At 40.2% G+C, this 72,089-nt stretch overlaps 1 protein-coding gene and 1 long non-coding RNA gene across 5 annotated transcripts; both read right to left on the bottom strand.

Annotated features, from left to right (window-relative positions):
- Positions 1–38,520: 38,520 nt before the first annotated feature.
- Positions 38,521–38,801, bottom strand: LOC131219054 (uncharacterized). The gene is made up of 2 exons (XR_009157980.1): positions 38,687–38,801; positions 38,521–38,645 (listed from the first exon to the last, which is right to left on the bottom strand). It is a non-coding gene; the product is annotated as an uncharacterized LOC131219054 (long non-coding RNA).
- LOC131219053 (structural maintenance of chromosomes protein 2-2-like) lies at positions 38,802–43,711 on the bottom strand. 4 transcript variants are annotated; one of them, XM_058214021.1, is made up of 7 exons: positions 43,598–43,711; positions 43,364–43,511; positions 43,118–43,291; positions 42,837–43,015; positions 42,579–42,668; positions 42,370–42,458; positions 38,802–38,883 (listed from the first exon to the last, which is right to left on the bottom strand). In XM_058214021.1, exons 2-6 carry the CDS (start codon positions 43,472–43,474, stop codon positions 42,431–42,433), a joined length of 582 nt encoding a protein of 193 aa, XP_058070004.1. In that variant the 5' UTR covers positions 43,475–43,511; positions 43,598–43,711; the 3' UTR covers positions 38,802–38,883; positions 42,370–42,430. The 4 variants fall into 4 exon arrangements, 2 of the variants coding, with proteins under 2 accessions (XP_058070004.1, XP_058070002.1); XR_009157978.1 differs by having other exon boundaries at positions 42,579–42,718; positions 43,364–43,711; XR_009157979.1 differs by having other exon boundaries at positions 42,579–42,715; positions 43,364–43,711.
- Between the last annotated feature and the right edge of the window lie 28,378 nt (positions 43,712–72,089).

Raw genomic sequence — 72,089 nt, 5'->3', positions numbered from 1 at the left:
CATCATCTGTGTTACGATTCAAGGGAGCTGAAGATTCTTCGTCATTAAAAGAGGAGATCTTCATCAGTGTGCTAAATGGGGCTCATCTAATTATCTGTAAGTCATTAGAGTCCAAAGAACCCTTCTGATCATTCCTTTTGTAAGATTGGGTCAAAGGTGCTTCTCACCCCTTTCAAGTCCTCATAGGAGGCCTTCGACGAGAGTGTACGTGGGGGTGCTATGTGTTGACCCTTGGTCTATGGAGAGCATAAACTTAGGTCCTTGTGTAGGTCCTTGACCTGTGTAGTCTAAAACCTGGGTGCTGTGTGTTGACCCTTGCTCATGAGAGCATAAACTAGTAGGTTCCTTGTGTGGATCCTTGGCCCATGTGGCCTAAAACCTGGGTGCTGTGTGTTGACCCTTGCTCCTGTGTGAGGCATAGACTTATGTCGTGGAGACATGTTAGAGTTAGCCAAGAGTAGGTTGTACTGGTTTGAGGTGAACCTCATTTGAAACCTCTATTAGTGAGATCTGGTACACTCAAGGGTTGAATGCGTTCGTCGGAAGTGGAGTAGACACGTAGTCGAACCACTATAAAAATAATCGTGTTTGAGACTGCCATTTACTTCTACTGCTTATGTGATTTCTTTGAATGTTCTCATATTGCATGTGTACATGATTATCTAAAACTAAGTAGAATGATACCTCACACGCAGTCACATCCATTATGAACTATGTTGTGCATATTATTTAGATTTTGAATAGTTTTGTGATTGGATCCTCTATTTGGCTTGGAAGTCATTGAAGTTATTTTGAGGAAATCCTGATACTTGCATATTTATTCAAGATAGGGTTGATAGGTTTTTAAATTACCATAAAATATTAAAAAGTCCTATTCACCCCCCTCTAGGACATCTTGGCATATTCCCACTTCGATTAAAGCGGTCATTATTGCAATTTCACTTAGAGCCTATCTTGGTGGTTGTGCTAGATCTGCCATCCCTCTGTGGACCCCGCCATGTATTTAGGCCGATTATTGGTAATATTTGATAACCATGCTAGTGTACTTTAGTAGGACACACTGAGAACATGCTTAGTATTACATCATGATACATGTTCACACCCATCATTTGTATGTGTAACATCTCGAAAAATCCGTACAAAGACCCGAGTACCACCTCAGGCAGAAATCCTTAAAGACCGTATACTGTGGAAATTAGACGAGAATTAATTAAGTACTGAACTAAGTTAATCGGTGGGTTAGTTTGAACCACTAGCTATGGGAACTGTAAGACCCAAAACCATGAAAATTGCTAACTTAACATTACTTGAAAACCTCAGGGAAATCTCAAAACCTAGTTACTCTCAAGAGCACAATGAAACTCTGTATCAGACCTGAACCATGCGTCGAAAGTCCGATTATCATGAAATTACAAGGTTATGACTACCTTACTGGGCTTGACAACCATCGCGGGAATCGAGCCCAAATATCATGGGAATCGAGCCCAAATAGTATCCAGAAATGTATAACTTGAGCCTTGAACGAAAAGTGTGAGAAACGTGAATATCTTTCGAAAATGAACCAGAACTTAAGTGAATTAGACCGTTCACTTGTGGATGAAATTGAAGACTTCATACTATCAGATTCTGACCCAACTATACCCATGAATCAGGGAAATTTCCCTGCTCTTATCGGTATACTTGTGGCCCTGATCGAGTAACGACGATCGTTGATCTCATACAGGTCCTTCACGGCCGATCAGTTTGTTAGATCGCACCATAAATATAGTCCTGACATAGATCCATTGTCAGTGAACTTGCTCCATGACTTAGGTAAGAAATGGACCTTCCTAAGGGCCCCTTTTGTCAAAACAGGCACCCTTTGGCTATAACCTGAGTATACCATGTCTCTGGGGCCATTGACATCACTTTTGGGCCTATTTAAAGATAGTAAACCACCCCTCTCATTCTATACGAATTTCTCTAACCTTAGGAGAGAGAAGAGAGAAAAGAGGGGAAAAGAGAGGAGCAAAGAGAGAGATCAGTAGATCGTTGCTGGGATTCACTCCCATTGCACCACAATAAAATCACCACCCCACCATCGCTACACCATCAATTCTAACTTTGATTTGGGTAAGAAATCCTAATCTTAATCTTGTTTTAGGATTCCAAATAGAGGAATTAGTGAGTTGGATAACCTATTTTGATGTTTAGGTACCGTTGTTCTATATACGGGGACGTAGAATTCAAACGGAGTTCGAAATGAGGAATCTGATGAAAGGTGCAGACTATAAATGTTTAGGTTATGGTTTTCAAGGCTTTCAAGGTCAGCAATGATTTATGTCTAACTTGATTGCTGCCATATGATCTTAGTTACGATGTATTCGATAAACTATACATGCGTGTGAACTACATGATTATATAATGCATTTCAGGTGTTTGTTGAAATATTTGAATGAAAGTGAAATTATGATTTATGCTTGCCCTGACTACTAATCTAGAATACATGTTTGTTGTATGTATGACAACTCCTTTATGAAAGGCCTGCCATAATATATGCTATAACTAAATTTAGTTATGTATATAGTATTATGTAGTCTAAGTGTTTGATAAAATGTCAGAATGAGAAATTGTTTAATAAATCGCTTCTAATAAGAGTGTTGAGATGGGATTCTCAACTATCTTATCCATATTTGTAGTTTCCTTCATATAATGTAAATTGTAGCTATGTGATTTATGGATGAAATGCATGTGTATAATAGCTTGTCTAATGTGTTTGATAAAATGCTCAAATGGAAATTATGCTTGAATTGTTCATTAAATGCTGTTATGATTAACATATGTGATTACCTCTTGCATTTGAGTATGATTGGGATTACTACGCAGTCTAGGCAATTGGTAACGGTTCTCGATTGAGTGGCCGAACTAGTTTCGCCACATTTGATACGTTCGATGAATCAGAGCCGTAAACTAATTATTGACATTGGTTAGGCCGCGCGGAGTGCTTACATGCTCTATGTCGATCAATTTAATGTGTGCTCATACCAATCGCACTTGTTAAATAACCCGATTGGCCTATTGTGTGTTTACCATGTATGGACGCAACTGCTTGAATCTAAGGTACCACTTACCAATGTAAAACCCGTTTCAACCATGGTATTAAGATCCACTAAGACTCATGAGCTAAGCATGATAGTATATGGGACATCGTGATCGAACTGTCGGCCTACGCTATAGTGATAAGCCTCCCCATAGTGACTGGTGAGCAACTCAAACTCGTGAGCCGAATATGGTGGTGTATGAGAGACCGTATTCGAGCTGTCGGCCTACGTTTAGGTGACGAGCCTCCCATAGTGACCTTGAATATAAATTAGGCCTACGCTGAGGTGACGAGCCTCCCCATAGCGACCTCGAGTGTAAACTCTTTAACTTGCCTATCCACTATTTTCATCAGGGGTGATGCCCTACAACTTGTCTATCATATGTGATTAACGAGGATTGACGACCCTAGATGGATCCTTGCTTGGGTAAATGATAAAAAGGGAGGTACCTTAGCTTCTCGAATCTACTGTATGAATAAGCCTAATAAATTACTTGGCTAACACGACCATGCACCGCATTGCATGTGCTTTAGCGAGGAAGCGCACTTTTAGGGAGTTTGCCATGCGCGATCGTTAGATGAAGTTGCTGAGGGAGTGCAGGCAAGGGCATGCATCATTACTACATACCATTCCTGCATTAATAAGAGTACTTAGGATATGATTGTTGTACTACTTTATCATTACTGCTTGACTGAATTGATAACATGTTAACCTTTGCCTTATAGTATTACTGAGTTGATCACTCACTCCCACTCTGGGACGGTGTTTTAAAACACCAACCAGACTCTGATTTAGATGCAGGTTACAATGAGGCTTTCGCGGTGGAGCCAAATTTCATTGACGAGGAGGAGTTCTCCTACGTGCAGCTCTCAGGCGGGTCTATGTAGACCTCGCACTGCTTCGATGGGGTTACAGGAATATTGGACTAGTTGAACATTTACATTTTGATATTTTGTGTATTTTGAAACAAAAATATGTATATGTTCACCCCGACTACATGATCATACTCTGAAGGTTATGAAACTCGTACATATACTTAATATACCTATCTCAGTCTTCCGCTTGCTTAATTACATTAACTCTAGAGTATGATATGCTATTTTAGTGTAATCCCACTCATGTTTAATGCACTAATATGGACAACATTTAAACATCATTATCTAAGTTGCATAAGTGATACGTTGGAACTCGGGAGTTGATCTTTGCTCGACCCCTAATTTTTGGGGCGTTATAAGTTGGTATCAGAGCATGATTTGGATTAAACTGGACCTGGGTTAAGGTAACATGATGCACTTTGATGTACTTTGACTTACGTGGGAGTGAAAAATATAGAAATGAACATAGGATTCCAAGTTTCGCCGATGGGCGAGATTGACAGTCGAAATGTAACCTCTACGCGTCCGAGATCCTGTGAAATGATCTCGATTCCTTCTTAAGCCATCAAACGGCGAGTTTAAACTATTACCTAGAAAATCCTAAACTTAAAACATGCCAAATGGCATGAATATGGGCTAAATGGATCGAAGAAATCCATTTCATAGACATAGGGGCCCATTCTGTAAAATTCGGTGGGACCTAGGGGTCCCCCGCACCATTTTAGAGCCTCGAGAGGGGGAGGCCACCGCCACCTATCCAAGGGACTGCAGTAGCACTGCCCCAACCACGGTGCCCTGCACCCACCTCCATTGAGCCCGCAGATCCGGCGGCCCGCGGCCCTAACCCACATGTGTGGGGCCTTGCACTCATCTGAGACCACCCTATTTGGATCCCCTTTGCCTCCCTTTGTCCATTCCACCCCCAGTCCAAGCTTCCAAACCCTCCAAATTCACATTTCCTCTCTCAAATCTCCCTTCCATGCACAAAGCTCCTTCTTCTTCTACATTACACACCCATCCTCCACCTTTTTCCTCAAAACCTTTTCTTACAACCCTCCATCTTCCCATTTCCTTCCTATTTGAGCACAAAAGCTCTCTTTTGTGTCTCATAGCCCTCCAAATCCATAAACCCATCTCACCTTTCAAGCTTTTCCAACCCCATGGCTCTTTTTGAGCTTGTTGCTACTATTTTCTCCCTCTCCACACTCCTTTCCCTTATAGGAAAGAAGAGGGCATCCGTGGATGAAGCCGGGCCTAGCTGCCAAACCTGTTTGAGGAAGAAGATGGGCGCCGAACCAAGCATGAGCACCAAGGGTGAATGGGTGGGGTCTCGTATTTGAGGGAAATACCCATGTGAGTGAAGGAGCAGTGTGGGCCTTCTATGCTCATATACGGAACCCACTACTGGAGCCGCTACAGTTTACTATCCCTTTAGAAAGAGAGCAAACCATTGTCAATGTTGATATGATAGCTCGTATCATGGGTATGGAGCGTGGACTCGTACATGCTAGTGAGGCAAACCTTACCAGTGAATGAGAAAGAAATCGGCGCACCTGTTTCCTTTGCAGCCAGCTTGAGTGGTGGAGGTGAGGAAATAACCTTGCATCGACCGAAATGACAAACGATTTCCGCCTACTCCACCACATATTTACGTATAATGTATATCCTAGGTGGAATAATCGCACGAAATGCACTCAACTTATGGTGGATTTCTTATATAGAGTTAGTCAGGGAGATAAGTTATGTTTGCCTACATTCGTATTGTCTCAGATTGTGGGTACTGCATGTTCTATACAGGGAGATGCCTCACTTCCCTCTAGTCGACTTATTTATAAAATTGTCCGCCACTTCTCTTTCAGACTCCATATGGATGATGTTGCCCTGATTCATATCATCAGTGATGTTACGCTCAACAATATGGGCATAGGCCCCAAGTAGCGACAAACAATGTTTGATGAGTATGGGGATGAAATAGAGGAAGAAGTAGTGAAGAAGAGGAGGAAGATGAAATAGAGGAAGGAAGTGTGGGGGAAGGTAGTGATGAAGAGGGAAGTGATGAGGAAGAGCAGGAAGAGGAATAAGAGGAGGCCCAAGATGCAGGTAGGGAGCCTCCTACTGCTACACATGACGACCGCCATGATCGGGCTACCTTAGAAGCCCGCATGGCTCAGATTGAAGAGAACCAGGCTGCCCTGAGACAAGAGGTCAACGAGACCTGGCCGAATTGAAGCAAAAGCTCGAAGAGAATCATCAGGCCCATATGAAACAGAAATTCAAGAGGATGTCTCGCACTCTGAAGGCCCTCCTATGCTGTATGCAGGACAAGGGTGCTCCTCCACCTTCACCATAGTTAGAGGACTAGGCTTATGTTGTAGTCATCTTTTGGTTTGCTTTTTTTTTTTTTTACTTTCTCTGTAATAGCCTTAGTAGGCTTAGTTATGTGTTAGAGTAGTGGTGTGAAACTTTTACTAGATTAGCTCACATGCATTTTCTGTTAAGATTCATGTAAGACTACATCTCATGTATTGTGACAATTTTGGTTAAATAAAATGCAAGAAACTTATTTTGATTTGGAATGTGTAGAATGCTTGAAAAGAAGATTTGAGTGTTGTTATTCAAAATCTTACACATGTTGCACCCTATGTATATAGGGGAATGCCTCCGAAAACCACTCGGAATATGACACGTCTTGCACTTGGCGGATCGATTGATGGGGTACCTCCCCTGAATGATAGCCAGATGGACCCCAGTTTGGGCCTAAATTCTGAGACTATGCCGGATTCTCAGTCGGCCACTGGCCCCACAAATCGGCTAACACCTTTTGCACCACCGGTTCTGGAACAGAACCGCGTGTCCTCATCGACGCCACACGTACCTTAGCGGCTCCTCCTCCTGATAGGTTGGAGCAGATGATATTTTTGATGCAGCAGTAGCAACAGTTTTTGGTCACTATTGTGGGGGCCAATACCCAGAATATAAATATGGTCCCGCCTACACCACCGGTGCAGCCTGCTGGACATGAATACCAGCGGCCTTTTTGAGCACTTCCAGCATTTCCATCCTCCTACCTTTACGAGAACTCATAGGCCTGAGGAAGCCAAATACTAGCTAGATCGCATCTTTAAGATGCTGAAGCCACTGCACTACACTGAGGTAGAACAAGTTGACCTGGTCACTTATATGTTCGAGAAGGAGTCTAGTCTATGGTGGGACAACGTCCTACGAACAGTTCCTACAGGGCACGTGTGGACATGGGATGTATTTGAGACCTGCTTCCATGGAAAATACTTCCCCCTCACATATCGTAATGAAAAGGAGTGTGAGTTTCTTCACCTCTGACAGGGAGGAATGACCGTGTCGGAATATGAGAACAAATTTATAGAGCTAGCCAGATACGTTCCTTTGATCCTAGCAAATGAGCCAATGAAGATATGACGTTTCTCAGATGGTCTACAGCTTGATATTTATACGAAGATGTGTTGCGCTAGCATTCCCAACTATGCTGAGCTAGTGAACATGTCCCTGCGAGTTGAGCAGGATGGAGACAGACTATCTCGCACACGTTTACCAGTGGGCTCAAGGCCTCTACTTGATTTGCCGAATCGATCGTTCCTCGGCAAGAGGCCGCGTGCGGATTCACCTCCTAGGCTTATGGCTCCACTGACACAGCCTAGGTGATCAGATATGTGGTGCACCTACTGTAAGTGGATGGGCCATTCAGATACATATTATTTTACTAAGTTGAGGGACATTGGTTTCACACCGCCTCAGAAGATTAGTTGTCAGCAACCTCAAGCTATATCAGCTCCATCTCTACGATCGGCATCACCAGCACAACCATTTTACCGACCACCTGTACCTCAAAATAGGCCGCCTCAACAACCTATGGCAGTGCAACCAAATCATCCTCAACAGGCATGTGTACATGCACTAGCAGCTAGTGCATCCAAGACGGTAACTGCAGTGCCTTTAGCCTTTGAAGTCACTGCCCACATTCAAGGTACACCTGTATTTCTATTGGTGGACACCGGGTCCACCATCTCGATAGTATCATGCTCTATAGTCAGGCGTTTGTGGTTAAACAGTACACCTATGATTGGGGTGAGAGTCCTTACCGCAATGGGGGCTTTCTCCGACGCTATTAAGTTTTGTAAAGATTGTCTGATAGATTTAGGGAGTAGAACAGTGTGCATTAACCTGATTGTCACCCCGTTGCATCATTACGATGTCATCCTTGGCATGGATTGGCTCACTGAAATTAAGGCAGAGATCGATTGCGATACCAGATTGGTGACAGCACATGCACCTGAGGGCATGACCTTTACTTTCCCAGTGCAGGTCAGTTGGACCTACTGTATAAGTTATTACAATTCCTTATTAGAGAATGTTGATGGTCTGACACTTGGGGATACCCTTGTAGTCCAAGATTTCACAGACGTATTCAGGATGATACCTGGACTACCTCCTCGGTGCGAGATTGACTTTACTATCGACCTTGTGCCTGGTGCGACACCCATTTCACTACCGATGTATTGCATGCCTCCATATGAAATGGAGGAGTTGAGGAGACAGATCGATGATCTATTGGATGCAAGTTTTATATGGCCTAGTGTATCCCCTTGGGGAGCACATGTATTGTTTGTAAAGAAGAAAGATGGGTCGTTGCGATTGTGTATTGATTACCACAGGTTGAGCCAAGTGACAGTGAAGAATAAGTATCCCTTGCTCAGGATATATGATCTATTCGACCAGTTGAAATGGGCACAATATTTCTCTAATATCGACCTGCAGTCAGGGTATCATCAGTTACGCGTCAGAGATGAAGACGTGTAGAAAATAGCATTCAGGACCAGTTTTGGGCACTATGAATTTCTCATGATGTCGTTCAGACTTACGAACGCACCAGTAGTGTTCATGGACTTCATGAACTGGGTGTTTCAGCTGTATCTATACCGGTTTGTCATTGTATTTATAGATGACATTTTGATATACTCCCGGAGCCGAAAGGATCACGAAGAGCACCTGCGAGCAGTCTTTGATACTCTCAGGAAGAATCAGTTGTTTGCTCAATACCAGAAATATGACTTCTGGAAGGAAGAAGTCAAGTTTTTGGGACATGTGGTGTCCAAGGAAGGTATTTTCGTGGACCTTGCCAAGGTGGCCGCAGTTCAGGACAGGGACTAGCCCAGTTCGGTAACAGAACTGAGGAGTTTCCTCGGACTTGTTGGCTACTATCGTCGCTTCATTAAAGACTTTTTCAAGATAACCAGACCATTATCACAACTCACTCAAAAAGATCTTAAGTTCGCCTGAAACGAGAAAGTAGAAGCAACTTTTTAGGAATTAAAGGACAAGCTGACATTCGCACCATGCTAGTATTGCTAGAGTAGGGGGTTAGGTACACTATCTACATCGACACCTCTAGTGATCGCCTATACCTCGCGACAGTTGAGGAAACATGAAGAAAACTACCCCATGCATGAACTGGAATTAGTAGCGGTCATTTTTGCATTAAAGCTCTGGAGACATTACCTCTACGGAGAGGAGTTCGAGCTCTTTTGCGACCACAAGAGCCTCAAGTACATATTCATGCAGAGGGACCTGAATATGAGATAGTGGTGATGGATGGAAACTTTGAAAGACTTCAAGTTTGAGGTTTCCTACCATCCTGGTAAGGCTAACCTTGTGGCAGATGTGTTGAGCTGTAAGAAGACAATAGAATTTGTAATTCCACTGATGATAGAAGAATGAAACATGGTTGAGTTTGTGTGGGACTTCAAACAGAGGCTTATAGTAGAGGAACCGTTCGAAAGCATCGCACACATCCACGTGCAGCCGCTTATTGATGACTGAATCATTGCGGCACAGAAAGAAGATGAACTGTTGGTGAAAATGAGAAGGTGAGTAAGTGACAATGAAGACTCTGAATGGAGGGTTGGCTTAGATGGAAGTTTGAGATATCGCGGCTGCCTATGCATCCCAAATCTCCATGACTTGAGAAGAGAGATTCTGGAAGCCGCACATAATTAAAGATTAGCAATGCATCCCGGTAGTACGAAGAAGTATCAGGATTTGAAGCGTTCATACTAGTGGGACAACATGAAGGCCCAGATAGCAGATTTTATATCCCGTTGTCTCACATGCTAGCAAGTCAAGGCCAAACATTGCCGACCTCCTGGTTTATTTCAGCCCATGCCCATAGCTGAGTGGAAATGGGATTTCATATCTATGGATTTTATTTCTAGGTTACTGAAGATGAGGAAGGGACATGACTCCATTTGGGTGATTGTGGACCGATTGACGAAATCGGCTCATTTCCTCCCGATTAGAGTTTTAAACTCAGCAGATGATTTAGCTAAGCTGTACATCAAGGATATCATACGCCTGCATGGAGTTTTTATGGAGATTGTGTTGGATCGAGACACGCGATTCACGTCTATTTTCTGGACTTGAATCCAGGAAGCAATGGGAGTGAAATTGAAGTTTAGTACCGAGTTCCACCCACAGATAGATGGGTAGACAAAACGGGTAAACTAGATATTAGAAGACATGTTGCGGGCATGTGTGCCTGATTTCAAGGATAGTTGGGATGACTATCTTCCCTAGGCAGAGTTCGCATATAACAACAGATTCCAAGCGAGCTTCGACATGGCTCCTTACAAAACATTGTATAGGCGCCCATGTCGAGCACTATATTGTTGGGAAGAAGTTGGCAAGAAGAGCTTGATTGGCCCAGAGTTGGTTCAGGCGACCTTAGAGAAGATTGATATTATTAGATGCCGACTCCTTGCAGTACAGAGTAGACAGAAGAGTTACGCCGATACCTGACGGCGACAGTTGGAATTCGAGGTTGGGGACCATGTGTTTCTTAAGGTTTTTCCCATGAAAGGAGTCCTTCTATTTGGCAAGAAAGGGAAGCTTACGCCAAGGTTCATAGGTCCATTCTAGATTCTAGACCGAGTAGGTGTGGTAGCATACTGTCTCGCTTTTCCAACACCACTCGCCGGCGTGCACAACATATTTCACGTATTGATGCTGAAGAAATACGTTTCTGATCCCACTCACATTATCAAGTGGGAGCAGGTGCAGCTAAGTGAAGATGCTACCTACATACTTCGACCAACACGGGTCCTGGATAGGAAGGAACAGGTGTTGCGCAGCAAAGTTATCCCTCTTGTGAAAGTATTATGGACTCACCACACTGAGGAAGAGGCTACTTGAGAAATAGAAGCCGAAGTCCATAAGAACTATCCTTATATCCTCGAGGAGTATGAAAAGGTACTAATTTTGGGGATGAAAATTTTCTTTAAGGGGGGTAGATTGTAACGTCTCAAAAAAATCCGTACAAAGACCCGAGTACCATCTCAGGCAGAAATTTCTAAAGACTATATACTGTGGAAATTAGATGAAAATTAATTAAGTACTGAACTAAATTAATCAGTGGGTTAGCTTGAACCACTATCTATGCGAACTGCAAGACCCAAAACCATTAAAATCGCTAACTCAACATTACTTAAAAACCTTGGGGAAATCTCAAAACCAAGTTGCTCTCAAGAGCACATTGAAACTATGTATGTGACCTGGACCGCGCGTCGAAAGTCCGTTACTGCAACACTATAAGGATATGACCACCTTACTGGGCTTGACAACCATCGCGGGAATCGAGCCCAAATAGTATCTAAAAATGCACAACTTGAGCCTTGAGCGAAAAGTGTGAGAAATGCGAATATCTTTAGAAAATGAACCAGAACTTAAGTGAATTGGACTGTTCGCTTGTTGGCAAAATTGAAGACTTCAGACTGTCAGATTCTGACCCAACTACACCCATGTATCAGGGAAATTTCCCTGCTTTTATCGGTATACTTATGGCCTTGATCGAGTAACGACGACAGTTGATCTGATACAGGTCCTTCACAGCCGATCAATTTGTCAAATCGCACCATAAACATAGTCCTGGCGTAGATCCATTATCAGGGAACTTGCACCATGACTTAGGTAAGAAATGGACCTTCCTAAGGTCCCTGTTTGTCAAAAACAGGCACCCTTTGGCTATACCCTAAGTATATCATGGCCTTAGGGCCATTGACATCACTTTTAGGCCTATTTAAAGACCTTAAACCACCCCTCTCATTCCATACTAATTTCTCTAACCATAGGAGAGAAAAGAGGAGAAAAGAGTGAGGAGTAGAGAGAGATCAACGTTGCTGGGATTCACTCCCACTGTACCACGTACCGAATCGCCACCCTACCATCGCTACACCATCGATTCTAACTTCGATTTGGGTAAGAAATCTTAACCTAATCTTGTTTTAGGAATCCAAATAGAGGAATCAACGAAATAGCTAACCTATTTCGATGTTTAGGTATCGCTGTTCTATATATGGGGACATAGGATTCAAACCGAGTTCAAAACGAGGAATCTGACGGAAGGTGCGGACTATAAATATTTAGGTTATGGTTTTTAAGGCTTTCAATGTTAGCAATAATTTATGTTTGACTTAATTGCTGCCATATGATCTTAGTTACGATGTATTCGATAAACTATACATGTGTTGAACTATGTGATTATATAATGCATTTCAGGTGTTTGTTGAAATGTTTGAATGAAAGTGAAATTATGATTTATGCTTGCCCTGACTACTAATCTAAAATACATGTTTGTTGTATGTATGACAACTCCTTTATGAAGGGACCTGCCAGAATATATGCTATAACTAAATTTAGTTATGTATATAATATTATATAGTCTAAGTGTTTGATAAAATGTCAGAATGAGAAATTGTTTTATAAATCGCTTCCAACAAGAGTGTTAAGATGGGATTCTCAACTACCTTATACATATTTGTAGTTTCCTTCATATAACGTAAATTGCAGGTATGTGATTTATGGATGAAATGCATATGTATAATAACTTGTCCAATGTGTTTGATAAAATGCTCAAATTGGAATTATGATTGAATTGTTCGTTAAATGCTGTTATGATTAACATATGTGATTACCTCTTGCATTTGAGTATGATTGGGACTACTTCGTAGTCCAGGCAATTGGTAACGGTTCCCGATTGAGTGGCCGAACTAGTTTTGCCATATTAGATACGTTCGATGAATCCGAGTTGTACGGTGATTGTCGACAGTGGTTAGGCCACGCGGAGTACTTACATGCTCTATGTCGATCAATTCAACGTGTGCTTGTACTAATCACACTTGTCAAATAACCCGATTGGCCTATTGTGTGTTTACCATGTATGGACGCTACTGCTTGAATTTAAGGTACCACTTACCAATGTAAAACTCATTCCAACCATGGTACTTAGATTCACTAAGACTCATGAGCCAGGCATGGTGGAGTATGGGATACTGTGGTCGAGTTGTCGGCCTATGCTAGGGTTACGAGCCTCCCCGTAGTGACCAGTAAGCAACCTAAACTCGTGAACCGAATATGGTGGTGTATGGGAGACAGTATTCGAGCTGTCGGCCTATGTTCAGGTGACGAGCCTCCTTTAGTGACGTCGAGTATAAATTAGGCCTACGCTGAGGTGATGAGCCTCCCCATAGCAACCTCGAGTATAAACTCTTAAACTTGCCTATCCACTGTTTGCATTAGGGGTGATGCCCTACAACTTGCCTATCGCATGTGATTAACTAGGATTGATGACCCTAGATGGATCCCTGCTTAGGTAAATGATAAAAAGGGAGGTACCTTAGCTTCCCGAATCTGCTATATGAATAAACCTAATAATTTACTTGGCTAACACAATCACGCACCGCATTGCATGTGCTTTGGTGAGGAAGCGCACTTTTAGGGAGTTTGCTATGCGCGATCGTTAGATGAAGTCACTGAGGGAGTGTAGGCGAGGGCATGCATCATTACAGCATATCATCCCTGCATTAATAAGACTACTTAGGATATGATTGTTGTATTGCTTTATCATTATTGCTTTCATTATTGCTTGACTGAATTGATAACATGTTAACCTTTACCTTATAGTACCACTGAGTTGATCACTCACTCCCACTCTGGGATGGTGTTTTAAAACACCAACCAGACTCTGATTTAGATGCAGGTTACGACGAGGCTTTCGCGACGGAGCCAAATTTCATTAACGAGGAGGAGTTCTCTTATGTGCAGCTCTCAGGCGGGTCTATGTAGACCTCGTGCTGCTTCGATGGGGTTATAGGGATATTAGATTAGTTGAATATTTACATTTTGATATTTTGTGTATTTTAAAACAAAAATATGTATATATTCAGCCCGATTACATGATCATACTCTGGAGGATATGAAACCCATATATATACTTAATATACCTATCTCAGTCTTCCGCTTACTTAATTACATTAACTCTGGAGTATGATATGCTGTTTTAGTGTAATCCCACTCATGTTTAATGTACTAATATGGACAACATTTAAACATCACTATTTATGTTTCATAAGTAATGTGTTGGAACTCAGGAGTTGAGCTTTGCTCGACCTCCGATTTTTAGGGCGTTATAAGTTGGTATCAGATCATGATTTGGATTAAATTAGACCTGGGTTATGGTAACTCGATGCACTTTGACGCACTTGGACTTAGGTGGGGGCAAAAAATGTAGAAATGAACATAGGATTCCATGTTTCACCAATGGGCAAGATTGACAGTCGAAATGTAACCTATACGCGTCCGAGATCCTATGAAATGATCTTGATTCCTTCTTAGGCCATCAAACGGCGGGTTTAAACTATTACCCGGTAAATCCCAAACTTAAAACATGCTAAAAGGCATGAATATGTGCTAAATGGACCGAAGAAACGCATTTCACGGACATAGGGGCCCATACCGTAAAATTCAGTGGGACCCACGGGGTCCCCTGCACCATTTCGAAGCCCCGGGAGGGGGAGGCCACCGCCCCGACCGTGGCGCGCCATGCCCACCTCCAGCCGGCCGCGGTGGGCCCGCAGATCCGGTGGCCTGCCGCCCTAACCCACATGTGTGGGGCCTTGCACTCATGTGGGACCACCCTATTTGGGTCCCCTTTGCCTCCTTTTGTCCATTCCACCTCGAGTCCAAGCTTCCAAACCCTCCAAATTCACATTTTCTCTCTTAAATCTCCCTTTCATACACAAAGCTCCTTCTTCTTCTACATTACACACCCATCCTCCACCATTTTCCTTTAAACCTTTTCTTACAACCCTCCATCTTCCCATTTCCTACCTATTTGGCACAAAAGCTCTCTTTTGTGTCTCATAGCCCTCCAAATCCACAAACCCATCTCACCTTTCAAGCTTTTCCAACCCCATGGCTCTTTTTGAGCTAGTTACTACTATTTTCTCCCTCTCCACACTCCTTTCCCTTATGGGAAGGAAGACGGGCATCGAACCAAGCATGAGCGCCACAGGAGAAAGAAGATCAAAGCAGGATCCTGACCCACGGATCCCTATCGAGAGGTCACTATCGGCAGGTATCAAATTAGGTAGGTTTCGTAACCGAAGAGTTGTATTCGAGGCTCATGTGGATGAAAGGCTTTTCAGGTTATACCCAGTGATGGACATGCTCCTGAAAAATGGGTGAGGTCCCATATTTGAGGGAAATACCCATGCGAGTGAAGGAGCAGTGCGGGCCTTTTATGCTCATATACGGGACCCACCGTTATAGTTTACTATCCCTTTAGAAAGAGAGAAAACCATATGGACATCTTGTCCACTGGGCCTAGCCGGTCCTGGGCCCCTGGCTGTGGTGACCACCATATGGACAGTGGAGATAAAACCTATACATCACAGTCGGGTCCATGATAGGGAAAAGGAGAGAGAGAGAGAGAGAGAGAGAGAGAGAGAGAGAGAGAGAGAGAGAGAGAGAGAGAGAGAGAGAGAGAGTGAACGAGTGATGGTAGGCTTCGCCACTATGAGCCCTCCCTGCCATACATTACAAACATACATCAAGTGGGTCCTATTATATGTGGGCACACCAATCAAAATCAACGATGGAGATCCCTTCTCCCCCAATTGCAAGGTCTAGATGACCTTTTCATACTAGTAAAATAAACATCATGATGGGGTCTATGGAGAATAGCCCCATTATGGAATGAATATATGAATCATGGTGGGCCATCGGCCACACTTGGGGTCCAAATTGAGATCCATACTATCAATCGGTAGGCCCCACTTGGTCCATCATCAAAACACAAATCTAAGCCTATAAAATGCCCACTGATTCCACTTCTTCCTAGTTCTATGGCTTCCTTAGCTCCTTGTCTTCTTCTTTGATGGATGATGATGAAGATTGAAGGGTTGGATGGTGAGATTTGGTGGTATGAAGTGGGCCTTGATCTTAGGTTCTTTCTCTTTTCTCTCCTTAGCCTTTTTCTCTCTTGGTTGCTAGGAAAAATTATAGAGAATGGAATGAGATGGAGTGAAGGATGGGAGATGTAAGGAGAGAGGGATGGGTGTGTAAGAAAAATGACATGGAGGGAGGGATAGGTGCTATGCCTTATTGGTAAGAGAGGGATGGGCTAGGTATGGGTTGTACTTGACTTGTGATTAATTGATTGATGTGATGGAGAGATTCTCTCGGGATTCGTAACGGGCAATGTTTTCTCAAAATAAACGCGGGCCCACAACTCCTGGCCTGGGTATCACATCGGTGCACAAGAAGTGGCATTAGAACCACAGAGATGGTGCGGTCGTAATGGTACAAGTCTCGGGTCGAGTCGACTTAGATCTACGGGATATGACTTAGGGTCGCATGCAAACATCGATTACAGGTCGCGGGTCGAAATTCGATAAGGAGGATCGCGGAAGTCTAAAGAACGGTATGGTCTAGGATACAGGCCTTCTAGAGGGGGTTGCCTCGGTCATGGAGGAGGCTAGTGGATCTTCATTAAAGTCAAAAGAAAAGGGGCCAATAGGGTTGACTCTAATGGAAGCTGACCTGGTACGGATCAGGTCAGGGTTCCACATCCCAGACTTCGTGGTACTTCGAGCTCCTGTACTTGGTGAGATTCCAATCGAGCCTCAGGCCGATGAAGTGGCCATATTTTTGGTCACCCTTCAGTGCCGTTTGAGACTCCCTCTCCAACGTATAGTTAGGAAAGTCCTCTCGTATCTGGAGTTAGCTCCTGGGCAAATAATCCCAATTGCCTGGAGGGCGCTGGTAGGGTCATTCATTCTCTAGTTCGAGCTCAACCAACTCGAGCTGACTATGAATGAGTTTCACCACCTATACCAGATGAAGTCTAACCCCCACTATGAGGGTTGGTATTATTTTTCTGTCTGGCCAAAGACTGGCAATGCCATAATGATGGACGCCCCAACTTTGAACTATAATTGGAAGAGTAAGTGGTTGAAGGCGTCAGGAGATTGGGAGGCTCCAGCAGCTTTCGGGCTACGCCTTTAGGTTCTGACTCGCTTTGCTAAACCAGGTCTGTATGTATGAACTAAAATTTCCTTAACTTATTTCATTTTCCTCATCTTTAACTATGATTACCTTTAGCAGCTTTCCCCAAGTTGTGGTGATCGAGTCGAAGCATATCTGAATTGCTGAGGTGAGGTTAGTGGACGCCGCATCAAGGTCTTGGAAGTAACTGATTATGCCTAATCTTCTTTGTAAATTAGATCCTTCCTTATCCATATCAGGTATACCCTTAGAAGATAGTAAAAAATTATTTCATTCTTAACTAGTTGTTGATCATTTTCTTTTATTGTGTAGGAATGCCTGAGTAGAGTTGCTCTAAGCGCAAAGCCCCCTCTGCAGCTGAGGTGGCTCAGAAGAAGCAGAAACTGACTTTAAAGAAGAAGGGGAGTGCTGCCCCTTTGTCTATTGCTAGTCGGTCGAGCATGGCCACTGACCTCGACGCTACTCCTGTACCACTGTTCCAGATCTGCCATCAGTATCTAACATTGTCGGGGTCGCTGCGAAGGTGGTCCCTATTGATGAGGTTCGACCTTACGAGGTTTGGGCAATTATTAGCTTTGAGGCTCCGGTGGATAGTCTAATTGCTGGCCGAGAGACCGAGGCTTAGGGGTCCCTTCGATCTGCCTTGGCCATGACAGAGGGCCTTCTGCCTTAGATATCTCAGCACGTTCCTAATGCCAAGTTCACCAGGGTGATGGAGATGCCTCCGTCGGCTGCTGTGAGCCAGATGGCGGCACTCGACTATAAGGTAGAGTGTTTCCTCCCGATAGTCATTTTTATTACTTAGAAATTTATTCTTATCTTCTAACATGGATTTGTTTTCAATTTGGCCTTATCCTTTTAAATGCTTGTTGTGAGATACTACACTCCGAGACGGAGTACAAAGAGGTGGAGACGGCTCTTATGTAGAAGACCGTCGAGTCCGAGAAGCTTCGTTCTGAGGTCACTACTCTAAAGACCCAGGTGGAAGAGATGAGGACTGTGCTGGAAGTGTCTAAGTCGCTTCTTAAGGATACCCAAGAGAAGGGTGCCAAGTGGAAGTCCGAGCTGAGTGAGGTGAGGTACAGCCTTAGAGTGAATATGAAGGAAGCCTAGGCAGCTATTTCGGAGGATCGGACGACGGCCGTAGAGGAGTTCAAGGCCTCCAAGGAGTGGGAGGAAGAGAGGGATGCACTCTTTAGCCTCCGGTACGACAAGTGCCTTGAGGATGTTAAGGAGGCATACCCCAAGCTCGACTTGTCCTCTTTCGAGGATGGATCTACTGAAGACCCGATCCCGCCAGAAGTTGAGGACCCACCTTCCAAGTAGCCAACCTTGGCGGGACTCTGAACTCCCTTTCTTCTCTTTATACTTTTGGCTCTTTTTTTTTTTTTACTATGTACCCCTTTCATATCAATGAAAAAGAAAGTACTTTTTATAGCAATTGTGTAAAATTTAAAGTAGACATTTAAGATTAGTTTGTCGCTTGTTAGTATGTCGGGCGAGTAGGAGCTTGGGGGCTAGCTATTGAGCCCTTCCCTTTATTAGGGGATTCTTGCCTTTGTAGGGTAGGTGAACGAACTGCAATGATTCCTCTGCAGAGGGTCGAGCAGTTTTGATTTAAGAGGATTGTTCTCCCCTGTACTAGGGTATCCTCGTCGTAGATTAGGCAATCCAAGTAACATTATCGGTTAGTGGTTCAACCTCTTCTTTAAGGGTCAGGCGACTGGTTGGAGACTGTTCCTCCCTTACATTAAGGGAAGTCTCCAGTAGGTCACGTAGTAGATTTGATTAGTGGTCTGATCTCTTATCTAAGGGTCGAATAGTTGGTAAGGGCTATTTTTCCCTTGCATTAAGGGAAGCCCTTAGTAGATTTAAATAGACTGAGTATTGTAGATAACGAGTAAAGAGTGAAATTTCCCGACCTCAGGATTTTTATTGTAGATTCTGAAGAAAACATGTAGATTCCAACTTCGTCGGTGGTTTAGTGTAGACTTCAGGCAGCAGACATGTGGGTTTTGACCCTAGACTTGGTTGCGCTTTATGAGTACTAGATTTTCAGGTATTCAGCACTCCATGGATGTAGTAGAGGTCACCCTCCCATGTCTTTGAGCCGGTAGGTTCCTGATCGGGTTGTGCCAGTTATCTTGTAAGGCCCTTCCTAGTTTGGCCCTAGAGTTCTCAAGCCAGCCTCTTTGGTGTTTTGGAATGTCCTATGGAGGATTAGATCCCCAACTCAGAACCTTCTTGTCCTCACCCTGGAGTTGTAAAACTGGGCGACCTGCTCTTATCGAGCTGTAACCTTGAGTTAGGCTTGCTCCATTTTTTCTTCGAGTAGATTGAGGTCCAACGCTATATACTCAGTGTTCTGATGTTCATCGTAAGAGTAGACCTGAGCAGTGGGGAGCCCAATTTTGACTGGGATAATGGCTTCAGCTCCGAAGGCCAGGGAGAAAGGAGTTTCTCCTATGGTTGTTCGGGCAGTGGTTCGATATGCGGATGTGGGGGAGCTCCTCGGTCCAGGGTCCTTTAGCTTTTTCGAGCTTAGTTCAGAGGTGGTTCTTGATGATTTTGTTGACCGCCTTAACCTTACCCTTAGCTTGGGAGTGTCAAGGTGACGAGTAGACGTTTGGAATTCCAAGGTTCTCGCACAAACCTTGGAATCGATTGTTGTTGAACTGCTTCCCGTTGTTTGAGACGATCGTGTACGGGATTCCGTACCAACATATGATGCTTTTCCATATGAAGTCGGTAATTTTCTGCTTGGTGATCTTGGCTAGAGGCTTGGTCTTGACCCATTTAGTGAAGTAATTAACTGCAATGACTGCTAATTTGGTCTGACTTTACCGGTGGGCAGGGGGCTGATGATGTATATTCCTCATTTAGCAAACGGCCATGACCTGGTCATCGGGGTCAGTTGCACAGGTGGTTGATGAGGTATCATTGTGAATCTTTGACATTTGTCGTACCTCTGGGTATACTGTTCGGTGTATTTCTGAATGCTCGGCCAAAAGTATCCCTGTCGGATAACCTTATGGGCAAGAGCATGACTGCTGGAGTGATTACCATAATTCCGTCATGTATTTCGTTCAGCACATAGTTGGCCTCTTCAGGTCAGAGATACTTGAGGTAAGGCAGAGAGAACCCTTTCTTGTATAAAGTGTCTTTAATCATGATATACCGGGCTAATTTGGATTGGAGTTTGCATGCTTCAAGTCAATCTTCAGGTAACTTCCCTTTTCAGAGGTAGTCGACTATTGGGTCTATCCAGCTCGGCGTCGAATTCACTGGGAGATCTGTATTTGAACTGTTGATACTCGACTCTGCCAGGTACTCAATTGGGATCGACTTCAAGATGTCTTCTTCGGCCGTTGTGGCCAACTTAGCTAGTGTATCTGTTTTAGAGTTCTCTCTTCCTAAGGATTAGGCTGACATCACATTTGGAGAATTTGTGATAAGTTACTAGGCCCTTTGTAAGTAGGTGATCATTTCACTAGCTATTTGGTTGACGACGATCTATGAATCACTGTAAACTTTTAGGCTTTGAGCCCCCATTGTTGTTGCTAGTCTGATTTCGGCTAGCAATGCTTCGTATTCTGTTGCATTCTTCGATGTTTCAAATTGAAATCTTAAGGCATACTATGTGTAGTTATGTTTAGGAGCCTCAAGGACTACCCTGGCCCCATTGACTTTAGAGTTGGATGAATCGTCAACATATAATATCCAGGTCGGCAGGTCCGGCTCAGCACCTTGTTTGTAGATTGATCGGTTTTGTTGTTTGGACTAACTTCCAGGTCATGCTCGGATGCGAGCTCGACAATAAAATCAGCCATTGCTTGGCCTTTAATGGTGGTCTGGGGCTGATATTTGATGTCAATTTGCTAAGCGCGATTGCCCATTTTGTGAGTCTTCCTAATGCCTCAGGCCTCTGAAGCACTTGACGGAGAGGCTAATTAGTCGGGACTATGATTGTATGGGCCTGAAAGTAGGGTCAGAGGTGGAGGGATGATACAACTTAACCAAGGTGAGTTTCTTAATGTCCGGATACCTGGTCTCAGCCGAGATCAGGGCTTTACTGACATAGTATACCGGTAGCTACTTCCCTTCTTGCTCTCGAATAAGGGTCGAGTTGACAACTACTATTGAGACTGATAAGTATAACAATAGTGGCTCTCCTTGCTCAAGCTTTGAAAGTAGTGGGGGTGATCCTAGGTACTATTTGAGCTGCTAGAAGGAGAGCTTGCATTCCGCTATCCACTCTATCTTTTATTTTCCTTTTAATTGCTTGAAAAGGGGAGACACTTATCGGTGGCTCGACAGACGAAATGGTTAAGAGCGGCAACTCTTCCTGTAAGGCACTAAATTTCTTTCATCGTTTTGGGCGAGTTCATGTCCAGTAGGGCTCGGATTTTATAAGGATTTGCCTCTATCCCCGTTTGGGTGACCAGGAAGCCCAGGAATTGTCCCAAGCTGACACCGAAGGTGCATTTGCTTAAGTTCAGTTTCGTTAGGAACTTCCATAAGATTGTGAACATCTCCTGGAGGTCGGCAATGTGATCCTTAGCTTTGATGCTCTTGATAAGCATGTCATCGACATAAACCTCCATGGAATGTCTGATCTGCTGAGCAAATATCCTGTTGACAAGTCACTGGTATGTGGCCCCAATGTTCTTCAGCCCGAAGGGCATGATTTTGTTGTAGTAGAGCCCTTTGTCGGTGACAAATGTCATTTTTTTACTATCATGAGAATGCATGATGATCTGATTGTACCCTGAATAAGCATCCATGAAGCTTAAGAGCTCGTACCCTACCGTGCTGTCGACTAGTTGGTCGATTCGTAGAAGGGGGAAACTGTCGTGAGGCAGGCTTTGTTCAGGTCGGTGTAATCAACACAGACCCGCCACATCCCATTGGACTTTTTTACTAGGACAATGTTGGCAACCTAGTCAGCATAGTAGACCTCTTCGATAAAGCCTGCTTTGAGGAGCTTATCGATCTCTTCACCGATGATGTGTACCATTCTGGTTTGAAGGCCCGTCGCTTTTGTCTCACCGGTTGGTGGTTGGGGTCGACATTCAATTTGTGAACCATAACTTTTGGATTAATTCCGAGCATGTGTTCACAACCCCAAGTGCGGGGTCACGAAGTAGTAATAACTCGGTGAGATCGAGGTCGAATTCATAAGGAATGGGGAACACTGTATAAAACTAATCTAAATCTAACTTGGTTGGTCTGGGTTTTTAATCCAAAAATTTAGAAAAATGTTTTGAACTAATAAAGATAAAAAGCCTAAGGATCCAGGAATCCACCTATAAAAATCTCAATATTCAATTTACTTGATTCAATAATAACTCAATTGGAATCGAAGTCCTATCCTATCCAATCGAGTGATGAGATAATCAAAGCTTTGAACTTCTCATAGATCTAGTCCACACATGAAGGAGTATTGAGATAATTAGAAGGGATTCTGTCACCTTACCATGCCCAGGAGACGATGGTGAACAACAGGATTTACCAATCTCACAATCTCAAAATAGAAAAAGAAGATATTCAAAGCTATCACAACATCTATTATAATTTAAGTCACAATAAATCATAGAAAATTGAAAATATTCCTTAATTCAAACCAAAACTTAATGGAAGTTCAACATAAACTTGAATCAAAGCAAACTAAACATCAAAATAAACTATAGGTTTCATCCCTTAACCTTAACTAAGAGTTAGCTTAAGAAGACTAACATCTTAGAAGAAAAGATCAACTAGAACCCATGAAGAAATCGAAGTGGAAGAACGTTGTCGGTGCTCCACTTAGACCTTCTCTCCTTTTTCAAACCCTAAAAGATGCTTTGGAGCATCCTAGGAACTCCTATTTACAATTGGGGAACTCAAACTTTTGCACGGAGTTGGAAGAATCCGCAAACTGCCTCAAATTTACACAGTCCACACAGAATTTGCGTAACCTTAGGCTAGCCCAAGCTAGGATAGCCTAAGTAGAGCTTTGGTTAGTCGACTGACACTCGGGCTAGCCGAACTCCCATAAATTCCTGAAGAACATGTTGTTGGATTTTCATCCGAACTTTCTCCAGCTGGCCGAATTCATGGGCTAGCTGACTAGCACTCTAAATCTTGAATTCTCTTTATTCCTTGTCTTGATGATTCTTGAGCATCAAATCCATGCTTTTAGTATTATTTTCAATCTAAGCTCTGAGATTCACCTTGCAGCATGAACATGTATAAAAGATAATATTAAGCAGTATCATGTTCATAAAACCAAGATATAAATAGGGGAAAATATACAATATTTGACACTCAACACACTCCCCAACCAGTATTTTTCTAGTCCCGAGCAAAACATGCATGAAGTAATCTTCAATTCTCAATGTTTAAACCTTTTTTAGAAGTCAATCCTTTGTACAATCAAGTATGAATGAGTAGAAAACCTAAAGCCGAATCACAATAGCAATCAATCAAATAGGTTTTTTTTTTTATATATATTTTTTTATTTTTAATCAATTCTTTCAGAACATAAGTTCTTATATCATGTTTTTCAATGTGCTTAGTGCAAATCAACTTACTTCCCATAATAATACTATCCTTTCATAATGTTAGCCATGCTTATCACTTTAAGATTGATTGAATACTCAAGTAATGATTCCGAACTTATCCCCTTCTCCTTCTTTTTCTAGTTTTTGATTTTATCGGTCACTTTTTATTTATTAATTCTTTTCAGTGTTTTTAGAAATTTTCATTCTTTTTCAGACTTTTCACCATAGATGACCTTTTTGTCGATCTCCTGTATTTTAACTGGTTCCTTTTATCTTTTAAGGTGGATAGAATTCTCTAGACTCAATTCTCATCATCTTCCAATGATCATCACACTAACAATCAGAAATTCTACTACCATTTACAGAAGGTAAATTGAATGTGTTTTGTGATTTGGATTAACATGATATTCAGACTTCCTCTTAATTAATTGAGTGTAAGAACCGTAAGTGATAGGGTACTTAGTTAATCAAACTCCAACAATTCAAAATTTGATTTCTATCTTATCATCATACTCAAAGCATTCCTAAATACACAAATTATCAATTTTCAAATAGGTTTTATCTTGAAAAACTGAAAATTTTCCACAATTTTTGCTCAAAACTATGAAAACGTTGATTAGTTTACCTAATCCACACCCCTAACCTAAAATCTACATTGTCCTTAATGTAAAAGATTTAAGTATGCAATGCATATGAGATAACGAAAATAAACAAGAAGTAATGGAAAGGTAGTACCTGGAGAAGTAGAATCTATGTTATTGCAAAGATCTCTGTGTGAAGATGGGTTAACACAAAGACTAGACAAACCAAAAGCAAACTACCCTAATCCTATGAAAGTAATAAATTTTAATCGTAAACTAGGAAAGCAAATCTACTCAATCATGCAGTAAGGTTCCTCCTCCGGATAGTTTCTTGATAAATTTCTCAGTATGTTTCTCAACAAGATCATCCAAAAGGCCTTTTTGCAATAAGCTTGGATGCCCTAGAGTATGAATGTCCAGAGAAATTTATGGACCTCAGTATAAAGTTTTTTTTTTAATCTTATGAAGTGTCCAAAGTATATATGATTCACCTATGACAGAAAAAGTTTCAATGTTAGCATAATATGGTGAATTAGAGATTACAAGTAGATGAAATTCAGAAAAATTATCAGTAGGTGGTGTAGTCTCAACACATTCTAAAGTTTCAGACTTTGGTTCAATTATCAACTCCTCTTCCTTTGATGGTAAACATTCAGGATATATGTATGGAAGGAGAGATTTCAGAAAATTGATTCCTTCAGTCAGTATCAACTACTGAGGTATTGTCTTGTAAGGCATTCACCATATCTTGTATCTTGGGATCATTTGAATCTGTAAAGTGTGCCAAGCAATCTTCCAGAGAGTTGACAGATTCAGTTGAAAGGGACTCATTCTCCACATTGAGGTCTATGAAGATCTACCCAAGGATTCTTTCATTGTCTTTGAAAGTAGGGAGAAGCATGCTCTCTTACACTCCATTTTGATGAGAGTGATTCATCACCAGATATATCTTGACTTTCCCTGCATAGACAGATTTACAATCAGAAGATGAAGATTTTGTGAGGCCCGTATCCTAAACTGTACCGTTCCTTAGACTCCCACGATCCTCGTTGTCAAATTTTGGCAACCAGCGACCTGTAATCGGTGTTTACGCCCGACCCTAAGTCGTATCCCGTAGATCTGAGTCAGCTCGACCTAAGACTTATACCCTTGCGACCACATTGTCGCCGCGGTTCCAACACCGCATCTCGCATGCAGATGCAATACTTAGGCTAGGAGATGTGGGTCGGCATTTATTTCAAGGAAAATGCCCGCAAGAGAATCTCTACCAAATGTCAAATCAATCAATCAATGTACAAGTCAAGTACATATCACATCACACCCATCCCTCTCTCACCCAAAAGTCAACATAACCATACCTTTCAAGTACACCCATCACCCATCACCCATCACTCCATCCATCACCCATCCCTCTCTCCTTACACCACTCCTCTCTCTCTCATTTCTCACTCCATTCCAAGCTACCCAAGGAGTGAAAACGTCCAAGCTCTCCATGAGAAGAGCTATGTGTGGCCCACTCCCTACCACCCTATCTCCCATCTCCACCCTTCAATCTCCATCTTCCACCATCAAAGGAAACCCTGGGAGCTAAGGAGTCCATGGAGCCTAGAAGAAGCAGAATCGGTGGGTGATCCACCTTTGATTTTCATTAGAGGGCCCATTTATGATGGGACCCATTTTAATGTATGTGTTGTGAACTAAGAGGGGCCCATAGTGGTAGGGTCCCTCCACTACCCTGTCTCTCTCTCTCTCTCTCTCTTCCATATTTTGTGGCCCACCATGATGAGTGTATTTTATCCATGCCGTTTGTAAGACACGCATCCTAGCCTGTAGCGTTCCATAGGCCTCCGCGGTCCTCTCGGTCAAATTTCGGTGACCTGCAATCTGTTATCAGCGCTAGCGCATGATCCTGAGTCGTGTCTCATATTCCAGAGTCGGCTCAACCGGAGACTTGTACCCTTGTGACTGTGTCGTCGCCGCGGTTTCGACGCCACGTCTCACTCGCCGAGGCAATACCCGTGCCAGGATATGTGAGCCCGCGTTCAGTTCAAGGAGAATACCGTACATTGTGATTTCGAGATAATCTCTACGAAATGTCACATCAATCAATCAAATCAAGTCAAGTGCAAGCAACCATCCCCAAGTACAACCACCTCTCTCATAAAGTCAACTCTCTCCTTACACAAGTACACCTATCACCTTTCACCCATCACTCCCCATCACACCCTTCTCCCTCTCTCTCTCTTAGATCCCATTCTCTCTCTCCCTCATTTCTTCATTTTTCAAGCAAACCATGAGATTCAAACGTCCAAGCCTCCACATGAGAAGCCATGTGTGGCCCACTTCCCACCTCCTATCTCCACCATCCTAAGAATATCTTGACTATTGAAATTGTCCCCTTGGAGCTCTAGATCATGTTGACAGTGGAAGGAAGAGTCCATGATCAAAAGTGGGTGCTTCTTTCTCTCTCTCTCTATCATTTTGTGTGATGATGTGGCTGTGTAGCTGCCCGGATGGATCCCACCTTGATGTATGCCTTATCCATACCATCTGGCCATTTTGTGGCCCACCTGGGTAGGGCCTACCCCTCCTTAGCATGTCAATAGGTGGGACCCACCTTAAATATATATGTTGTAGCCGATCATCCAGCATCTAGCGACGCTGGACGTGGTTACAAAGTGAAGTGTGGACTGACAGCGAGGTGCACTGTCCAGCAAAGGAAAATAATATATATATATTAGCTTGATTTAATGGTTTTGGGTGGGCCGCTCATGCAGGCCCCACCTTGATGTGTGTATTCAATCCATGTCATCCATTCCATTCCTCAGCTCGTTTTAGGCGTTGAGCCGAAAAATGAAATCAATCCGATTTTCTGGTGGGCCATAGCTTAGAAAACCATATTATTACCGTTGAAAAACTCACATTGATGTTCTACTCACCGAAACATGCTGAATATTGGGCTTGTTCGGTGTGTTTTGGGTCCTACAATCCAAGGAGTGAATTCTCAAGACGTGGGCCCCACAAGTGAAAAACCTCAAGAAAATAAAAAATAAAAAAAGAAAAAAGAAAATGCATGCTGCAGCAGCAGGTGCTGCTGCTGTGCTGGCGAATGGATGGATGGACAGTAGGGACCCACGGTCCCAGCCATGGGCTCCACCATAATGTGGTTTGGACATCCACATCGTGCATTTGGTAGGCCCCCTTAGGGCAGTGGGCCACCCCAAAAATCAGCCTCATCCAGAACTCAGGTGGCCCACACGACAGGAAAGTGTAGTAATTGACGTCTGCCATTGAAACCCCTTTTGGGTCAGAAGTTTGGGTTCATATGAAATTTGTTTTCCTTTCATCCAGGTCTGCATGGCCTTATCCATAGATTGGATGTCAGATAAACATTAGGGTGGGCCCCACATAGGACCCCATGGTGTATGTGTTCTAGCCACATCGTCCACACCACTGGACGGTGGGACCCACCATGATGCATGTGCTGCATCCCAACCGTCCACCCATTTTGGAAGCTCACTTTATGACATGAGTTAAAGAATGAGGTAGATTTATCAGGTGGACCACACCATAGAAAATAATGGAGAGATGAACGCCTACCATTGAAGTCCTTTAGACCTCGACAGTTTTGGGTTAAATTAATATTTGTTTTTCTCCCAACCAGGTCTTTATGACCTTACTAACAGACTAGATGGAGAATGAACTTGATGGTGGGCCCTGGAATTTTAATGACGGTGAAAATCATTATCTCCACTGCTATCTGTGATATGGTCCAGTTGATCTTTTGATATAATTCATTTCTTATAAAATATTTTGATTTCTAAAATAGATGAGTTGGGCTCGGCCCATTCGATTTGGCCCATTTGATTCGGCCCATGTGATACGGCCCATTAGATGTATTTGAAGCCCATGGGTTGAGGCCCAATGAGATGTATGTGAGGCCTATGTATGGGCCGAATGTGATGTACATGAGGCCCATTGCTATGTGAGATTCCACCATGATGTATGTGTTCCTTATCCACATCGTCCATGCATGGATGGTGCTGGTGCTAGACGTTGAGGATAATAATAATAATAAAAAAATAATAATAATAAATATGATATTATATTAATATATAATATTATAATATGTGACGGTGGGCCCTGATGTACGTGGGACTCACCTCATATGGAAGCGGATTGGCTGATGTACTCACACCAGTTATGCTGATGTTAGACGTCAGCAGGCCCGTGGGGCCCACCAAATGTATGGGTCTGATCCAGACCATCCAACATTTTGAACGGGTGGGATCCACCTTACTGAATGTGTTTCATATCCACCCCATACATCTGTTGTGGACGTGGGACTTGTCCCACTCGTGTGATACGTGTGGGTAGGTGGGATCCACCTTGATGCATGTATTCTTTATCCCAGCCATCCATTTCTTCCTGGATACTGGAGACCTCCTTTCCTTTTTTTGATATATATATATATATATTATAATATATTATATTATATATTTGATGGGTCATGTGTGTGGACCCCACCTCAATGTGTATGTTTTATCTACACCGTCCATTCATTAACTAGGATGGGTAGGAGCTAGAGTAGTCACCTTGATGTGTGGTTCACATCCACACCATCTTGAGGTTGGGACGGTGGGGCCCACCTTGATAATTCATGTTTCACCCTTGTTGTCCATCTCCAGCAGGTGGGACCCACCTCAGACGTATGTGTTCTATCCAGGCCGTCCACTCGTTTGCCAGTGTGGACACCACCATGATATATGGGACTATGCACCGTCCAGACAGTGGACGGTGGCAACCACCTTTGATGTGTTTATGGCCCATCCATGAGGCCCACCTTTGATGTGTTTATGGCCCATCCATGAGGCCGACCTTTGATGTGTTTGTGGCCCATCCGTTAGGCCCACTTTGATATACTTGAGGCCCATTAGTGTGGCCCATTGATGTGGCCCACTTGTTGTATATGAGGCCCATTAGTGCGGCCCAATGATGCAACCCATCGTGATGTGTATGTTATCCAGGCCGTTCCTTGGCTGGACCACTAGTAGGCCCAGCTGTGATGTGTAGGCCCACTTACTGCATGTGCAAGGCCCACCTCTGATGAATATTCGAGGTTCACCTGTTGGCTATTTAAGGCCCGCCTATTAGATATTTGAGGCCCACCTATTATGTATTTTTGGCCCATATGGCATGGCCATTGTGATGTTTTGTAACCCATTTAACGAGGCCCATTATAATGTGCATTAGGCCCATGGGTTGTGGCCATGCGATGTATCTGAGGCCCATGTACAGGGCCTACTTGTTGTGTATATATATATATCCCTTGTATGAGGCCCAATGCGATGTACATTAGGCCTTTGTGTGAGGCTATGGACCCACCTTATGTTTGACTCTAAATGGGCCACTGCTTGGGATCAATGTTGGTTGAATGTCCACATTGATGGGCAATAACAGTTAGATGTGCTCATTGTGACCTTCCCTTAAGCCTTGTTAGGCCCATTCTCTTCATGGGTTAACTTAAATAAGTGGGTCCCATTCGCCATAGGCGGATGACTCCATGCTATTGGATTTTATATAACCACGGTTGAGAGCCGGTCTTTATGTTATAATTGATTGGTTGTCCATCTATGGACCCCGCCTTGTTTATATATGCTGGTTGTCGGTGCCGATTATCGATGCTGATCGTCGGTGCTGATTATAGATGTTGATTATCGGTACCGATTATTGAGGCCGATTCTGATTGTCGAGGCCGAGTATCGAGGCCGACTCTGAGTGTCGATTCCGATTGTTGAGGCCGATTTCGATTGTTGAGGCTGATTTCGATTGCCGAGACTTATATGATGTATATACGACCCGTTGTTGAGGCCCATTGTGATGTATTCGTGGCCCATGGGCAAGGCCCATTGTGATATGTATTAGGCCCATGATGCATGACCCATTTAATGTATTCGAGACCCATGAGTAGGGCCCACATGTCATGTATTTGAGGCCCATGAGCAGGGCCCACTTATTGTGTATATGTGGCCGTTGAGTAAGGCCCATTGTGTTGTATATTAGGCTTTTATGTGGGGCCGTGGGCCCATTATATGTTTGGCTCTATGTGGGCCATTCCTTGGGGGCAATGTTGGTTAAATGTCCACATTATCGAGGCCGATCGTTGATACCGATTATGAGTATGTGACAGCATAGCATCATGATACATGCCCATACGCTTCATCTGCATGTTTGTTATGAGATATGGTTGATCATTGCATATGTCATAGAGTATGTTGTTATGAGACTCCCTGATAGGTGGAGGTTATCTCACATGAGCACATGGTATGCGAAGGATTGGTGCATGACTGGATTGTATAACTCGTGCATCTTGCATCATGATTACTGTACGCCCTAGCAACATCAGGGCAATAGCCTCCACAGGCATATCGTGGATGGCTAGACGGGGTACCAAAATTTTATTCTAGCATCGGGCTGCCATAGATGGCCCTGGGTGAAAATTCCTAACCCTCTTGGTATCAGAGGACGCCCCAACGTCTAGACTGAGTGGATACATAAGCGCCCGAGTGCCGAATACCAGGAGGCCACGTCTCCCACTATGTCATGGTTGGTTGGGAGGGGGTGTGGCCTTACCCGCCCGAGGGTAGGAGGCATAGCTAGGCTGAGTTTGACTAGCTCGTAAATGGGTCCGCTATCGACGTGCCGGATAGGTATTGACAGACTATTGGACAGGCAGATAGTGAGGTTTCTTACGCTCACTTGGACTGTACTGCTGGAAGAGGGGCAGTGCCATTTGGAGTGTACTAAACCCCGGTGATGATCCCAGAGATGAACACTACTGATATGTGGACTTATTGATCAGGAGTTATATACTCATTCATTCATTCATTCACTATCCACTTGGGCTGGTGGTGCGCAACTATTTATTACGTGTACCTTCGCAATGGTCAGAATTTCAGTTGGGGCGCGCGACTAACCTGAGATCAGGAGTTTACCACATTGAGTCTGACTATCCAAATTTAGGTATGGGACTGGTTTGGATAAAAGTCCCTTGTGATGAACACCATAGCTTGCGATATTACGTATGATCATCCCGACTTCACATTCCAGCATGGTCATTCCATTTGCACCGCATATTGCATTACATCCGCGGCATATGACATTTTGGGCTATTGTGTTTCTGCATTTATATGGTCTAGAGATGGCTGACGCTATTCATGAACTCATCAAGAATTGTATATTGCATCGCATCCTCGACATCTGATATTTGGCCCTTTATGACTCCTCATTTGCATAGCTGTTCTATATTGCATATTCTGATATTGATTGACTCATGTACTTATCAGCATTCCCGCTTACTCTGTTATCATATGATTTTTGATCTTGTCAGTATTTCTCCTTACTCTGATAATTCATGATCTTGTCAGTATTTTTACTTATTCTGATATTGTATGATTTTTGGATTACCAGTATTTTCAGTATTGTGTGATTTTGGCATTGTATTGAATACTTGGCACTTACCTTGTGCACACACTTACACCACCCTTTAAGCTTTTATAAGCTTATGCACAATAGATACATGCAAGTAATGGTAGGTTGTAGTAGTGTTGAACTTAGAGCATGCAGTGGTCTTCTAGAGCTTGATTCTCGATTTATGTATTTCCCTTTCAGCATTGTACTCAAATGATTATATTAGTGGATATATGATGATGACGTTGCCTTTGTGAATTGGGTAATCTTGTGGTTATGCTTATTACGAGTTAAATGTACAAAAAAAATCCTCCTTGTAGGATCTCAGGATCGAAATTTGGCGTATGTACGTTAGGAGCCGAGAATGGGGTACTACGGAGGCTGTCGTCACTGGATTCGGTGATCGGGATTCCTGTGAATCTGATTTCTGGGTTTGGGGTGTGACACCGTCCACCAAGTGGGCTCACCTGGCTGTCTGTTTGGATGGGTCTGATTGGAGGAAAACTCAAATATCAGCTTGATGCTCACCTAGTGGGCCCCACACGTGGGATAGCCACCTTGATGATGTGTTGGATCCACACCATCCAAGCAAGGACGGTGGGTCCCACGCAGCATGCAGCTGCTACTACATTATCTCTAGTAAGTCTGTGGGACTGATCACGAGGTATGTGTATATCCACCGTCCACACAGCAGGACAGTGGGACCCACCTCTATGTACATCTCCTACCACACCGTCCATCAGCCCACCAGCTAAACCATCCATCTATGGGTCCCACATAGGGACCCACCTGTGATGTATGTCTTTTATCCTCACCGTCCAACATCTGGACGGTGAGCTCCCACCACCTTAATGTATATGTTTTATATCCACCCCGTCCATTTGTTTAGGGCATGGGCCCACCCCACACATGTGGCACGTGTGGGGGTGGGAGCCACCTTGGTGTATTTATTTTATATCCACACCATCCGCTGGATTGGGACGGTGGGACGCTAGCTTAATGTATGTATTTTATACATACCGTCCATTTGTTTGGAGATGTGGGCCCACCCCACACGTGTGACACGTGTAAAGGTGGGACTCACCTTGGAGCATGTGTTTTATCTAACCATCCATCTGATGGTACACCACCATGATGTATCTGTTAAATCCCGGCCATCGATCTTTTGGACGTCACAAGTTCTGTGGGCCCTACCTTGATATATGTGTTTTGTATACACTCTGTCCAGATCTGGACGGTGCTGTGTGGGCTGACAGTGATGTATTTGTTACATCCACACCGTCCAGCACTTTGGACAGTGGGGCCCACCTTATGTATGTGATGTATATCCAGTCCGTTGATTTCAGCTGGACATGGGACTCCCACCACATGATGTATGTGTTTTCAGCCACGTCGTCCATCTGATTTCTAGATGGGTGGAGCCCACCTAGATGTATGTATTTTATATTCACACTGTCCATTCACATGGCCCCCACGTGATGTACGTGTTTTATCCAAGTTGTCCATTTGATGGGCCCATTTGGAATGAGTAGGGCCCACCTCATTGAGATGTATTTAAGGCCCAGGTAAGAGGCCCACTATTGTATAGGAGGCCCACTATGTATGTGTGAGGCCCACCTGTTGTATATGAGGCCCATGTTTGAGGTCTAATGAGATGTACATGTGGCCCAAGTGATGAGGCTCATGGTGGTGTATTAGGCCCGATGTGATGTTTATATGGCGCACGTGGTGAGGCCCAATGTGATGCATATATGGCCCATGAGTGAGGCCCATTGTGATGTGCATTAGGCCCATGAGTGAGGCCCATTGTGATATTTATTAGGCCCTTGTGTGAGGCCATGGGCCCACTATACGTTTGGCTCTATGTGGGCCACTCCTTGGGAGCAATGTTGGTTAAATGTCCACATTGATGGGCGATGATGGTTAAATGTCCACATTGTGACCTTCCCTTAGACCCTTTGTTATGTCGATTATTGAGGCCGATTATCGGTGCTGGTTATTAATACTGATTATGAGTATGTGACAGCATAGCATCATGATACATGTCCATACGCATTATTTGTATGCTTGTTGTGAGGAATGATTGATCATAGCATTGTCATTGGGCTGAATTATTTAGGGGACTCCTTAAGAGACGGAGTTGTCCCATGATCGTGTAGTACGCGTAGGTTTGATGCATAACTAGATGGTATGACTTATGCATCTCGTATTTGTGTGACATGATCACTTGGTACCCTAACGATATCAAGGCTGTGGCCTCCACAGGCTCATCGTGGATGACCAGACGGGATACCGAAAATATTTGGTTCTAGCACTGTAGGCACATAGGATGTCCTTGGGTGAGAGTCTTAGAATCCTCTGGTACCAGAGGAGACTCTAACGTCTAGACCAAGTGGATATATGAGCGCCTAGGTGCCGAATACCAGTAGGCGGCGTCTCTCACTGTGTCGTGGTCAGTTGGAAGGGGGTGTGGCCTTATTCACCAGAGTGAGGGGGCTGTAAGCTAGGCTGAGTTTGACTAACTCATAAATGGGTCCACTATCGATGAGCCGGGAAGGTATTGGTAGACTACTGGCTAGGTGGATAGTGAGGTTTTTTCTACTCGCTGGTTATGCGGTTAGGGAGGCGGCTGCCATTGTGGAGTGTACTATACCCTGGTGATATCTCAGAGATAAGCCATACTGACATGTAGATGTACTGAGTATGGGATTATGTACTCACCCTTTGACTCATTCATTCACTATACACTCGGGTTGATGGTGTGTAACTAGATCATTATGTGTACCTTTACAATGGTTATGATTTCGATTGGGTACGCAACCAACCTGAGATCAGGAGTTTACCACATTGTGTCTAGCTATCCAAATTTAGGTATGGGACTGGTTTGGATAAAAGTCCCTTGTGATGAACCCCACAACTTGCGATACCATGTGTTATCATCCCGATTATACACTTAAGCTTTATCATTTCTTTTCCATTTGTATATTGCATTGCACCCTTAGCTTATGACATTGGGTTTGCTATGTTTCTGTATTTATATGGCCTAGATGAAGTTGATGGTATTCGTGGACTCATCAAGATTTGCATATTGTATTGCATCTCAGTTTATGATATTTGGCTTACTATGTCTCCGCATTACATAGCTGTCTACATTGCTTCCTCAATATATGCTATTGGCTTATTATGTTTTTGCATCGCATAACCTAGTTAAGGTTGATGGTATTTATGGACTTACTGGTATGTTTTCGCATTGTTCTGATATTGTATACTTGGCACTTACCTTGTGCACACACTTACACCACCATATAAGCTTTCTATAAGCTTATACACGATAGATGAGTGCAGGTGGCGTTAGGTCGTAGCAGCGTTGAGCTTGGAGCGTGCAACTGTCTTCTGGAGCTTTAATTTTCGATATATGTATTTTCCTTTCAGCACTGTATTCAACTGTTTATATTAGTGGATATGTGATGATGATGTTGCCTTTGTGATTTGGGTAAACTTGTGGTTATGCTGCTTACGAGATAAATGTATGTTGGAAAAATCCTCCTTGTAGGATCCTAGGATCGGAATCTAGCGTATAGGTGCTGGGAACCGAGAATGAGGTACTACGGAGCCTGTCAGCAACGGATTCGGCGATTGGAAATTTTGTGAGTCCAGTTTCCAAGTTTGGGGCGTGATAGATTTAATGTGAAGACTCGATTCATTAATATTAGTCGGTAGAGACATTGTATCATCAAGGGATGACTTTTCCAATGGTGGCCTCCACTAGGTAGTTTCAAATACCAAAGTCATATCTAGCAAGTTGTCCATCTCCCTAATCATATCAAAATCTAAATCAGGGGAGTGGGCCAAGCACACGTTAAGAGAGTCTTGTGATTCTCTTGGAAGGAACTCATCCTCCATATTTAAATCAAACATGTCAGATGGGTGGAGTAGATCATTATGGTCGACAACTTCCTGTACCTCGTGATTATCTACCTGGACCATAATTGAAATTGATCCCAGGGAATTTTGGGTTGTAAACTCATGATTGTCATCCAACTCCTCATCATTGTCTAATTCAGTACAATTCACAAAAGTTGAGATCACTTTCCTAACACTATGTTTGTAGTTTGGGTTGAGACTTGAATAAACTAGACTCTTCCTCCTCATTGAGGTCAAGTGTGTCATGTGGTTGGAGTGAGTCAGCATCATTATATTTGAAAGATACCCATGTCTCTTGATATTTACTTTGGAGAGTCATCGAGATTGACTCTTCATGAAATTGAACCGTATACTCATTAACACAATCCAACTCATTCTCAATTTCAGTACTTTTCACAAGCGAGTTAAGATCACTTTCTTCGCAGGAAAAACTACCCTCTTCCGCATTATTAAGGTATGATTCAGCTCTTTGAACGGAGAATTCAATCACTTTTAATGATTTTCTAATGTTAGCGAATGACTATGTGATGAATTGGTTGAATTGTTCTTAAGCTTCTATGCGAAGAAGAAAATTCTGAAGTGAATCCTCTTGGATTATTTCTGGTTAGATCTCAAAGGTAGGGGATTCAAGAGGATAGTCACTATAATCCCTTGTTGGTTCATTCTCCAATGTTGATGTTTCCACTGATCATAGTCATACGGGTCATATGTGGGAGAGTTTGATGGTTGTTGGCACACATTATCACCCATAATATAATCTCGCATTGTTTTCTTTTTGTCCGATGGATGATAATAGTTCTCACCCCAATAATCACGTACTGTTCTCTTAATCGGTGGGGTGTAATTATTCTCCTGCATATGATCATGTATAGACTTCTTAATCGGTAGAGCCTTATATTCCAGTCAATTCTCAATCATGGTTTCATGCCTGTCACGCGGGTGACCCGAGTTCGATCCCCGGCAATGGCACTAAAAACTTATTCACAACCCCAAGTGTAGGGTCACAGTGTAGTAATAACTTGGTGAGACCGAGGTCGAATCCATAGGGAATGGGGACATAGTCTAGAAATAATCTAAGTCTAACTTAGTATAAGTTTTTAATCCAATAATTTAGAAAAAAGTTTTGAAATAATAAAGATAAAAAGCTTAAGGATCCAGGAATCCACCTATAGCAATCTCAACATTCAATCTACTTGATTCAATAATAACTCAATTGGAATCAAAGTCCTATCCAATCCAATCGGGTGATGCGATAATCAAATCTCTGAACTTCTCATAGATCTAGTCCATACATGAAGAAGTATTGTGATAATTGGAAGGGATTCCGTCACCCTACCATGCCCAAGAGATGAAGGTGAACAACATGATTTACTAATCTCACAATATCAAAATAGGAAAAGAAAATATTCAAAGCTATCACAACATCTATTATAATTTAAGTCATAATAAATCATAGAAAACTGAAAATATTCCTTAATTCAAATCAAAACTTAATGGAAGTTCAACATAAACTTGAATCAAAGCAAACTAAACATCAAAATAAACTATAGGTTTCATCCCTTAGCCTTAGTTAAGAGATTATCCTGAGAAGACTAACATCCTAGAAGAAATGATCAACTAAAACCCGTGAAAAAATTAAAGCGAAAGAACGTTGTCGATGCTCTACTTTGTTCACAACCCCAAGTGTAGGGTTGCGATGTAGTAATAATCTCAGTAAGACCGAGGTCAAATCCACAGGGACTGAACTTGTACGTTTCTGAAAGCAACTAGGAGTAGAACTAGAAGAAGATGTGAGTCTAAATACGAAATTGTAGAGAGCGTAATTGTGAATAAAGTAGTTAAAACTGATGAATTTAAAGGTGGGAACTAGGGTTCTAAGGATCCACTTGCAGTTATCAAGATGTTTCCTTATTTGATTCAAGGAACACAATTGGAATTGGAGTCCTATCCTATCCAATTAGAAGATATATCAATAAAATCAAAACTGAACTTTTATTGACCTAATTCTCAATGAAGGAGAATTGTGAGGGTTGGAAGGGATTCCATCACCAAACCATGCCCTGGAGACAATGATAACAATAGGATTTACCAATCCCACAATCTCAAAATAAGGCAAAGAAGACATTCAAAGCTATTGCAGATCTATTATATTTTGAGTCACAACAAACCATTAAAAACTGAAAGTATTCCTTAAATATCAAATTAAAATTAAAGAAGTTCATACTACAAGAAAAACGGGCAAAGGCTACGGCCAAAAACCGTAGCAAAAGCCCTTTTCCTACGAATATGATCCGTAGCACGTCCGTCGCTATTGGTGGGGGTAGCTAAAGGTATAGCTACGGATTATATTTATAGCAATAGATACCAATAGCTACGGATTATATCCATAGCAATACCTTTAGCTACCCCACCAATAGCGACGAACGTGCTACGGATCATATCCGTAGCAAAAAGGATTTTATATGTAGCAATAGATACCAATAGCACCAATAATATCCATAACAATAGATACCAATAGCTACGAACAAAAGCCGTAGCTACAGCTACGGATTATATTTGTAGCTATTTTTTGTTAAAATTGTAATAATACGACCTGTTTCCATTGCAAGAACCTACTGTGATTGATAACTCATCTAAGCTTAATGCTGATAGAAATAGTACATAAAATGCAACCAGAAAAAAAAATGATGCGTTTATTACAAATAGCAATCAAATCATACAATGCATCCTACATTCACATTTCTAAATAAACAATACTTCACTTTGCTCAACCTATCATAAGAATTATAACTAAGGCGTGCCCTCATGTGCAAGAAACAAATACACTCTAACACAGTAAACACCCTCCATATGCATTTAATAATGGTCACATTTTTACAGAATTTTCTTCCTTCAGACGGTCAATTTCAACAAATGCAGAAGATAGAGCTTCTTCTTTCCTTGAAACTGCAGATGTAAACACAAGATCACTTTCAAGTTCTGAAACCCTTCCATTGAGAAAATGAATTTCATCCTCCACTGACTTCTTTAGCTTGTTAGCCTGTATAAAACAGCATTTGTATACACAATCAAACAAGCATTCCTTTGTACACATCCCAAAAGGAAGAAAGATAAATAAAAATTAAAAAAATACTTATATATGAAGAAATAAAAAATGTACCTACAAATCTTCTAAACTATGGCAAAATCCAACATGAATAATGTGTTCAAACCTAGGATGGACTTTTAAACTCAAAACCTAGGTTTAGGTTAAGGTTATAGGTTTAGGTTTAGGTTTAGGTTTAGGTTTAGGTTTTAGGTTTAGGTTAAGGTTATAGGTTTAGGTTAGGTTTAGGTTATAGGTTATAGGTTATAGCTTTAGGGAATTGAGAATAGGTTAAGGTTTAGGTTTAGGAAATCGGGTTCAGGTTCGGGATCGGGTTTAGGTTTGGTTTTTCAAGTTTATGTTTAGGTTTAGGTTAGGGAGTTGAGATTAGGATTAGGTGTAGGTTTAGGTTTAGGGATTTGAGAATACATTTAGGTTTTAGGTTTAGGTTTAGGTTTTAGGTTTTAGGTTTAGGTTTAGGTTTTAGGTTTAGGTTAGGTTATAGGTTATAAGTTTAGGTTATAGGTTATAGGTTATAGGTTAAGGTTTAGGTTATAGGTTTTGGTTAACGTTAAGGTTATAGGTTTAGGTTTAGGTTAAGGTTTAGGTTTAGGTTATAGGTTAAAGCTTTAGGGAATTGAGAATAGGTTAAGGTTTAGGTTTAGGAAATCGGGTTCGGGTTTGAGATCGAGTTTAGTTTGGGTTTTCAAGTTTAGGTTTAGGTTAAGGAGTTGAGATTAGGATTAGGTGTAGGTTTAGGTTTAAGGATTTGAGAATTCATTTAGGTTTTAGGTTTAGGTTTAGGTTAAGGTTATAGGTTTAGGTTAGGTTTAGGTGTAGGTTATAGGTTATAGCTTTAGGGAATTGAGAATAGGTTAAGGTTTAGGTTTAGGAAATCAGGTTCGGGTTCGGGATCGGGTTTAGGCTTGGGTTTTCAAGCTTAGGTTTAGGTTTAGGTTAAGGAGTTGAGACTAGGATTAGGTGTAGGTTTAGGTTTATGGATTTGAGAATACATTTAGGTTTTAGGTTTTAGGTTTAGGTTTAGGTTTTATGTTTAGGTTAAGGTTAGGTTATCAGTTATAAGTTTAGGTTATAGGTTATAGGTTATGGGTTAAGGTTTAGTTTATAGGTTTTTGTTTAGGTTAAGGTTAGGTTATCGGTTATAAGTTTAGGTTATAGGTTATAGGTTATGGGTTAAGGTTTAGTTTATAGGTTTTGGTTTAGGTTAAGGTTATAGGTTTAGGTTTAGGTTTAGGTTATAGGTTTAGGTTAAGGTTTAGGTTTAGGTTATATGTTATAGGTTATAGGTTACAGCTTTAAGGAATTGAGAATAGGTTAAGGTTTAGGTTTAGGAAATCGGGTTCGGATTCGGGATCGGGTTTAGGTTAAGGTTATAGGTTTGGGTTTAGGTTAAGGTTTAGGTTTAGGTTATAGGTTTAGGTTAAGGTTTAGGTTTAGATTATATGTTATAGGTTATATGTTATAGCTTTAAGGAATTGAGAATAAGTTAAGGTTTAGGTTTAGGAAATCGGGTTCGGGTTCTGGATCGGGTTTAGGTTTGGGTTTTCAAGTTAAGGTTTAGGTTTAGGTTAGGAAGTTGAGATTAGGATTAGGTGTAGGTTTAGGTTTAGGGACTTGAGAATACATTTAGGTTTTAGGTTTAGGTTTAAGTTTTAGTTTATAAGTTTAGGTTATAGGTTAAGGTTAGGTTATAGGTTAAGGTTTAGGTTTAGGTTGTAGGTTTTGGGATTTGAGAATAGGTTTAGGTTAAGGTTATAAGTTTAGGTTTATGAAATCGTGTTCGGGTTCGGGATTGGGTTTAGGTTTGGGTTTTCAAGTTTAGGTTTAGGTTAGGGAGTTAAGATTAGGATTAGGCGTATGTTTAAGTTTAGAGATTTGAGAATACGTTAAGGTTTAAGTATAGGAAATCAGGTTTGGGTTTGAGATCGGGTTTACGTTTGGGTTTTAGGTTTAGGCTAAGGATTTAGGGATTCATATTCGGGTTCGGGATCGGGTTTAGGTTTAGGCTTAGGTTATAAGTGTAGGTTATAGGTTTAGGTTTAGGTTAGGTTATAGGTTACAGTTTAGGGAATTGAAAATAGGTTAAGGTTTAGGTTTAGGAAATCGGGTTCGGGTTTAGGTTCGGATTCGGGTTTAGGTTTGGGTTTTCAAGTTTAGGTTTAGGTTAAGGAGTTGAGATTAGGATTAGGTGTAGGTTTAGGTTTAGGGATTTGAGAATACATTTAGGTTTTAGGTTTAGGTTTAGTTATAGGTTTAGGTTTAGATTATAGGTTATAGCTTTAGGGAATTAAGAATAGGTTAAGGTTTAGGTTTAGGAAATCGGGATCAGGTTTAGGTTTGGGTTTTCAAGTTTAGGTTTAGGTTAAGGAGTTGAGATTAAGATTAGGTGTAGGTTTAGGTTTAAGGATTTGAGAATACATTTAGGTTTTAGGTTTAGGTTTAGGTTTTAGGTTATAGGTTTAGGTTTAGGTTATAAGTGTAGGTTATAGGTTTAGGTTTAGGTTAGGTTATAGATTAAGGTTTAGGGAATTGTGTTTAGGTTATAGGTTAAGGTTTATGTTTAGGTTTAGGTTTAGGTTTAGGTTATAAGTTTTGGGATTTGAGAATAAGTTTAGGTTAAGGTTATAAGTTTAGGTTTGGGAAATCAGGTTCGGGTTCGGGTATAGGTTTGGGTTTTCAAGTTCAAGTTTAGGTTTAGGTTAGGGAGTTGAGATTAGGATTAGGTGTAAGTTTAGGTTTAGGGATTTGAGAATATGTTAAGGTTTAGGTTTAGGAAATCGGATTCGAGTTCGAGATCAGGTTTACGTTTGGGTTTTAGGTCAAGGGTGTGGTCCCTGCAAATACAGATATAAACACGGCCTGTCCAAATGGCCAGGCCCCTCCAATGTTGTCCATAGGAAATGGACAACTTTATCATGGCCATAATAGCATTTTCCACCTTCCATGGACCCCTGCTCATCCGGATGGCTCCGACGCACATCCGGGTCTGCTCCATTAATTTCGAGCAAATACATAAACACGGCCTATCCAAATGGCAGGCCCCTCCAATGTTGTCCATAGGAAATGGACAGCTTCATCATGGTCATAACAACGGTTCCCACCTTCTAGAGACCCCTGCTCATCCGGATAGCTCCGACGCACATCTGGGTCTGCTCCATTAATTTCGAGCAAATACATAAACACGGCCTGTCCCCAGGATCCACCGAATTCGTCTGATCCAGGGATCCAAGGAAGCCAAATACTATAATTTGGGCCATAGTTTCAGCCATCTGAAACGCTGAAATCATGCACACTAACATAATCCGGAAAGGAAATTTCTTTCACTGAAATATACCAAGAAAAGTAAATGGCATTCTTGATTTTCAATTAGAAAGCACAAAATATGAACTGGAACATGAGAGCAGAGAAGTGTTGACTCACTTGTTCACTTTAACCTAAGTAACTTTTAGTGTTTCCTTCTTCTTTTCATCAAGCTCTTCAATCACCTTCTTGATTTTTGACTTATCATTCTAAGCAAGAGAAGAATACAATAAACAAACAACTTCAGACATAAACAAATTCAATTTTTTTTAAAAAAAAAAGAAAAAAAAGATGAGATCCTTTACAGGCTGAGAAATACAGCAATATACCTCAATGATGTTTTTCTTGGATAATAAGTCATTGTATTCATCTTCAGCTTTCTCGAACAGTGCCATAACTTGTTGACCCTCTTCTCAAGGCTGAAAGCAATCAATCAGATTAACTGAGATGCATGTCCATTAACCTTCTTCTTTCAAAAAAATGTAAAACCAAACATCAATTAGGTGTTGAATCATACTATTTCATTGTCATGGAAAAGAAAACAAAGAAGCATAGGAAACAACACAACAAGTAATCTAATCACACACCCAGATTGTTCAGCTTGAAGTTTCTCAAGCTCCTTCCTTGAATTACGAGGATCACGAGATGAGAAGTCATAATCTGTCTCACTTTTTCCAAATAATTGTTTCTCAGCTGCAATCCAACTATGCCTTTCTAGTAGCTTATCTACCTTCAAGGAGCAATCTTTCTGTTCCATCTCCATTTGCTTAATTTGTGTGAATGGGAAAGAGTGGGTTTCTATCAAGAACACATACACAATTTCATAGATTAAGCAAGTTAAATAAAATAGGAATAGAATAACCACTACAAGTACCTCATTTTCCAATTTTTTCCTCATAACATTTGCATCACTAATTTTATGTTGAGGCTTCTGTTGCTCCTTGACAATGGCACTGATCTCAGCGTCACATTCTTTCATCTTTGAACGACTCAAATTGAGCTCAGATTGGGCTTGATCATATTCCTTCTTTATGGAACTAACCTGCAATAGGAAAGGCAATAAAGACGCGTGCATTTTGTGTTAAAAAAAGGGTTAGATTGTAAGTTTAAGCACCTTACTTATAAGGTTATCTACTTCTGTAGTGAGGCTGTTTATCTGTGTCTGTAAAGAAACCAATTGATTTTCTAGGGAAGCATGCTCTTGAATGACTGCGTCCTTCTCCATAATGAGCCTCTCTCTTTCATTTTCAAAGTCATAAATCCTTTCACAATTGAATGCATCGAAATTTAAAAATAAACATGTGCAAGAATGCACCAATTACAATAAGAAGTGTGTGTAAGAATGCACCTTGTTGTCTATTGAAGATGGAATTGAATCAGTCTTGTTTTTGTTGGGATTGCTTTTGCCTATGTTGATGCTCAAATGCGAGACAAATCCCATGGAAATATCTGCAGTTCCAGATCAAACCTATAAATCTACAACAAAATAGAAGTGCAGTTTAGGTAGTATCGCACAAGTGAGGAATGTACATACAAGTTGATTTATCTATGAATTCAGGCTCCACTGTAGAAAAACGAGATAAAGCCAAAAAACTACCAACTGATCAATGTACATACCAGCTGATTTATCTAGTTATTCGATGTTTTAAGTGGAAATGAACTAACCTTGAGAGCTTTTTTCCTCATTAGCATACTGAAATACCGACATAGAGAAAATGCCTCCACTGAAAATGTAGCCCTCAACCAGAGCTTGCATCCTATGAGAAAATGCCATAATGAAATAGATAAATTAAACTTTGAGAATAAAAACATTGGTATAAAGTAAAAGGAATCAGAACAAAGAAATCGCTACTAGCAAAACATCCTACATTTAAGAAAGTCACTGATATTGAATTCAATGGAAAAAAACTGCATGCACAAAGAAATCAAAACATCCAAATGCAGACTCTAGGGGCTGAGGACAATAATATCTATGACTGTTAGAAGTGCCACCTTTTTTTCTTTTTCATTTTCTTTTTTGTCAAAAGAATGAGGTGGGTTAGTGATCTTGGTAACATTGGAATGGACAACTAGTTCTGCACCTAGGCGACATCAAACATATCCATGTCAAGTCCATGAGCTTGATATGCTGATGCATTTGCTGGGGTGAGATTGCATGGATGGTTTTTGGTGCATTAAAATCATAAGCATATATGATGATTCAAATGCGTGGATTGCAAAAACTCATAGAATATCTATACATATCTAAATCATAATATAAAGGAAAGAAAGCATATCTGAATCATGTGTAGCCAGGCTACAAGCCCCAACCTCATCCACATCCTCAGGCTCAGCAACAATTTCAGTAATTTCATTTTATTTAACAGAAAATGTATGGTCTACATGATAGTTAACCAGCCAGAAATCAAAATACACTCACTACCAGAAAAAAAAATCTGATGACTCAATATCTGAAAACAGGGTAGCATAAAACCTACACCAAACTGAGGCTTGCATTCCTGAACCTGATGACTCAGCTCAAAATCTCATCGGGTCAACTGAGTCAGCTCACTGACTTGATGAACCGAAAGACCTACACCAAAGATGTTGAAGAAAGATAGAATGTTATCTTCAATACCTTGTTTTCCTTTCTTCTTCTGTGTTGCATTATGGGAACACTTATCCCATAGATGTAACATCCAACCTATAACTTCGGTGAATGTAACATCAAAAACTTTCAATACATTGGCCCACTATGAGGATCACCTAGTGTAAAAATCCTCCCATTTATTCATCATAAATATGGGTTACACCTAGAAAACAATGTCTTACCATTGATAAATACCAAAATAGAAGGGGGTCGCCAGCTCTATTAGTGATGTAGCTGCAGCAACCAAAGCACGTTTAAAGACATTGAGTGTTGATTGGTACAAACCAGTGCAACACATCTAAAAGTAATGAGGAACATTGCAGCCCCTAGGCAATGAGCAATTACTTGACCATCCATTCCCTTTATGCCCTGCTCCATCTCTTCAATCATAGGGCATGTGACAAACCCAAAGCCTTTCAAATATCCTGATGTTCAGTCAGTTACCACCCTAGCTGATACATGACAAGATACATATACAATGGCATGAATTTTTTTACTCTTACACAAACCCTGAACAACTAACCAAATTTTACTACATACCTGATTTTGGGCATGCATCAGTTCTGCTTCTAAAATTGACTACAAACTCAGAATTTTATTCTAAAGAAAAAGAAATTCCAAATCAAGATTTTTCTTAAAAAATAAAGCTAGAAATAAAATAAAACATAAATAAAAATCAATATATATATAGGTGTGCTGTGTCCAACTCATGCAAAAAACAAGGACTACTACTAATTGCATTGGAATAATTACTCCAATATCAATTAACCCATCAATATCTCATGATAGGTGGCTGTGTCCAACTCACAAGTGAGATAAGAATAGGACCTTTGTGTTCTTACTTCAGTTGTGATTTGTAGCATCAAAAGTGGGAAATGACAGCTTGCATAAAGGCAGGTTATGTTTTCCACTCTGCCTTAAATAGAAAATGGGTCAAACCCTGTGCTTGGCCCACTTTACATTCATGGAATTGTATTCTTATGATGCACTTAGAGAGTTTGAGTAAAACATTGGCATTAATGTGGTAAGAAATGAGCATAAAAGAAAATGGAAATTGGGAGAATATCAGGTAAGAGAGTTGGTATAAATGATTTACCATTTCAACCTCTTCATAGTTATCAATTAATAAAGATAGCTTCTTCAATCCACCACCTGAAGTCAAAGCAACTTCCCCTGCTACACCTTAAAACACATTGCACTAGACCTACAATAAGCTACCAACTGCTTTCCTCAAGTGATTGTCAACGGTAGGCATTCAATCCCATTTATATGTAGTAAATAGCTATTTTTGTTGGTTTTTGTGGTAAAAAGACACGCACATTTATATGTAGTAAAAAAGGAAAACATGTGTATCGTTCATATTTTGTGGCATACATTTGATGGGGCATTAATGGTTTCTGTTAGCCTGACTTGCCTGACCTTAAACAACAAAAAGAAAAGAAAAAATGGAAAAAAAAACAGCAAATTTTAAAAAAGACAATAAATACATGCTTATATATAAACAAGTTACATACATGTTATCGTAAAAAAACATGCTTATAATAATTTCAAGCATGAGCATAAGCAACCTAATCAGGATAAAGAGTAAACCACAATAATAATAATAATAATAATAATAATAATAATAATAATAATAATAATAAAGGCACAAAATGCCCAAAAATGTCCAAAGATGCCTGAATCAACTTTTCTTTCCTTACTCCTCCAAGCACGAGCACAAGTAACCTAATCATGTATCATTTACAATAAAAATAAAAAAGATAAGAAAAAATTGATTAAAAAAATCAATGGAAAAAAGGGGTTAAAAATCATCCAAATGGGCCCTAATAGAACACGCATCAAATATGATTGGGTTAATTAGGGCCCATTACATTGAAAATACAAAACAAAAGAAGAAACCCAAAAAACAAAAAATGATTATTTATCTATCTTGCATGTTTTTTCCAATTCCCAAAGTGATCCATTTAACTCGGATTCATCAAACACCCTTAAATTTTGTATTTAGATATGAAAATAGGCATATAGATTTGGTCAAAACCATAGTATAATATTCCTCCAAGTTCAAGGTGAAGAAAAAAGAAATTTTTTTTTAAAAAAAAAAAGGAAAACATTCAGTTATGTCAGTTGATCCAACTGATGTATTCTGATGAAGACCAACAATCCTTCTCTGCATAAAAGGAATGAGAATACAGTCGGCAAATGCAATTGCTTCCCACATAGGTATAAATTCCTTGTTGATGCAAACTAGTTGCATTCTCCAATCTGCAATTTATACAAACTGGCCTTAAGACAAACTATTTTACCTTTCTCAACATTTATAAATGGCATTTTAAGAAACATTGTTTCCTTCATTTCTATTTCCATGAAGCCAAATAGGCAGTCCTGACCATTGGTCTATTACATTCTTCCTTGTGTAGAGTATTAAATTCTTTTAGCTGGGACAATTCTAGCCTTTTGATTGTGGCAAAAAAAAGTACATTTTGGTTGAAAATTAGAGTGTCGGTCTCCATCCAAATGAAATTTATCCAAAGATTGGTGCCTGTGAATTTCCCATCATGGAGATTTTCAGGCCTTCATCAATCTGCAGTTCGATGCAATAGGCCAATGGTCTGGATTACAGAACCCGGGGTCCCATTGTGGAATATAATGTTCGTCCTTACACAACTACAAATGGGAATGTAAAATCTATAAACAAGAAACACTAGTCTTAACACAACATGAATGCAATTAAAATCTACAAAAAAGATAAGTATTAAATAGGTACATATAAGGAAAAAAAATTCCAATAAATTTAAATTTTTGAACGTACCAACTGATCCAACCATATGTCGAAGAAGAGAGGCAACATGCACATGGAGAGAGGAAATGAACCTTTCCAACTATTTTTTGCTGTAACTAGAAAGTAAAGAAATAGGAATAGATCCTGAAGATTTTATACAATGCCTTGTAAACAGTAAAGCTAAAACAGATTGACAAAAAAAAAGAGTATAATAAAATTTCTAAAGACTTGCATACATGCATTCACTTTGCTACTACAAACATGTAAATAGTCCAAACTAGAGTTTAATCAATTACTGTGCATGAGGAGCTGTAATGACCCGAAAAATTTCGTGCTAGGACCCGAGTACTACCTCTATTTTTCTTAGAAGTTATTTGTGGGTTATTAGCGTTAAACTCGATTGCTTGTGAAATTAGCATCAATCACTTTAAATTTGATCTGCAGGACTCAAAACTTGTAGAATCGTTAGCGCTATGTTACTCTGAAATCTGAGATTCAACACTAAATCCAGTTGCTCTCAGGAATTTTTAGAAGCTTTGGATCGGACCTGGACCGCGCGTCGAAAATCCGATAGCGATGATCTTAGACAATTATGGTCACCATGTTGGACTTGACCATCACCTTAAAAATCAAGTCCAGATGATGTCCTAGGTCGATTTGATTGAGTCTGGAGTGAAGAGTGTGAGAACGATGAGAAATTAAATATGATTTTATGAAATCTGAGTCATGTCGCTTGCGCGACGATTCTAAGCAATCTGACCGTTGGATTCTGACCCAATTTCACCCTCGGATCAGGGAAGATGGTCCGGGCATGTCATAGTGCTTGTGGACCTGATCGAGTTTCAGTTACCATTGAATTGAGTGTGGTCCGCCACGGCTGATCTGTAAATCCGATCGGTACAAAAACTCAGCCTGACCTAGATCCATGATCAATGAGCTTAAGTCCGACCGCACGTGGAGAAAGGACCACTGGAAGTGCTCCGTTAGATCGAGAGAGGCCTGATTTGGTTATAACCTAAGTATAACTTGGCCCTGGGGCTATTTTCATCTATTTTAGGCCTATATAAAGACCTTAAAACCCTCACTCTCTTTTCCATACGAATTTCCTAACCCTAGCAAAGAAAAGGAGAGGAAAAGAGAGAGAAAGTGAGAGAAGTTGGTGAATCATCTTAAGATTCTTTCCTGTTACTCTACATCCTTAAACCATTACTTTTGAATCGTTATTCCGGCAATTTTAAGTTCCTTCTTAGGTAAGTTAATCTAACCCTAATCTGTTTAGAGCTTAGAATAGTCTATGTGTTGATGTAGCTCGTTTCTATTCTTGCCTTAGGTTATCTAGTCACCATTGATGAAGACATATCGTCTGAATCAGTTCGGTGTGCTTTTTCTGATTTAAGGTGCGGATTATATTCGTATAGGTTATGGTTTTCAAGGCTTTCAATGTCAGTTAATGGTTTATTCTTGTTGTGGGTGTAATTTCACATGCCAAATGCTATGTTTATTTTGCGTTCCTGATATGTATGTGTTATATTGAGATTTGTGTATTCTATTATATGTAAGAAGTATCGTATACGTATAAAATCTGAACATGTACTTGCCATGATTAATTGTCATGTATTTGTGCTAGTTGTATGTGTGTCAACTCCTTGGCAAAAGGAATTGTCCAAATGCGTGTATTCTAACATACGTCATGTATGTTAAACTATGTAGTCTAAGTGTTTGTAGAAATGTCTGAATGGTCTAAAGTGTAATATATTATTCTACTTGCGGGCGTTGAGAAGCGATTCTCAACTCTCCTATTGGTATGTATGATTTCCTACATGCAAGTCACATTCTTTGTTGTTTAACTTCAAGTATTACTTATGTGTAAATCCATGTTAAGTTGATATTCTTCAAATGCTCACATACTACATGATTTGAATTGTTGTTCCATTACTGTTCTAAATTGTATATGCATATCTGTTATAATGGAATGTGTTTGGGACTATGAAATAGTCCAGGAAATCGGTAATCGGCCTTGAGTTCGTGGTTGAGGTTGCTTTCGCCATGAAGGACGTGATTTGACGAACCCGAGTCGTATTAGAGTTGTCGGCAGTGGTTTGGCCACACGGAGTGTTTGCGCACTCTATGTTGTTCAACCCAACGTGCGCTCGTGCTAGTCGAGTTCGTCAAGTAACCCGATTATCCGATGTATGTTCACCATGTATGGACGCTATTGTTTGAATCTAGGGTACCAAACTTACCGATGAAATCCCGTTAATTGTTGTACCTTGATCCGCTAAGACTCATGAGCCAGACATGGTGGTATGGGACACCGTGGTCAAGCTGTCGACCTACGCTGGGGTGACGATCCTCCCCGTAGTGACCAGTGAGCACACCAGACTCGTGAGCCGATTATGGTGGTATAGGACACTATATTCGTGCTGTCGGCCTATATTGATTGGTGACGAGCCCTTTGTAGTGACCTCGAGCATACCTGGATACTGCATTAAGGCGACGAGCCTTAGAGTAGTAACAAAGGTATGATAGGCGTGTAATGATTGGTGATGAGCCCTTTGCAGTGACTTAAAACCATATGATCGTATGAGATGGCCTAGGACTGATGACCCTAGAATGGATCACTATGTGGAAATTGATATGAGGAAGGTACCTTAGCTTCCCAATCCTGCTGTATGAAAAGGACTAATAACAACTTGGTCATCATGTTCATGCACCGCATTGCATGTGCGTGGAAGTCGTTGGCACTGCGGGAGGTTGTCATGCGTAACGTAAGATGAAGACGTTGAGGGAGTAAGGCGAGGGCATGCATCATTTATACATACATTCTTGCATTAACAAGAGTACTTTAGACTTGTTTAATTGTATTGCCTTACCATTACTGCTTGATTGATTTGATATCATGTTAACTTTTACGGTATTGTTCCACTGACTTGATCACTCACTCCCACGTTCTGGGGCGGTGTTTCAACACCAACCAAACTTTGTCTTAGATGCAGATGTTGACACGACCCCTGAGGCAGAGCAGGAGTTCGAGGATGATGAGGCCGCGTTTTCTTTTATGCAGTTCTCAGGCGGGTTCATGTGAGCCGTGTCCTGATATATATGCGGGGATTTTGAGTTTTCTTTTGGAATAGATAATTTCATTTTGATACTTGTAATTTGAATATAAACACTTGTAAGTATGACCTGGCATGTATACGTATTTCAGGGACTTGCACATGTACACATATGTTTCTTTAAGTCTTCCGCTTGCGTCTTTCACTTATCCCTGAATTATGTTTGCAGTTTGGCTTAATCTATTCCATGTTTTATGTACTCTTACAGACAACATCCATCCATCATTAAATATGTTGCATAAGTGATGTTTTGAAACTCGGGAGCTGAGTTATGCTCGACCCCCAAATTTCAGGGCGTTACAAGAGCCATGTCATTTGCATTCCCAAAATGATGCCCGACAACAATGACCGGAATCCCATGGTTTCCTGCAACAACAGAAGCCGTATGTCTGTATTTCAAGTTCAAGAATAGATATGCAAAACCATCTCTAATTTACTCTCCTACAATATCAATAAAAGGTATAGTCAGATGGCAGGTTCCTCTGCTTCAATGTCATTGACAACCCCACGGCATCTTGGGAATCCATAATAGCAAGCAAGTTGTTCATCTATCGAAAAAAATCTGTAGGTGAAACATAAAAGAAACCAGCTTAAATACTACAGAAAATGGAAACAAAATGCACATCAGATCAGGAATCTTCAAAACTCCTTTAAAAAAACCCACCTCGTAGGGCAAAACCAAGCCACTGAACTCTGCTTTCTTCAGGAGGGAGATGAAAATCGGGAGATTAAGGAACTGGGTCGAGATCACGAACCCCCTTGGAAAAAACCCACCTTGTAGGGCGTTCATGGCTGATGCATTGGAGAGAGAGGGAGGAGAATGAGAGAGATGGAGCAGATATTAGGAGGGAGAGAGGATTAGGAAAGAAGAGCTTAGGGAAAGCTTTGATTAGGGAATAGAGAGAGAGAGAGAGAGCGAGTGAAATACCTGCTGTATTTAGAGGGAATATGGGGGTCTTTTGACGGACGAACGTGGACGGATGTAGATTAGGGGCTCCATGGGGCCCACCATGATGTATTTAGTTAATTCATTCCGATCCATAATTTTAATAAATTATTTTACTTTAATACACAAAATTTCAGGTATATTGAAGGCCTAAGTGGACCACACTATATGAAGCAACTGTAATTTAATATCACTGTTTCCTACCTTGTGGTCCACTTGAGCCTTTGATCTAGCTGATTTTTTTTCCATCCTCTAAAGTAATATTTACAAATATATAGATGACTTAGATAGAACATATAGTTTTTTTAGGCCTCATAAAGCCCCTTACAACACTATTAATTATTAATGGTGTATCAACTTTTTAGCTATAGATTAAAACCGTAGCAATGATAGCTAAGGTTTATATCCGTAGCAAAAAAGTAACGTGATCTGAATCCTTTGCCCCTTTTTTTGGTAGTGTCAATAAGAGCAAGAATCCAAATAAGAACAACATCCCAATACGCTACAAGCTTCACCTCTTAGCCCTAGCTAAGAGGTTTAGCCAACCATAGACATGATTGGAATTAAAACCCTAAAAGAAAGCATTAAAAACTAAGAAGAAGGGAAGAAGAAACTCTTAGATGATGGCTCCACCCCTTTACTCTGCTCCTCAAAACCCTAGATCCCCCAAAAAGTCCATAGGAAACCCATATTTATAGCCTAGTTCGTGTAAGATCGCAAAACCACCTCAATTTACGCAATCTGCATTATGCGTTCGATGACATTGAACAACCTTTGATGTCATCGAATGTAAGTTGAATTCTGAAAGTTGCGCCTTTACGCACTGCGTAACTTTTCTTGTCATCGAGCACATTTTCGATGTCATCGATCAATCTTCGAGTAAACGAAAAAGTGTCTAAAATAGTCTAACGAGTTGCCTCAAATTCTTCCATAAATTCGATGTCATCGAACAAATTTCGATGTCATCGATCATCTCTTCGAGTCATTGAAAATGATTTTGATTCATCGAGAATCGCATCTAATATGTCCAACAACCAACTTGATTTTCATGTAAAATTTTGATGTCATCGACCTGTGTTCGATGTCATCGAACTGTGGTCGATGCCACAGATAATGAAGTGAATTTCAGCACTTTGTTCTTTCGACTCCCTTCGTTCTCCACTTGGTTTTCTTGGATCTTGGAGTCTTGAAATCTTCAATCTTGGTATCCAAAGATCCGTTCTTTGCCTTGGTGTTCTTTGAGCATCAAATCCATGCTTTTAGCATTCTTTTCAATCTAAGCTCTTAAAATCACCTTGCAACACAAACATGTATAAAAAATACCATTAAGCCTAATCATGTTCATAAAACCAAGATATAAATGGGGTAAAATATGCAATATTTGAAACTTAACACACTCCCCAACCAGCATTTTGTTAGTCTCGAGCAAAACATGCGTGAAATAATCTTCCATCTTCAAAGTTCAAAACCTTTTTTCAGAAAACAATCTTTTGTGTAATCAAGTATGAATGAGTAGAGTCAAGATGAGAAAGTGAGATTTTAAAAACCCAAATCCAAATCACATAAGCAATCAATCAAATAGGTTATTTATCAATCACTTAAAATCATAAGTTCATACATCAAGTTTTTCTTTTTCAATGTGCTTGGTGACTATCAACTTACTTCTTATGAACATACTATCAGTTCATAATGTTGGCCATGCTCATCATATCAGGATTAATCGAGAACTCAAGTGTTGATTCCGAACACATCTCCTTTTTCTTCTTTTTTTAGTTTTTGATTTTATATCGATGGTCACTCTTATTCGTTCTTTTTCAAAGTTTTACATTCTTTTCAGAGACATTTTCATTCTCTTTAAAGACTTTTTTCATTCTTTTTCATCATTCATGACCTTTTTGTCAATTTCCTATTTTTTAACTGGTTTTTCATATTTTAAGGTGGATAAGGTTATCTAGACTCAATTCTCAACATCTATCAATGATTCACATACTAACACTCAAAAATTCTAGCATATCTCGAGAAAGCAAATTTAACATATCTTCATGATTTGAATCAACATGATATCCAAACTTCCTCTTAATCCATTAAGTGCAAGAACTTAGGAGATAGATTACTTAGTTGATCAAACTCCAAAAATTCAAAATTCAATCTCTGTCCCAGCATCATACTCAAAGCATCCTTAAACGCACAACTACTGCTTTCCAAATAGGTTTTTATTTTGAAAATTTTAAAAATTTCTACAATTTTGTTCAAAACGAAGAAAATACTGATTAGTTTACCTAATCCACACCCCCAACCTAAAATCTACATTGTCCTTAATGTAAAAGAAGTAAGCATGTAATGCACATGAGGTAACGAAATGAAAGAGAGTAGTAATGAAAAGATAGTACCTAAAGGAATGAAATTTGAAGCTTTTCCACGAATCTCAGCATGAAATGGGTTAACACAAAAAACACTAAACAGACTGGAAGAAAACTACCCTAGTCCTAAATTCTATGAAAGCAATAAATCTAACTACACCTCCATCAGATTAGGAGGTCAATCCTGGTAAACAGGATCAGTTAGAGGCATGGACAAATCCCCTGAATCAAATTTCTCAACAAATGACTTTAACCAATGTCTGTTTACTTTGAAAGCATTACCATTTGTTGGATTCTTTATCTCGATAGCGCCATGAGGATATACATTAGTAACAGTGAAAAGGCCGGCCCAACGAGATTGAAATTTACCTGAAAAAAGATGTAACTGAAAATTGTATAAAAGGACTTTTTGACCAGTCAAGAATGATTTCCAAAAGATGTTCTTGACATGGAACACCTTCATCTTTGTAAATTCTTGAGTTCTCGAATGTGTCATTCCGGATTTCCTTGAGTTCATCTAACTGAAGTTTACGTAGCGAGCTAGCGTTGTCCAAATCAAAGTTCAGATTTTTAATAGCCCAATAGGCTCCATGTTCCAATTCCATAGGCAAGTGGTAAGCTTTTCCATAGCCTGGAAATCTCAGCATGTTTGTTTGTGGTGATCCCGTGAAAATCACAAAGTGGGTTTGTTGTGATAGCCTGTAAAAATTGCAATAACTGTATCAGGTTGTTAAGGTGACCCTGGGAAAACCTTGAGATAGTGAAAGTCAAAATTGCAAGAGTAGTAATTTTAGGAGTGGAGTAGGTTGTGTTTATGCACCGGACCACTATAATTCCTTTGTCCATTATGGTGATTGCTTTTATTACTTGTATGCCTATTTTGTGTTTCATTTGCTCTTACTAAAGTTTGGTATTTTGATTTCAAAGATGTCGTGAAATAAGGTTGTCTTACATAAATCTTTTAGGTGAAGGTTGTCCTATGAACTATTTGATATCAAAAATTTAATACTTTAAGCAATTGAGTTTATTTGCTTTATTATTCCGCATTATATTGAAATATTTGACATAGTCCTATTCACCCCCCCCTCTAGGACATATATAGCTTGTCCTTTCACAAGTTATCAATATCTCTCAATTCCTGTATAGTAGTTACTTTAGAATTGAACCTATTAGGAAGTGATCGAAGTATCTTAACACAAACCTTGCTTTCAGGAACTTTTTCTTCAAGACCCCACATTGAATTAACAATGTCATTTAGTTTTGTATAGAAGTCCATGAATGACTCACTTTCTTTCACACAAATTTCCTTAAACTTATTTGCGAGGATTTGAATTTTAGACTTTTTCGCGATGTTAGTTCCTTCATGTGTAATTTCAAGAATATCTCATGCTTGTTTTGCTGTATCACAAGAGATGATTCTTTTAAATTCATCTTGTGATAGAGCATAAGTAATTGAATTTAAAGCTTTTGCATTAGTACTGCTTTCACTTTCTAAATGATAGTTCAAAAAGTATAAGTAGTTTCTTTTATGGATGTTGTCATGCCCTAAACTCAGAAACCGGGCTCACAGAATTCCCGATCGCCGAATCCGGTGGCGACAGCCTCCGTAGTGCCCCATTCTCGGCTTCCGACACCCATACACTAGATTCCAATCTTGGGGTCCTATGAGGAGGATTTTCAAACGTACATTTATCTCGTAATAAGCATAACCACAAGTTTACCCAAATCACAAAGGCAACATCATCATTATGACCATAAAAAGGAAGAGAGAGAGAGAGAGAGACGATGTAGTTGAGAGACCCCGCCATTATGGGCCCCTCTTTAGATCACAACACATACATCAAAGTGGGTCCCATCATAAGTGGGCCCTAAGTCAAAATCATGATCTAGAGCTACGAACACCCATCGATTTTGCTCCTCCTTGGCTCCTTAGAATGCTAAGATCCTAATCTTTCTCTTTGATGGTGGAAGATGAAGGTTGAAGGGTGGAGATGGGAGATCTTAGGGTAGGGAGTGGGCCACACATGGCTCTTCTCATGGAGAGCTTGGACGTTTCTCCTCTCCTTGGGTTGCTTAAGAGTGAAGAGAGAAATGAGAGAGAGAGTGATGGATGGGAGAGAGGGATGGGTGTGATGGGTGAGAGTGATGGGTGTACTTGAGAGGTAAGGTTGTGTTGACTTTTAGGTAAGAGAGATATGGGTGTTGTACTTGATTGATTGATCGGATTGATTTGACATTTGGTAGAGATTCTCTTCCATGGTGTTTTCCTCAAAATAAATGCGGGCTCACATCTCCTGGCCTAGGTATCGCATCAATGTGCAAGACACGCTGTTCGAACCGCGGTGATGGCGTGGTCGCTAGGGTACAAGTCTCGGGTCGAGCCAACTCAGATCTATGGGATAGGACTGAGGGTGCGCGCAAATGCCGACTACAGGTCGCAGGTCGCCGAAATTTGATGGGTAGGATCGTGAGTGTCTACAAAATGGTACAGACTAGGATACGGACCTGACAGCTCTCGTGCAGGTGGCGTTAGGTTGCTGTAGCGTTGAGCTTAGAGCCTGCAGCGGTCTTCTGGAGCTTGATTTTTGATATATGTATATTTCCCTTTCAGCACTGTATTCAACTATTTATATTAGTGAATATGTGATGATGATGTTGCCTTTGTGATTTTGGTAAACTTGTGGTTATGCTTATTATGAGATAAATGTATGTTTGAAAATCCTCCTTGTAGGATCCCTGGATCAGAATCTGATATATGGGTGCCGGAAGCCAAGAATGGGGCACTACGGAGGCTTCGGCGCCAGATTCAGTGATCGGAAACTCTGTGAGCCCAGTTTCTGAGTTTGGGGCGTGACTGACGTGGTTCCATCCTCAGCCAATACTTCCATTGTTGAGGGGGTCCATTTAGTTAAAGTGGCTTGCCACACACTTTCATCAATATATTTTAGAAAAATCCTCATTCTAGCTTTCCAATAAGAATAATTTGAGCCATCAAAGGGAGGTGGCCTAGTAATGGGTAGACTATCAAAATTTGACATTCTAATTGCTCTGGATCTTGCTCTAAGAGATTAATCCCAAAAAGAGTAGCCTTGCTCTGATACCACTTGAAAGGATGAGATATAGAAGTCTTAGAGGGGGGTGAACAGGACACTGCAAAATATTTCGATACAATGTGGAATAATAAAACAATTATAATTGAAAGGGCCCTTGTTTGTCAATTAATGTGACGGTTGAGTCATTCAGTCCAGTGAGCTCCACATGAAAGAACTACAAGATGTAGACTCAACAAAGTGGATGAATCAAGATCTTCAAAGGTAAATTAAACCTCACATCCCATGAACAAAACACCTCAGGTATATAATCCCCATTAAAATATTCTAATATATTTCAAAAACAACAAAGAAATCATGTGTCACGCCTCAAACTCGGAAACCGGGCTCACAAAATTTTCGATTGCCGAATTCGGTGCCGACAACCTCCGTAGTACCCCATTCTCGGCTCCCAGCACCCATACACCAGATTCCAATCCTGGGATCCTACAAGGAGGATTTTTAACATCAATTTGATTCGTAATGAGCATAACCATAAGCATAATCCACAAACAATAACCACAAGAACACCATCACAAAATCCACCATGATAAAAAACTTTAAAGTATAATGCATATGAAGGGAAATACAAGATAATAATAATGGAGACTCCTGAAGCTCGACTGCGCGCTCCTGCTGTGACTAAGCTATGGTTGCATCCTGGCGTCACTTACACGCATCAATCGTGCATAAGCTTATTGAAAGCTTAAAGGGTGGTGTAAGTGTGTGCGCAATATGGGCGTGCTCAGAATGCAATGACAGAGTAATGTGGAATCATGCTGATGAGTACATGAATGCAATCAGCCATACCAAGGCTATACGGTGCAAAACATGAATGCTATCGGCCATATCAAGGCCATGCGATGCAAAATGCAACTCATGCATGCCAATCCTCATCCATATATCAATGCAGCTCATCACTAAAGCATCAAGTATCAATACAGTTCTCATTCTGGATAATTACTGGGGTTTAATACACTCTAAATGGCACTACCCCTTCTTAGGCGCGCAGTCCAAGTGAGCGTAAGAAACCTCACTATCCACCTGGCCAATAGTCTACCATTACCTATCCGGCACGTCAATAGCGGACCCATTCACGAGCTGGTTAAACTCAGCCTAGTATTGCACCCTACCCTCGGGCGAGTAAAGCCACACCCCTTTCCAACTGACCATGACACAGTGGGAGACGCCGCCTCCTAGTATTTGGCACTTGGGCACTTATGTTTCTACTCGGTCTCAACATTGGAGTCATCCTCTGTAAGTGTCATAGTTTATAGCCCTTTGTGTTGTTAAATTTGTCGTGTCAAAGACATTACTATGAAGCTTGCATATATGAAGAACAAAGCTCTACTCAAGATCAACTTTGATTAACAAGCACTGTTCATAAGTCAAGACTCGAGAAAGTTGAGATTGTTCGACTAGATTTAAAAGCTTTCAAGTTTGAGCTCCATCAAGACTTCAAGCTCCATTACTTTTAAAGGTCACTCGTCTCTAAAGTTTCAATGTCCTTACTTCACTATTGAGGTATGACTGACCATAGATTGACCTTTAGAGTAGGTTATTTTAGATACATAATTCATATGTTTTATATAAGTGAGTTTGGTCTGTTCTAAGACTAGTCCTGGACTTTGTTCGACTAGTCCTAGCACTGCTTCGACCTATCTAAACATTTCCTGGATCAGTCGTAAGTTTGTTACAAAAATTAAATTTTTTTTGTTAGGCTTCGACTAGTCCTGGAGATTGTTCGACCAGTCATAGGAATAGTGTCGACTACATCTTCGACCAGTCGTAGACCTAAGACTCAAAGAACAACGTTGAAATTAGACAACCTACGACTAGTCAAAGGAGACCTACGACCAGTCGTGAAACTGTCAAATCTTATCGCGTCCGAATTTTCAAATATCTGTTGGTTCTATGACCAGTCATAGAGGTCCTTAGACTAGTCGAAGACGTGATTTACTCACTTATAAATAGAGCACAAATCTCAAAATAAATTAGGCAATTTAAGTTAATTTAATTCGGTCTTCTGAGAAATAAGTCGGTGCTCTATTTAAGCTAAGTGTGCATATTTAATATTCTCTTTCTTTAGCTTTGTTAATTGATTTTGTTTCTTGCATTCCAATCTAATCTGAAAAGAGGAATTGTTGTTTTCCTTTTTCTGGAATCAAAATCAATTAGAGCTAGCCCTTTTGTTTTAATTTAAAATCTATTAGAACCTAGAACCATTATAAAGTGAGTATTGGACATTGAACTTTGACATTCAAATCTCTACTCTGACTTGGTTCTTCTAGGCTGCTACAACGAAGGAGAAAATCAGGTATTTTATAATTTGTGTAATTTATATTGTTGGGTTTTATTTGAGGTTAAGCCAGAAAAATCTCAAAGTTGTTGGTTATCTGAGGAGAGCCAGAAACTCAGAAGTGAGGGTTTTTGAATTGTGTAAACCCTTTGAAAAGGACACAATTGTGAAGGTTTTGGGTGAACCTGTAAAAACCTATTTGTTAGTGAACGCTAATATCCCCTGTGTGAGAATATTAGGAGTGGAGTAGCATTCTGTGTGGCTGTTATTTAACAGTTGGTGAACACACAAGCGAACCACTATAATTCTTTGTGTTGTGGATATGTGATTTATATTTCCTATCTTTTATCATTCAGAATTGTGGAATGTACGTGTGAATGTGAATGTTGTAATCATTTCATTTCAAGCACAGTGGGGAATGTTATAATAATTTAATTTACATTTTAGCATTATATTTTTGTTATCTCTTTATTACGTTGAGTTTCAATTTCTCTATTTGTTCTAGAAATAAGGTTGTCCTACCATAAACTTTGGTTTTTGGTGTAAGGTTGTCCTTAGAACAATTTTTGTTTCAATTTCTCTATTTTAGGTTGCTTTCCATTCCTATACTGTGATTGGTGTATAGTGCTATCTATTCTTTGTTTCATATTCCGCTGTATTTAAATTTAATTTGGCATAGTCCTATTCACCCCCCCTCTAGGACATATAGCTTGGCCATTTCAAGTGGTATCAGAGCCTAATAACTCGCTCATATTGCTTTTTATTTGGATTTAATTCCTGAGCTAACGATCTAAGCTATATATAAGATGTCAAATTTTGATAGCCTATCAGTCACTAGGCCTCCACCCTTTGATGGCTCCAATTATCTCTATTGGAAAGCCAAGATGAGGATCTTCCTCAAATCAATGGATGAGAGTGTGTGGCAAGCCACAGTGACTGAATGGACCCCACCTACTACTGAAGTGATTGGTATTGATGGTTCAAAATCAATGAGAGTAACACCATATTTCTCATGGACCACCCTTCAGAAAAATGAGAGTAGTGCCAATGCAAAAGCACTAAATGCAATCACTTGCGCACTATCACCAGATGAGTTCAAAAGAATCATATCCTGTGATACTGCAAAGTAAGCCTGGGATATATTAGAAATGACACATGAGGGTACTACAATTGTAAAAAAATCTAAGGTCCAACTCCTCACAACCAAATTTGAAGAAATTCATATGGAGGAAAATGAAATGTTTATGGACTTTTACACAAGATTAAATGACATTGTAAACTTAATGTAAGGTCTTGGCAATAAAATCCTAGAAAGTAAAGTGTGTGCAAAGATACTACATTCACTTCCTGAAAGGTTCAACTCTAAGGTAACCGCAATCCAGGAACTTCGTGATACGGATAATATGAGGGTAGAAGAACTAGTTGGCTCTTTACAAACCTATGAGTTAAACTTTAAATCTCCTAAAAGTAAATCCATTGCTCTCAAATCTTCTAAAGGTATTTTTCAAGAAAACTCAGATTTAGAAAATTCTGAAGACGATATGGCTCTTTTAGTGAAGAAATTTTACAAGATTTTCAAAAGCAAGAAAAGGGTAGATTTTCAAAAATCAAATGATAAGAAAAGATCTAAAACTAGATCTAAAAGTTGGAAGTCTTTGAAAGATAGTCAATGTTACAACTGCCAAGAGTATGGGCACTTAGCAAACAAATGTCCTAAAAAGGACAAAACAAAAAGAAAGGGTATGTTGGCTACTTGGGATGAATCATCTGATTCTGAAACTTCTTCTGAATCAGAAGATTCTGAAACCGAGTCGGGCAGTGAAGTTAAAGCCCTTATGACTCTAGCCAAATTCAGTTTTTCAGATCATGATGATTCAACTAGCGAAGAAAATCTGAATAGTGATTATGAAAATGAAGATGATCTTCTAGATGCTTACAATGCTCTATACAAGGAAAGTTGTAAAATTGCTATCAAACTTAAACTTCAAAAAGAAAAGTTTTCTAAACTCAAAGAATGTTTTGAATCACTTGTTTTAGAAAAATCCCAAATTTCAGATTGTTTTGAAAAATCAAAATGCGATTTAGAATTCAAAACCTCGCTGATTGAAAATCTGAAATCTGAAAATGAGATACTTAAAAATGAAGTATCTTCTCTTCTGAGTTTAAAGGATACATGGAGGTATGCCCAAGGAGATCCAAAGTTAGAAAAATTATTATCCGGATCAAGAAAAAGTGGTGATCGATCCGGATTGGGCTATGATAAGAATATACCTCCTAAACAAAAGTATACTCCTCCCAAGTTTGTGAAAGGAGAATCCTCAAACTCAAAAGGGAAAAAGTACTTATCAAGGTTTTTCTAAAAATACAAAAACTTTTCAAAAATCTAAAAGCAGCTATGTCAACTTTAAAAATCAGAACCGAAACCCTCTTGCTGAAAAGATAATAGATTTACTCAAGGAGCTCTCAAAATCTAACTCAGTAGGTCATTCTTACAATATCAGTCAGAAGAAGACCAACTATACTCCTAAACCCAAAACAGAAATGGGTTCCTAAAGTTGCCTGCTTGGTTGCTCACACCGCTTTCAAAGCTACAAGCTATTCAAAGTGGCGCTTAGACAGTGAATGCTCAAGGCATATGACTGGTGATAAAGGTTTATTTACCGATCTCAAAGACATGACTGATGGTTCAGTCACATTTGGTGATGGCAGCAACTGCAAGATTATGGGCCAAGGTACTGTTCAACTCTATAACCTTCCTTTGTTTAAATATGTTTTATATGTTGAAGGTCTAAAACATAACTTACTTAGCATATCTCAAATATGTGACAATAACCATAGTGTACGGTTTTCTAATCAAAGCTGTGAGATTCTAAACAACAAGGGTTCAGTAATACTAACTGAACGTAGAACGTCTGAAAACTGCTATATTGTTAGCGAATCCAGCTCATCTAATCAATCATGTTACATGGTCCAAACAGACGAGACTGATTTGTGGCACAAACGTCTTGGACATGTACACTACCGAAATTTACATAGATTGAGCAAATGGGAACTTATAAGAGGTCTACCCAAACTACAAAAATTAGATAAAATATGTGGTGAATGCCAGATTGGCAAACAAATAAGGAACTCACACAAAAAAGTGAATTCTAATACCACATCAAGACCACTCGAGCTTCTCCATATGGATCCAGTAGGACCTACCAGGATGGAAAGTCGAGGTGGCAAAAGATATATTTTCGTAATAGTAGATGATTTTACTAGATATACATGGGTTGTCTTCTTAAGGGACAAATCAGAAACCCTTGAAGAAGTAAAAAAGTTTCTCAAAAGGATTCAAACTGAAAAAGGTTCTCAAGTCAGTAAGATTTGTAGTGATCATGGATCTGAATTTGAGAATAGCGGTTTTGAGAAGTTTTATAGCGACCAGGGAATATTACATGAATTCTCAGCGCCCAAAAATCCACAACAAAACGGTATAGTTGAAAGGAAAAATAGAGTGCTTCAAGAAATGGCTAATGTCATGTTGAGCAGTATGAAGCTCTCTAAGATTGTTTGGGCTGAAGCAGTCAATACACCTTGCTATATTATTAACTGGGCTTACACTAGTAAAGGTAATAATAAAACGGCTTACAAAATGTGGTTCGATAAAAAGCCTACTATCAAATACTTTCGAGTTTTTGGCAGCAAGTGCTATATTTTACAAGATCGTGAACATCTGGGAAAGTTTGATACGAAGAGTGATGAAGGGATCTTTTTAGGATACTCTTTAAACAGTCGAGCTTATAGGGTTCTGAACAAAAGGACCTGTGTGATTCAAGAATCCATCAATGTGGTCATTGATGACCACTTAAGCACACCTGTCTCAAGTTTAGATAATGATGAAGTATTAGTAATTGATAAATCTGATATTTCATCTAATTAGACTGATTATGAACTGAGGACTATTAAAGATCATCGAACCACATAAATTCTTAGAAACCCTCTCACTGGTGTTCGTACCCGTAGACAACTTGAGGATATATGCAATTACGTATGTTTTACATCCCAGATAGAACCATCTAACGTAAAAGAAGCTCTTGTTGATGAAAACTGGATTATTGCGATGCAAGAAGAACTTAACCAATTTGTGAGAAATGATGTTTGGTATCTCGTACGTAGACCTAAAGATAAACACATCATTGGAACCAAATGGATTTTCAAAAATAAGTCTGACGAACTTGGCAATATAATTAGAAACAAGGCTAGGCTAGTGGTACAAGGTTACACTCAAATTGAAGGTATTGACTATGATGAAACCTTTGCACTAGTAGCACGTCTTGAATCAATCAGACTCTTTATATCCATTGCGTGTTTTAGAAAATTTAAGATTTACCAAATGGATGTGAAAAGTGCATTTTTAAATGGCGATCTGTATGAGGAAGTTTATGTTGAACAACCAATGGGTTTTGAAGACCCCAAAAATGTTGATAATGTGTATCGTCTTAAAAAGGCACTTTACAGTTTAAAACAAGCTCCTAGGGCATAGTACGAGAAACTAACAAATTTTGTATTAAGCCATAATTTTCAAATGGGATTTGTTGATAAAACTCTGTTTATTAAAAAACATAAGGATCACATCTTATTAGTACAAATCTATGTTGATGATATCATTTATGAATTTACCTGTACTGACATGACTATTGAGTTTGCAGATTTGATGAAATCTCAGTTTGAAATGAGCTTGGTTGGGGAATTGAATTATTTCCTCAGGTTACAAGTAAAACAAAAACCTAATGGAATGTTCATTTCTCAATCTAAATATGCCATGAACTTGATTAAGAGATTTGGATTTGAGAATGGTAAGAACTTTGATACTCCTATGAGTACAACCTTGAAACTCTCAAAAGATTCTGCAGGTAAAAATGTGGATCCAAAATTATATCGGAGTATGATTGGTAGTCTATTGTATTTAACTGCTAGTAGACCCGATATCGCTCTAAGTGTTGGTATTTGTGCTAGATATCAGTCTGAACCTAAAGAGTCGCACTTGACTGCTGTCAAGCGGATTATACGATATGTCGCAAGTACTGTTAATCTCGGTCTCTGGTATCCACATGAGACTAGTGTTCAATTAGCTGGGTACTCGGATGCTGACTGGGCTGGTAATCTTGATGATCGAAAATCAACCAGTGGTGGTTGTTTTTATATCAGAAACTGTTTAGTTTCTTGGTTTAGCAAGAAACAAAGTTCTATATCACTTTCAACAGCTGAAGCTGAATATATCGCAGCTGGTAATGCGTGTACACAGCTTGTTTGGATGAAACGTATGCTAAGTGATTATGGAATTAAACAAGATTCTATGTTATTATATTGTGATAATTCCAGTGCCATAAATATTTCAAAAAATCCAATTTAGCATTCTCGTACTAAGCACATTGATATTAGATTTCATTATATTTCAGAATTAGTTGAAGAAAAGGTTATATCTTTGGAATATATTCCTACCGAGATTCAACATGCTGATATTTTCACTAAATCTCTCGACAAAAGCAGGTTTAACAAAATGAAATTTGATCTCGGCATGTGCATTTTAAAATGATTAATTATGCCTATTTGTATCATATTGTATATATTTGCTAGTTTAGTTTTCAAATCTTGAAAAATATGCAAAAATCAGATTTTTTGGCCTGTACTCAACCAGTCGTGAGTATCCACGACCAGTCGTGTATATCCACGACCAGTCGTGAATCGCATGGATTCACTTAAAATTTGGGAGAAATCACTTTCTTCTTCATTTCAACTTCACTCTCAAACGAGCAGACACACGACTAGTCGAACCCATCTTCCAAAATCTTCAAGTTTAGTGCTCCATTTGCATTTTGCTTGTATATTTATGTCTAGATTGCTTCTATTTCTCTCTTGGAGTTGTTTATTTCGAATTTAGTTAAGATTTGGGGTTTTTCTTTTGAAAAATCTGATTTGAGAAAACCCTTTTCTCAATCCTTTGCAACTCTCTATATTCTTGAAATCTTTGTTGCATATGGCTTCTAAAGGAAGAAAATCAACGTCCCGTGGTCCGTCTTCCTCTTCCAGATCAGTCCCTATCACTAAGCGTCATCTTAGGGCTCCTAAGGACGATCCATCTTATGTTCGAGACATCAGATTGCGTAATGTCATTGTTGAGCATCCAGTAGATATTAATCATGTTGCTCCTTTTGATATTTTTCCTATGCTCCAATCTGTAGGTTAGAATAACTTATTGCTTTGGGGTGGCCCAGCATACCGGTCCATTGCCCAATCCATATTTGAATGCATATGTGCCTTCTCACTGGAAAATTTAACTTTTTCTATCTCCACAAGAGAATGGCCATTTAAAGTTAATCGACATTTGATTTCAGCCCTTATGGATATTTCAGTAAATGATGAGGGTATTCCCATCCATACTTTATTTGATAAACCCTCTGTCACTGAAAAACGTATGCTGACTAAGGACCTATGCAATTTGGATGTACAATGGACGCATAAAGGGAATGCGCTTCCTTCAAAATATCTATTACCCAAATACAGAATTCTTCACAAAATCTTTGTGTCTAATTTGTATCCTTGGTCGGGTAATAAATCTGAATTAACATCCTTCATGGTTCGTATTCTTCATTCTGTTGTCAGTGGTGTTAACATTTGCTTACCATCCTTGATTTGTCACTTCATCATTCAGTTTCGACTCCATCGTGGTCACAATGATATTCCGTTTGGATATTTGATAACTGTGTTAGCTACACATATGTCAGTCGACATGCCGGTTGGAGAGGCCCATATCCATCATCTGATATTTAACAATTCTAAAATTAATAAGATGAAGCTAGATTTCCTTCCTGGCCAAGGTGATGGTGTTGGCAGTGCTGAAGCTGAACATAAGGAAGAAGCTGATGATCTTCTTCCTGATGATATTAACATGGATGATATTTTTGAAGAACTTGAGTCCGATTCTACAAATGATCTAGATTATGAGTCTTCTTCATTTGATGCACGTCTGAGTGCATTGGAAGATAAAGTTAAGAATCTAAATGTTAAGATGGAAAACATGTCTGTTGCCCATGATTTACAGTTGAAATATATGCGCAAATATCTTAGGCGCTTGAACAAAGGCATGCATCAACTTGATCCTTCCATTCCTGCTCCTTCATCTGGGTCAGATTAGTATTTTTAAGATTACTGGTCTGTAATAACTTTATTACTCCTAACTAGTTTTGAGTTTGTCACTCTTTTTAACTTAGCTCAGTCTATGAATTATGTGTGTTGCTTATGCTATGTTCTCATATCTTGACTAGTTACCTCTCATATTTCTCATTGATTATTTCTCCTCAGCCATCTATTTTTGTACTTCCTTTGTCCTATTATGACAAAAAAGGGGAGTATGGATATGTTATGGATATGTATATGGATATGGATGTTGTCATGAGGAGGAAGTAGCATTGCATGGTGTTTTATGAGTATGTTACTCAGGGGGAGTATGTGTAGAGGTGGACTGAATATTGATTTATAAGTCTACAGGATGCCGGTTGATAACAATTGGTGCATGATTCTTTAATCAGATATTCTGTGTTATGTAACATATCTTGAAAATCAGATATTTTGTGTTATGTAACATATCTTGAAAGTGTGTTTTGTCACTAATTTGACAAAGGGGGAGATTATAAGTGCCATAGTTTATAGTCCTTTGTGTTGTCAAATTGTAGTGCCAAAGACACTACTATGAAGCTTGCATATATGAAGAACAAGGCTCTACTCAAGATCAACTTTGATTAACAAGCACTGTTCATAAGTCAAGACTCGAGAAAGTTGAGATTGTTAGACCAGATTCAAGAAGCTTTCAAGTTTGAGCTCCATCAAGACTTCAAGCTCCATTACTTTCAAAGGTCACTTGTCTCTAAAGTTTCAATGTCCTTACTTTACTATTGAGGTATGACTGACCATAGGTTGACCTTTAGAGTAGGTCATTTTGGATACATAATTCATATGTTTTTTATAAGTGAGTTTGGTCTGTTCTAAGACTAGTCCTAGCACTGCTTCGACCTGTCTAAACATTTTCAGGATCAGTCATAAGTTTGTTACAAAAATCAAAAAAATTTTGTTAGGCTTCGACTAGTCCTGGAGACTGTTCAACCAGTCGTAGGAACAGTGTCGACTGCATCTTTAACCAATCGTAGACCTACGACTTAAAGAATAGCGTTGAAATTAGACAACCTACGACCAGTCTAAGGGATCCTACGACCAGTCAAAGGAGACCTACGACCAGTCATGAAACTACCAAATCTTATCGCGCCCGAATTTTCAAATATCTGTTGGTTCTACGACCATTCGTAGAGGTCCTTAGACTAGTCGAAGATGTGATTTGCTCACTTATAAATAGAGCATGAATCTCAGAATAAATTAGGCAATTCAAGTCAATTTAATTCGGTCTTCTAAGAAATAAGTCGGTGCTCCATTTAAGCTAAGTGTGCATATTTAATATTCTCTTTCTTTAGCTTTGTTAATTGAGTTTGTTTCTTGCTTTCCAATCTAATCTGAAAAGAGGAATTGTTATTTTCCTTTTTCTGGAATCAAAATCATTAGATCTAGTCCTTTTGTTTTAATTTAAAATCTATTAGAACCTAGAACCATTATAAAGTGAGTATTGGACATTGAACTTTGACATTCAAATCTCTACTCCGACTTGGCTCTTCTGGGCTACTACAACGAAGGAGAAAATCAAGTATTTTACAATTTGTGTAATTTACATTGTTTGGTTTTATTTAAGGTTAAGCCAGAAAAATCTCAAAGTTGTTGGTTATCTGAGGAGAGCCGAAAAACTCAGAAGTGAGGGTTTTTGAATTGTGTAAGCCCTTTGAAAAAGACACAATTGTGAAGGTTTTGGGTGAACCTGTAAAAACCTATTTGTTAGTGAACGCTAATATCCCCTGTGTGAGGATATTAGGAGTGGACTAGCATTCTGTGTGGCTGTTGTTTAACAGTTGGTGAACACACAGGCGAACCACTATAATTCTTTGTGTCGTGGATGTGTGATATATATTTCCTATCTTTTATCATTCAGAATTGTGGAATGTACGTGTGAATGTGAATGTTGTAATCATTTCATTTCTAGCACAGTGGAGAATGTTGTAATAATTTAGATTTACATTTCAGCATTACATTTTTGCAATCTCTTTATTACGTTGAGCTTCAGTTTCTCTATTTGTTCTAGAAATAAGGTTGTCCTACCATAAACTTTGGTTTTTGGTGTAAGGTTGTCCTTAGAACAATTTTTATTTCAATTTCTCTATTTTAGGTTGCTTTCCATTCCTATACTGTGATTGGTGTATAGTGCTATCTATTCTTTGTTTCATATTCCGCTGTATTTAAATTTAATTTGGCATAGTCCTATTCACCCCCCTCTAGGACATATAGCTTGACCATTTCATCTTCTGGTACCATCGGGTTTAGAGATTTTTACCTAGGGACATCTATGGCGCCCCGATGTTAAAAAACAGTATTTCCGGTATCCAATTTGACTACCCATGATGTGTCTATGGAGGTCACAGCCTTGATGTTGCTAGGGCGTATAGTAATCACAATCACACAAATGCAAAGTGCATGAGTCACGCAGTCCAATCATACATTAATCTTGTGCATACCGTACGCTCATGTGGGATAACTCTGCCTATTAGGGAGTCCCATAAACCACCTATACTATGGGATATGCAATGGCCAATCACATCACATAACAAACATACATATGATGCGTATGGGCATGTATCATAATGTTATGCTGTCACAAACTCATAATTAGTAATGGTAGCCGGTATCGGCAATCGGCATCGATAATCAACCTCAACGCGAGGAGGGGTCCATAGATGGACGACCGATGATAGATCAATTAAAATCAATGGGGCCCAAGTGTTTAGGTTAACCCACTAAAGAATGATGAGAATGGGCCTAACAAGGCCTAAGGGAAGGTCATAATGTGGACGTCCAACCATCATTGCCCATCAATGTGGACCTTTAACAAACATTGCTCCCAGGGAATGACGCTCATAGGGTCAATCATATAATGGGCCCACGGTCTTATACAAGGGTCAAATACACATTATCATAGGCCTTGCTTATGGAGTATATACGCATCACATTGGGCCTCACTCATGGGCCAATATATATATATATATATAACATTAAGTCGTATCAAATGGGCCGAATTAATGGCCGGTTCAAATGGGCCAAGTCGAATGGGCTGATCAAATGGGCTGATTCAAATGGGCCGAGTCAAATGGGCCGTGTCGAATGAGCCGAGTCAAATGGGCCGTGTTGGGCCGAGTCAAATGGGCCGTGTCGAATGGGCCGATTTAAATGGCTGAGTCAAATGGGCCAAGTCGAATGGGCCGATTCAAATGGGTTGAGTCAAATGGGCCGGGTCAAATGGGCCGATCAAATGGGTTGATTCAAATGGGCCAAGTCAAATGGGCCAAGTCGAATGGGCCGATCAAATGGGCCGTTCATCCATAGTTAGAGATCATTAGAAAGCATATAAAAAAAATGAATCATATCCAAAGGATCATCTGGACCATACCACAAAGTGCAGTGGTGATAATGATTCCCACAATTAAAATTTTAGAAGGCCCACCATAGCATTTATTTCCCATCTAAACTGTTCATAAGGTCACAAGGACCTAGATAGGGAGGGGAAAAACAAATATTATATTGATTCAAAACTTCTGTAACCCAAAGGGGTTTCAATGGTAGGCGTCAACACCATTGTTTTTGCAATGTGGTCCACATGACACTAAATCTGTCTTATTTTTCCTCTCAAGCTCAAGGACGAGCTCACTAAATGTTTGGACGGTTTGGATGAATCACATACATCAAGGTGGGGTCCACATACGTGGCCCACCAAAAATTGATTCAGCTTCATCATTTTTCTTTATTATTATTATTATTTTTTTTTGAAACAGTCCATCGTCCAGCCATATGGATGGTTGGAATATTACACATACATCAAAGTGGGGCCCATAAGCACGTCAGATGAATGGACTGTTTGGATGGAACACATCCATTAGAGTGGGGCCCATGAACTCGTTAAATGGATGGACGGTTTAGATAAAACATATATATCATGGGTGGATGGTTTAGATAAAACATATATATCATGAGTGGACCACTGGATGGAATTCATCCATCAGCAGTAAGTCCCACCATCCAGACCTCTGGATGGTGAGGATCTGTCCTCACGCCTGCTACTATGCAGCTACAGTAGGTACGGTGGGTCCCACGTGAGAGTGGCCCACCATGCATATATATATTAATATAATATAAATATAATATATGATATATATATATATATATATATATATATATCCAGTCCAGCGTCCAGCTGCAGGGACGCTGGACGATCTGGATAGCCAACCCATTCAATATCAAGGTGGGAGGTCCACCATACATATATTGTAATATATCTTATATTATATATTATAATATAATATATATATATATATATATACACAAAAAGGGGAGGGGTGATAGATTGCTGATATGTCCAGCGTGTGGATCTCCACCATCCAAACAGTGGATGGTGTGGATCATTACTTGCAATAGGGTGGGCCACACTGTCTGATGCTGATGGACGGAGTAGATCTAACACATATTGGTGGGGCCCACACCATCATAATGGATAAAGAGAAGGAAAGAGGGAGAAAGAGTGAGAGAGAGAGAGATACGTGAAGGGGAGGGATCCCACCACTATTGGGCCCTCCCTATACAATGCATACATCAAGTGGGTCCCACAACAAATGGGCCCTTAAAAATCAAAATCATTGGTGGATCACCCACCTATTGCATTCCTCCTTGATCCCTTGGACTCCTTAGCTCCTTACCTTCAATTTTGATGGAGGTAGATGATGAATGGATGGTTGAGATGGGAGATGAGAGAATGGGAAAGTGGGCCACACTTAGCTTTGGGAGAGAGAGCTTGGATGTTGGAATTTTTTGTTGCTTAGGAGATTTTTTTTTTTTTGAGAAATGAAGGATAAAGAGAAGTTATGGGATGATAAGAGATGGAGTGATGGGTGATGGGTGATGGGTGGAGTGATGGATGAAGTGATGTAAGGGTTGACTTTGAGGTAGCTTGTGTAAGAGAGAGATAAGGGTAGGGTATGGGTTACTTATACTTGACTTGAGGTGTGATGTGTACTTGATTGATGGGTTTGATTGATTAATTGATTGATTGATTGATGGGATAGGTCGTAGAGATTCTCTCAAAATTCACACGCCCAGTGTTTTCCTTGAAATGAACACGAGCCCATATCTTATAGCCTGGGTATCGGATTGGTGCGCAAGTCATAGCGTTGGAACCGTGGTGAGGGCACGGTCGCTAGGATACAAGTTTTAAGTCGAGCCGACTTCAGTATCCAAGACTCGGCTTAGGATCGTGCGCAAACGTCGGATATAGGTCGAGGGTTGCCGGAATTCGACCGGGAGGACCACGGAAGCCTATAGAACGGTATGGACTAGGATACGGGTCTTACATAATGTTTCATAGATTAAATAATAGAAAACTAAGTTGAAAAATCATATGAAAAATCTTATAAGTTTTCTGCATACTTCGAGTCATCGA

This window comes from Magnolia sinica, chromosome 11 (assembly GCF_029962835.1).
Source record: "Magnolia sinica isolate HGM2019 chromosome 11, MsV1, whole genome shotgun sequence".
NCBI lineage: Eukaryota > Viridiplantae > Streptophyta > Magnoliopsida > Magnoliales > Magnoliaceae > Magnolia > Magnolia sinica.
This window is presented reverse-complemented; position numbering and strand designations above follow the sequence as displayed.

Coding starts and splice junctions, on each gene's coding strand:
- LOC131219053 (XM_058214019.1), bottom strand. CDS start 43,474: ATGGAGAAGGACGCAGTCATTCAAGAGCATGCTTCCCTAGAAAATCAA. Junction 43,292..43,363: donor TAGATAACCTTATAAGTAAG/GTGCTTAAACTT, acceptor TTCCTATTGCAG/GTTAGTTCCATAAAGAAGGA. Junction 42,669..42,836: donor CTTCAAGCTGAACAATCTGG/GTGTGTGATTAG, acceptor GATTGCTTTCAG/CCTTGAGAAGAGGGTCAACA.